This window comes from Alosa alosa, chromosome 18 (assembly GCF_017589495.1).
Source record: "Alosa alosa isolate M-15738 ecotype Scorff River chromosome 18, AALO_Geno_1.1, whole genome shotgun sequence".
Taxonomy (NCBI): Eukaryota; Metazoa; Chordata; class Actinopteri; order Clupeiformes; family Clupeidae; genus Alosa; species Alosa alosa.
Genome location: NC_063206.1, coordinates 87478 through 159566, shown reverse-complemented (window position 1 = coordinate 159566; position 72089 = coordinate 87478). Strand labels below are relative to the sequence as shown.

Genomic DNA, 72089 nt, shown 5'->3' with positions numbered 1-72089 from the left:
CCCGGCCATAATTTGAGGATTTACATATAAGTAGACAAACTGGCTTCAGATATCCAACAGAGTGAATACGAGATTGTGCAGTCTGTTAATGGGAAGTTTTACATAGCATAAACCTATAGGTTATTATTTATTTGTCGTACCGGGTTTTTTGAGAGAATGCGTGTAACAAAAAAATAAAAAGCTTACGAGCGATTTACACGCAAATGGGAGAATCCAATTGAAAATGACAATGAAGCACTAAACAGATGCTGAAAACAGCACTGGTATTTCGCACGGCAAAAGTGGGGGGGGTCCAAACAAAATATCATGGATCAGGAAAAAATAATTTTCCTCCCCAGGCCAAAAAAAATTCTCCTGGGCCTTCCCCTAAGGCTTAACAAATTCTCTTAGCCAGCCCCGACGACCGGCTCTCCCGGTAAATATCGTACAGTCCCTTACATGAACTGATTTGTTAAATATAGCACTGATTTGTTAAACACATTCTAATTATAAAACCCCAATATGATGTATAATGCTTTCCTGCGACCAGTATGCTATTTGCATCTGCATCTCCAACACTATGAATGAACAACAGGCTTCAGTTAGGCTATCAGCGGATAGATATTAATAATAATGATATTAATTAAGGAGTTAAAGGCCTGTCTCATAGAGACGCCTGTCTCAAATACTAGCCCGTGCAGTTTGGCAATTTTAGAAAATAAAAGCCCGGGCTATTATTTGACGTTTTACGGTATATGTGTGTGTGTGCGTGCGTAGCTGTGCATGTATGTGGTGTGTGTGTGTGTGTGTGTGGTGTGTTTCTGTGTATGTGGTATGTGTGTGATGTGTTTGTGGTATGTGTGTGTTTGTGTGTATATGTGTGTGGTGTGTATGTGTTTTTGTGTATATGTGGTGTGGGTGTTTGTGTGTGTGTCTGTTTGTGTTTGTTTCTGTGGTGTGAGTGTGTGTTTGGGTGCTTCACCGGCGCCGTCGAGAGAGGCAGCCTGTCGAGGTAGCTCCGTGTCTTCGTGTTTTTTCTTAAACGTCTTTTGTTTACATTTTACTTTTTTACTTCACAACTTTTTTGGATTACGCACTTTGAGGAGTGTTTTCATTCTATCCTATGGATATGGATCTATTACAATGCTCCAGCAGCAACAAACTTGTGTACACAAGGAATCAGCTGCTTGCAATACGACGGTTCACGTAAACATCCCGGAGGAGCTGTGGTGCTTTTGGGGGTGCAGAGCGGGAGTTAACGTGAGGACGAGGCGTCGGGAGAAGAAGTGGCCACACAAGCCCTCAGTTCCATCGATTGTGATGGGAAACGTGAACTCACTGGCTAACAAGACTGACGAACTGGCTGCCCTGGTAAGAAATCAGAAGTTGTACAGGGATTGTAGTTTGTTATGCTTTACAGAGACGTGGCTAACAAGCCATATCCCCACTTCTAACGTTGAGCTGCCAGGCTTCAGTGTAGCTCGTTTGGACAGAGACTGTAAACTTTCTGGCAAAAAGAAGGGAGGCGGACTGGTGCTGTACATTAACAATAGATGGTGCAATCCCGGACATGTAACAGTGAAGGAGACTGTATGCTGTAAGGATGTGGAGTTACTAGCGGTCAGTCTCCGTACATACTACATGCCGAGGGAGTTCTCGCACGCCATTGTTGTTTGTGTCTACGTGCCGCCTCAAGCCCTCCCGGACGCAGCGTGTGACGTCATTCACTCTACAGTCGCTAGGCTCCAAACTCAGCACAGTGATGCCTTCTTTGCGATCTCTGGTGACTTCAACCACATTACACTGGATTCCACCCTCACAAACTTTTACCAGTTTTACCAGACAATAGACCTCATGTATGCAAACGTGAGGGATGCTTACAGTGCCACCCCCCTTCCCCCACTGGGGAAGTCGGACCATAACCTCATTCATTTGCAGCCAATGTACAAGCCAAAAGTTCAGAGGCTACCAGTTGCCACGCGCACCTTCAGGAAGTGGACACCGGAAGCGGATGAGGCTTTGAGAGACTGCTTTGAGTCCACTGACTGGAGTGTGCTACTGAATGAAGAGGACTTAGAGGAGGTCACACATTGCACTACTGACTATCTGAACTTCTGTATGGACATTGTTGTTCCCACAAGGACTGTACGCTGCTATCCAAATAACAAGCCTTGGATAACCAGCAATGTCAAGACCCTTCTCAATAGGAAAAAGATGGCGTTTAAGGAGGGGGACATGGCAGAGCTGAGGCGAGTACAGGGGGAACTCAAGATTAAGCTGAAAGAGGCTAAGGAGGACTACAGAAGGAAGATGGAACAGAAGCTGCAAGATAACAACATGAAGGAGGTGTGGGACTGTATGAAATCCATCACTGGCCTTAAGAAGAGCAGCAGCTCTGTGGAGGTAGACCTGGTCAGGGCGAACCAGCTGAACCACTTTTACAACAGGTTCGATTGCCCACCCCCAGCCCACCTCATTACCAGTGCAACACTCACCCCCACCATCACTGGATATTGCACCCCTCCCCCACATGGCTACCACAAACAAAGAGGTGACAACGACCTCAGTCAACAGCCATCAGACACACAGACCTCAGATGCTGCCCCCCTCCCCTCCCCCCCTCCATCATCACTGCTGATCAGGCTATCGCACCTCTCCCCCACATGGTGACCTTGAGCAGTGCGACAACAATGGCTTCAGCCAATGGCCATGTCTCTAGCCACACGACAACCCTCACAGAAGCACCCCTCCTCCTCACCCTCCACTCCCCTCATCCCCCCCATCATTTCAGCGGACCAAGTAAGTTATCTTTTAAAAAAAACTCCATCCTCGTAAGGCAGCCGGGCCTGACAGACTGTATCCAAGGCTGCTCAAGGCCTGTGCTGCTGAACTGGGGGAGCCACTGAAGCACATCTTCAACTGGAGTCTACGTCTCGGACAAGTTCCAACACTGTGGAAGACATCATGTCTCACCCCCGTTCCCAAGAAACCACACCCCAGTGAGCTTAATGACTTCAGGCCTGTCGCTCTTACATCACATGTGATGAAAACAATGGAGCGGCTGGTCTTAGGTATGCTCAGACCCCAGGTACGCCATGCACTAGACCCACTACAGTTTGCAGTTTTTTACCAGGAGAAAGTGGGCGTGGACGATGCCATCACTTATCTTCTACACAGGACACATTCTCACCTAGACAAGGGGAAAAGTGCTGTGAGAATCATGTTCTTTGATTTCTCAAGTGCTTTTAACACCATCCAACCCCTCAGACTGGGAGACAAGCTCTTGCAGATGGGTGTGGACGCTCACCTGGTAACCTGGATTACAGATTACCTGACCGAGCGACCACAGTTCGTCAGACTGAAGAACTGCCTCTCTGACACTGTGATCAGCAGCACCGGAGCGCCACAGGGAACTGTGCTCTCTCCAGTCCTGTTCACCCTGTACACATCTGACTTCTGCTACAACACCGAGTCATGCCACATGCAGAAGTTTTCTGATGATACTGCAATTGTGGGGTGTATCAGGGACGAGCAAGAGGAGGAGTACAGGAGCCTGGTGGAGAGGACTTTGTGCATTGGTGCAAACTCAATCACCTTCAACTTAACACTTCAAAGACCAAGGAGATGGTGGTGGATTTCGAAGGTCTAAGCCAGCTCTGCTACCAGTCTCCATTGATGGGGTCAATGTGGAGGTGGTAAGCACCTACAAGTATCTGGGTCTCCACCTGGACAATAAACTGGACTGGTCAGCCAACACTGATGCACTCTACAAGAAAGGACAGAGCAGGGCTGTACTTCCTGAGGAGGCTGCGGTCCTTCAATGTGTGCAGCAAGCTCCTCAGGATGTTCTATCAGTCTGTTGTGGCCAGCCCTCTTAAATGCAGTGGTATGCTGGGGAGGAAGCACAAAGAAGAAGGATGCTGGGCGACTTGACAGGCTGGTAAGGAAGGCTGGCTCTGTAGTGGGAGCTGAACTGGAGTGCATCACTTCAATATCTGACAAGAGGACCCTAAACAAACTGATCAACATCTTGGACAATGAATGTCATCCGGCTCTACAACACTATCAAAAAAACAAAAGAGCTTGATCAGCTGGAGACTTGGCTCACTGCCATGCACAACTGAAAGGCTGAGGAAGTCATTTGTTCCTAGGGCCATTGAACTGTTCAATGCCTCACTAAAGGGAAGAGGAGAGATAGACTTCTCTGCTTAGTCTGTCTGCCTCTCCACCCTCTCCATGTCCATGTTTTTTGAGTACTGACTGCCCACTACTGCTTACTACTGTTTTACTACTGTTTTACTATTGTACACAGCCTAATGTTTTCACTACTGTTTTACTGCTACACTGTTACCTCAACCTTGCACTGAAATAGTTTTTTATTTACCTTGTCTACATTACACTTTACTCTCCTATTTGTCTATATTATTTATGCTGGTCTCTAGACCTTCCTGTTGCACTAGTGTTGGATTACTTTTTGCACCTTCACCCACTCTCTTGAGCACCTTGCCAGGCACACACAACTAAGGACTATGGTTGGACTACTGTTTGCACCTTCACCATGACACTCACTCCCTTTAGCACCTCACCAGTCCTGGCCCTGTCACTACAAGCGTCTTATGCTTGATCACCCTCAAGCACATTGGACTTTCTTAATTTAACTTATATAGTGTATTTAGTATTGTTAGTTTCTTATCTTATATTCTACTGTCTTTATTGTACAGTGGAGTTTAGTTATATGTTTATACTTATACTTATGTTTACCATTTCTGTTGTAAGTGCATGTTGTGTGTTATGTCTGTATGCTACTGAGACCCTTGAATTTCCCCTAGAGGATCAATAAAGTATCTATCTATCATCTATCTATCTGTATATTTCTGTGGTGTGTGTGTGTGTGTGTGTGAGACACACAGACACACACACACACACAAGTACACAGGTGCTGACATGCTGACCTCAGAGCTCCTACACTGCAGCCTCATTGTTCAGCTCTCAGCAGACCATAATTTCATCAGCATCGCCATGGAGACAGACCATAATATCATCAGCATCGCTGTGGGGACAGACAGGGCTCCTAAGGCATGGCCAAGGGGAATGCCCAGAGCGAGAGGGCACCAGAGGGCACTGGCCTGTAAACACTAGAGAAGCAGGAACTCAACACCAACATAATGACCTCATAATGACCTCAACACCAACATAATGACCTCATAATGGCCTCAACACCAACATAATGACCTCATAATGACCTCAACACCAACATAATGACCTAAACACCAACATAATGACCTCATAACCAACATAATGACCTCAACACCAACATAATGACCTCATAATGACCTCAACACCAACATAATGACCTCAACACCAACATAATGACCTCATAATGACCTCAACACCAACATAATGACTTTAACACCAACATAATGACCTCATAATAACCTCAACACCAACATAATGACCTCAACACCAACATAATGACCTCATTTCAAACACCAACATAATGACCTCAACACCAACATAATGACCTCATAATGACCTCAACACCAACATAATGACCTCAACACCAACATAATGACTTCATAATGGCCTCCACCAACATAATGACCTCAACACCAACATAATGACCTAAACACCAACATAATGACCTCATAACCAACATAATGACCTCAACACCAACATAATGACCTCATAATGACCTCAACACCAACATAATGACCTCAACACCAACATAATGACCTCAACACCAACATAATGACTTTAACACCAACATAATGGCTCATAATGGCCTCAACACCAACATAATGACCTCAACACCAACATAATGACCTCATAATGGCCTCAACGCCACCAACATAATGACCTCAACACCAACATAATGACCTCATAATGACCTCAACACCAACATAATGACCTCAACACCAACATAATGACCTCAACACCAACATAATGACCTCATAATGGCCTCAACGCCACCAACATAATGACCTCAACACCAACATAATGACCTCATAATGACCTCAACACCAACATAATGACCTCAACACCAACATAATGACTTCATAATGGCCTCAACGCCACCAACATAATGACCTCAACACCAACATAATGACCTCATAATGGCCTCAACGCCACCAACATAATGACCTCAACACCAACATAATGACCTCATAATGACCTCAACACCAACATAATGACCTCAACACCAACATAATGACCTCATAATGGCCTCAACGCCACCAACATAATGACCTCAACACCAACATAATGACCTCATAATGACCTCAACACCAACATAATGACCTCATAATGGCCTCAACGCCACCAACATAATGACCTTATAATGACCTGAACACCAACATAATGACCTCATAATGGCCTCAACACCAACAAAATGACCTCATAATGGCCTCAACGCCACCAACATAATGACCTCATAATGACCTCAAAACCAACATAATGACCTCAACACCAACATAATGACCTTATAATGACCTCAACACCAACATAATTACCTCATAATGGCCTCAACGCCACCAACATAATGGCATCAACACCAACATAATGACCTCATAATGGCCTCAATGCCACCAACATAATGACCTCAACACCAACATAATGACCTCAACACCAACATAATGAACTCAACACCAACATAATGACCTCATAGTGACCTCAACACCAACATAATGACCTCATAATGGCCTCAATGCCACCAACATAATGACCTCAACATCACCAACATAATGGCCTCAACACCAACATAATGACCTCAACGCCACCAACATAATGACCTCATAATAACCTCAACACCAACATAATGACCTCAACACCACCGACATAATGCTGGGCTTATTTCAGGGGATATGACGGATTACAAAGCAGCATCTTATAGTTTACGTAGTGCAATTAAAGATGCTGGCGCTTATAGAGACAGAGTTGAAGCTGATTTCTTGGAGGGTGATCCAGCACGAAAGTGTGGAAAGGACTCCGAACCATCACTGGCTTTGAAAGAAAGTCCCTCCTATGATGAATGTGAGTAAAGCCCTCCCTGATGAACTTAATGCTTTTTATGCTCGCTGGACATGAAAAACACAGACTATATTGGACTAGCTGCAGCATGTGAAGCAAATGAGGATGCACCATTCTGTGTCTCTGAGGTCGATGTGAGCAATGCCTTTAGGAGGGTAAATTGTAGAAAAGCTACTGGACCGGATGGAATTTCTAACAGGGTTTTGAAATCCTGCGCTGCTCAGTTAGCTCCTGTGTTCACTTATATCTTTAACACATCATTGGCTCAAGAGACAGTTCCTACTTGCCTCAAGCAGTCTGTTATTGTTCCAGTACCGAAAAACAAAAAGTCCATCATGTCTGAATGACTACCGCCCAGTAGCCCTGGCGTCTACAGTGATGAAGTGTTTTGAGAAGCTTGTGAAAAACATTATCTGCTCATCCCTCCTGCCTGCCTCCTTGACCCCCTCAATTTGCTTACAGAGCCAACAGGTCTACAGAGGATGCCATCTCAAACCTCATGCACACCACCTTAACTCACCTGGAGGAGGGGAATGGGAATTATGTGAGGATGCTGTTCATTGACTTTAGTTCAGCATTCAACACGATAGTACCTCTCACCTTGGTCACAAAGATGAAGGCCTTAGGACTGAACACCACCCTGTGTCACTGGATATTTGACTTCCTCACCAACCGTTCACAAGTGGTTAGAGTGGGGGTCTGACATCTGAGTCATTAACCATCAGCACTGGTGCTCCCCAAGGCTGTGTTTTGAGTCCACTGCTGTACAACATCTACACACATGACTGCAAAGCCAACAGTAGTCATACCTCCATCATCAAGTTTGCAGATGACACAGTGATCTTGGGCCTGATTAGTAACAACAGTGAACAGTTCTACTTGGATCAGGTTGATGAGGTGGCACAGTGGTGTCAATCTAACAGCTTGACACTGAATATCAATAAAACCAAGGAAATGGTAGTGGATTACAGAAGGCAGCAGCAGAACTACAGTTACACCCCACTAATGATCAGCGGGCAACCTGTAGAGAGAGTCACAAGTTTTAAATACCTTGGTGTCCACATTACTGAAGACTTAACATGGACTGTTAACACTCAATATGTTCTGAAGAAGTCCAGACAACGACTCTACTTTCCGTCAGCTAAGGAAATTCAAAGTTTCTACATCCATCATGAAGGCCTTCTACACTTCAGCGGTTGAGAGTGTTCTAACTGGTAGCATCATCACCTGGTATGGGAACTCCACAGTTAGAGATTGTAGTACTCTGCAGAGAGTAGTGGGCTCAGCTGAAGCATTACTATAAGAACTCAACTCCCTGCTCTACAAGATATCTATTCCAGAAGAGTACTCCTAAGAGCCCAAAAGATTGGACTGAAGGACTCTTCTCATCCTAACAATGGATTATTCCTACGCTGAAATCAAGAAGACGCCTATGTAGTCACAAAGCCAGAACTGAGAGACTCAGGAGAAGTTTTTATCCCCAGGCCATCCGATCTCTGAACTCACACTATACTGACTTTGCACACATTCACTCCTCAGCACTCTCAAACATTTCCCAACTCTGAACTCACACTATACTGACTTTGCACTCATTCACTCCTCAGCACTCATGACCCCCCACACACACACCCACACACACACCTACAAGACTTTTAGCACTTTTACATCCCTCTCCCTATGCTACAGACCTTTTATTTATTTTCTTATTTCATCACACGTCCAAAACACACACACACACACACATATCTGACTTTCTCCAACTTTTGCACACTTTTTATTTATTATTTTTTGATTTTCTCCTCCATCTACCCATGTCCTTGATTGCCTAGCCTTTCTGCCCCCCACCCCACCCCACCCCCATCCCCAACACACACACTTACATCATCACTGTCATCACTTCACATACATACAGCACTCCTCTACATACTTGCTGCACACTGCCCCCACATACACACAGCACATTGTCTTCAGGATCTTCCCAACACACATCCTCTACATGCCTTACAGCACACTGCCCCCACCTACCCACACACACACACTACACACACACACACACACAGTCACTGCTCCCCGCCCCACACACACATCTTCACTGTCATCACTCACATACATTACATACAGTACTCTGCTTGCAATAGTAAGTCCCTGCCCCCAACACACACACACTTACATCATCACTGTCATCACTTCACATACATACAGCACACTGCTTGCTACAGTAAGCCTCCTCTACATACTTGCTGCACATTGCCCCCACATACACAGCACATTGTCTTCAGGATCTTCTCCAACACACATCCTCTACATGCTTACAGCACACTGCCCCCACCTACCCACCTACACACACACACACACACACACACACAGTCACTGCTCCACTCCTCCCACCCACACACACATCTTCACTGTCATCACTACATACATTACATACAGTACTCTGCTTGCAATAGTAAGTCCCTGCCCCCCTACATACACAGCACATTATTTCATCAGGAAGCTTCTCCAACACACATCCCCAACATACTTACAGCACATTGTCCCCCAATACACAGCACATTGTCTCATGAGGAAGCTTCTCCCAACACACATATTGCACACCCTCTCCCCCACATACACAGCACACTATCCCATCTCCCCTGTCATCCCCCCAACACACACACCAAGACCCTGGCAGTTGGGTTAGCCCCTTTGAGCGTGGATCTGCCAAGGTTTCTTCCTTGGTAAGGGGAGTTTTCCCTGCCCTGTTGCTCTTGGGTGCTCCTTGTTGGTGCCCCCACCCAATCCCAATCCTCCCCACCTTTTTATGCAGCCCTTGCCACTTAATCTACTAAACCCCTCTTCTACTGCACTTTTTTACCCCCATTAATGCACAAATAGGCTGACACCAGACATAATTTCACTGCATTTCTTACTTCCAGTAACTATATGCATGTGACAATAAACTTCCTTGTATCCTTGTATCCTTGTATAATGACCTCAACACCAACATAATGACCTCAACGCCACCAACATAATGACCTCATAATAACCTCAACACCAACATAATGACCTCAACACCACCAACATAATGACCTTAACGCCACCAACATAATGACCTCAACAGCACTAACATAATGACCTCAACACCACCAACATAATGAACTCAACGCCACCAAGATAATGACCTTAACGCCACTAAGATAATGACCTCAACGCCACCAACATAATGAACTCAACACCAACATAATGACCTCAACACCACCAACATAATGGCCCGCACGCACACACACACACACACACACACACACTGTCAGGTCAGGAGGGCCCCCTAACCTCTTCATACATTAATTCATCAGTCTAAACACACACACACATATATATCAGACAGGGAGAAAGAGCGAGAGACGCCCTACAAAATACATACATTGCTTTCTGTCCTCTATTGCCATGGTTATTTAACATACATTTAAATCTTTATGTTTATAAATCTTGTCCTCTATTGCCATGGTTATTTAACATACATTTAAATCTTTATGTTTATAAATCTTGTCCTCTATTGCCATGGTTATTTAACATACATTTAAATCTTTATGTTTATAAATCTTGTCCTCTATCCACCAAGAATACTTCACGACTCCCTTTGTGAATGGGTAGGGAGATTGGCGCAGAACCTAGAATATGATTCAATTTAATCATAGTATTTGTCTCGCGAACCATTGCCGTCGTGGCCGCCGTGAAATTCCTACCCTGCATCTAAACATCTTCTATGAATTCTTCTGTATGATTGCTTTGGAAATGCAAATACCTTTTTTGTCTTGCCAGTAAAGCATTTTGAATTTGAATTTGAGAGAGAGAGGGAGGGAGAAATAGAGAGAGAGAGAGGGAGAAAGAGAGAGAAAAGGAAAGAGAGAGAGGGAGAAAAAGAGAGAGAGAGAGGGAGAAAGAGAGAGAAAAGGAAAGAGAGAGAGGGAGAAAAAGAGAAAAGAGAAAGAGAGAAAAGGAAAGAGAGAGAGGGAGAAAAAGAGAAAAAGAAGAAGAGAGATTAACAATAAGAGTACATGTGTGGTGTGGTTCTGGAGAGGTGCACTGAGTGATGCTTCCTGTATGAGGTCCTCAGGGAGGTATAACACATGCTGTTACACACACACGCACGCACGCACACACACGCACACACACACACACACACACACACAGTGGTACCCCTATCAGGGTGTGTCTGTTTCCTGTGGCGCTGAGTGCAAGGCAAAGGGAAGGAAGTGGTGCAACACATCCAGGAAGGAGCGCATCACACACACTCTTACTCTTTCATACACATAAACACACACACACACACACTGTCTCTTACTCTTTCATACACACACATAGACAATCACAAGATGCAGACGCTTGTCAAACACACTCACTCAAATACAAACACACACTGCTGCTTCTGGGCATCTGGGGCCTTCTGGTTAGGGACTGGGACTTGTGGCCGAAGCGTTGCAGAGTGTGTGTGTGTGTGTGTGGGACTTGTGGCCAAAGCGTTGCAGAGTGTGTGTGTGTGTGTGTGTGGGACTTGTGGCCAAAGCGTTGCAGAGTGTGTGTGTGTGTGTGGGACTTGTGGCCGAAGCGTTGCAGAGTGTGTGTGTGTGTGTGTGTATGGGACTTGTGGCCAAAGCGTTGCAGAGTGTGTGTGTGTGTGGGAATGAGACTTGTGGCCGAAGCGTTGCAGAGTGTGTGTGTGTGTATGGGAATGGGACTTGTGGCCGAAGCGTTGCAGAGTGTGTGTGTGTGTATGGGACTTGTGGCCGAAGCGTTGCAGAGTGTGTGTGTGTGTGGGAATGAGACTTGTGGCCAAAGCGTGCCTTACTGGTAGGAAAAAACGTGGGTGGGGAGAGTGATTTAACGTGTGTGTGTGTGTGTGTGTGTGTGTGTGTGTGGGGAGAGGGATTTAACATGTGTGTGTGTGTGTGTGTGGGGGGGAAGGATTTAACGATGTGTGGGGGGGAGAGGATTTAACTTGTGTGTGTGTGTGTGTGTGTGGGGGGGGGTGAGTAAACGTGTGTGTGTGTGTGTGTGGGGGGTGATTAAACGTGTGTGTGCGTGTGTGTGTGGGGTGGGGGGTGATTAAACGTGTGTGTGTGTGGGGGGGGGGTGAATAAAGCAGCTCTGCACATCCATGGAACCCCCTGTGCCGCATTAAGGGCTGCCCACTGCTACGGGTGTGTATGAGTGTGTAGGAGCACTCCTAGTGTATGTGTGTGTATGAGTGTGTGTAGGAGTACTCCTAGTGCATGTGGCTCCAAGTGTGTGTATGAGTGTGTGTGTGTGTGCATGAATGTGTGCACTGGATCGGTAAAATGCAGAGAACACATTTCCTCACAGGACTTCCCCCTTCAGCACAATCATGACACACACACACACACACACACACACAGGACAAGCTGATTCATTCTCCACAACTTCCCATTTTGGTTTCTTGGTAGGTGTGTGTGTTTTTTTTCTTAATTTATTTCAAACAATCTCAAATAACTCATAACTCTCAACATTATCTTTCTCTTGTTTCATATGTGAATAAACAACCACCACATCACAAGTGTGTGTGTGTGTGTGTGAGAGAGAGAGATGCACCCTGGGAAAGCTCCGAGCTGCAGAGTGTGTGTGTGTGTGAGAGAGAGAGATGCACCCTGGGAAAGCTCCGAGCTGCAGAGTGTGTGTGTGTGTGTGAGAGAGAGAGATGCACCCTGGGAAAGTGTGAAGGGTCAGCAGGCCAGCACTCTCTCCCCCACTCAGTCAGGGACGGTGGCCCTGCAGGGTCAAACTATGTGTGTGTGTGTGTGTGTGTGTGTGTAAGCGGGTGACTCCATGTCAGTGTGTGTGTGTGTGTGTGTGAGGGTAATCCCATGCCTCTTGTGTTTGTGTGCGTGCATATGTCTGTGTGGGCGTGTGTGTGTGCGTGTGAGGGTCATCCCATCCCTCTTGTGTTTGTGTGTGGGTGTGTGTGGGGGTGCGGGGGTGGGGGTAGTCATGACTCTGGCTTCAACCACAAACTCAGACATTTCCTGCATCTAGCAAACAAATAAAACTGACAGCCATCGAGTTCATAATAAGACACACACAGATAATACTGACAGCCATCGAGTTCATAATAAGACACACAAACACACACACACACACAGATTATACTGACAGCCATCGAGTTCATAATAAGACACACACACAGATAATACTGACAGCCATCGAGTTCATGTCCAAAGACAACACAGGAAACTGGGTCAGAGAAACACACTGGAACTGGAGCACAACTGTGTGTGTGTATGTGTGTGTGTGAGTATGTGTGTGTATGTGTGAGTGTGAGTATGTGTGTGTATGTGTGTGTATGTGTGTGTGTGAGTGTGTGAGTATGTGTGTGAGTGTGTGTGTGTGTGAGTGTGTCTGTGTGTGAGTGTGTCTGTGTGTGAGTGTGATGAGGATGGTGTTAAATAATCCCACCAGATGATGGTGATGACATCACTCCGTAATCCTGTTAGTTCCTCCATGACTCACTTCCTGTGGCAGTGACGTCTCATTCGCTGCCATCCATCTCTTCCTCGGACACGTCTCCAGTGGGTGTGTCCATTCTCCACCACGCCTCCAGTGGGTATCTCCATGGCAACCCCCAACATCCCCAAGGTCCTTTCCGTGATGTCTTCAGCACAGGCGGATGTGGGTGGGACTCTAGAGTGACCAGAGGAAGGTCATTTGAGGTCATTATGTTGGTGGCATTGAGGCCATTATGAGGTCATTATATTGGTGTTGAGGTCACTATGAGGTCATTATGTTGATGTTGAGTTCATTATGTTGGTGTTGAATTCATTATGTTGGTGTTGAGGTCATTATGAGGTCATTATGTTGGTGGCATTGAGGCCATTATGAGGTCATTATGTTGGTGTTGAGGCCATTATGTTGGTGGCGTTGAGGCCATTATGACGTCATTATGTTGGTGTTGAGGTCATTATGTTGGTGGCGTTGAGGCCATTATGAGGTAATTATGTTGGTGTTGAGGTCATTATGAGGTCATTATGTTGGTGTTGAGGTCATTATGAGGTCATTATGTTGGTTGTGAGGTCATTATGTTGGTGTTGAGGTCATTATGAGGTCATTATGTTGGTGTTGAGGTCATTATGTTGGTGGCGTTGAGGCCATTATGAGGTCATTATGTTGGTGTTGAGGTCATTATGAGGTCATTATGTTGGTGTTGAGGCCATTATGAGGTCATTATGTTGGTGGCGTTGAGGCCATCATGAGGTCATTATGTTGGTGTTGAGGTCATTATGAGGTCATTATGTTGGTGTTGAGGTCATTATGTTGGTGGCGTTGAGGCCATTATGTCATTATGTTGGTGTTGAGGTCATTATGTTGGTGTTGAGGTCATTATGTTGGTGGCGTTGAGGCCATTATGAGGTCATTATGTTGGTGTTGAGGTCATTATGTTGGTGTTGAGGTTATTATGAGGTCATTATGTTGGTGTTAAAGTCATTATGTTGGTGTTGAGGTCATTATGAGGTCATTATGTTGGTGTTGAGGTTGAGCTACTTTGTAGTTTACAAAAAAATGAACATAAACCAATAAAGTGAACCAGCTTCATGCAAAGTCAGTGCTATTTCAATGACCTAGCCAACACAACTTCATAATAGATACAGTAACTTAGTTACCTTGATGTACACATGGAGGCTATAAGATATTTTCAGTTCAAAAACGATAACCAAAATAAAATCAGTTTGAGAAAAAAAGGCTCTACGTAATAGTGAAAGGAAGGTAGGGCCTACTGAGTGTGTATGCATATGTGGCCTTGGCTACTGAGAGAGCATACGTGGCCCAGTTTAGATTTAGCCATTTTTTTTAATATTGCAGGAAACTGCAAGCTAACTTTTTACTGGAGCTCAAGCTCTAGATAGATACTTTATTGATCCCCAAGGGGAAATTCAAGAGTGAGAGTGTGTATATGTGGCCTACAAAGTATATATACTCACTATATTCAAAGTACTGCAGCAAAGGCATGCACTATGTACTGTAACTGTGCATGCGTGCATGTTTGCATCTTCATTGTTGGGTAGATTTTCGCCTATAAAAGCTTCACTTGATTATCCCAGTTTCATTCCACTTTTTTCCATTTGAAAGAACAAACCCATTCAGTTTCTCTCATACAAATTTGACAGCCTATGCTAAACAAAATCACGCAATATACTACCATCTTTGCCAGCACAATTACATTGCTTCATCTCTGGTATGGAAAATTAGTTTGTCTTCCAAATTTATACAGAATATAGCCTAAATGATCATGCATGGGCAGCCAGAAGGAAGCTCTACTGTGAGCTCCACAAATACTCTGGAAAATGGAGCTTCTGTAAGCTACTGCGCTACATGGTCAAGAAAACAGCTAAGCTATCAAAAAGCTATCGAAAAGCTATCTGCTTCAGAAAACAGCTAAGCTACTGAAAAGCTATCGGTTGCAACGGTTTGAATTCCCTGCTACTTGAAAACAAAGAAGATGGATGTTGCTGTTGGCGAACAGCGTGACACAAGTTAAGCTTTTTAAGTTGGCAAAAGTTTGAACAACTAGCCAACTAACTCCGCCGGTGGAAAAACGCATGGGACTCATAGCGCTGCCGCTGTCCTATTGCGTGCAGAGGGAATTTGAAAGACAACCGATTATCCCGTCCCTCGGACTGAGCACTGCCAACAGTGAGTGCCCAGGCCCTACATTTTATTGTGGGTCTGGCTCGTCAGGCTAACACACACACACACACACAAAGGGAAGGAAATGAGTACCAGCCACCAGCTGGTAAAATATGAAAGTGGTTGATCGAGTTCAGACACAAAGTAATAATTTAATATTGAGTGGCTGGTAAATTTGACCCAAAACGCTGCCAGTGGCTGGTAAATGTACACATTTTCCTAATCTAATTTCCACCCCTGACACACAAACACACACAGACACAATTCCATCTCAGTGGTATCAAAATAGGCTTTATTTTACATTATCGAACACTTCATCAATCGAAAATTTAATCAATTTTGCATATAAAGTTTGTTGTAAAATCAGGAGGCATTGTTCATGTTATGCCGGCTGTATAAAAGAGAGAGCATCCACAGCAGAGAACACAGAAGAGAACAGCGCCCCCACAGGCCCATTTGGGCATTTCAAATCCTACTAAAGCAAGCAGCTTCCCCCGTAGCAAGGAAATCGACCTTTTTATCTTCTAAACTAACACAGTATGCCATCCAGATTGCCTGATTTGTTTGACTTTGATCAGTACTTTCATTGTCATCAGTAATATTTGATATTATTCATGTTATTGGTCAAATCTCCATCAGTCTGTTGCCAATGGATTAATAATTAGTTACAACGCTGCCCAGATGGCACTGCCAACCAACGCTGCCCAGATGGCACTGCCAACGCTATGCTAACGCAACGCTATGGTAACGCAATGCCAGCGGAGTTTAGTAGAGTCTTTAATGCTGAGGAACAGCACATCTGGACTGGGGTGGTTTAGAGTGGGAGACGCCTCAGACTGCTGTTGGGTGCAGGGGGTCGACACACACCAGTGCATGTGCAGACGTCACCCTCTAGTGGTGGAAACGGAAATGACCAGCAGCAACTCTGCTGAGGCAAAGAGGGCTTTCTCACAATGAGCTGTTTCTCAGAGCCCTTAGAGTAATTAGATTTGCCCTGTTCACCACGTTTCCATCCTTTACGTTAATGCACTGCTGACACACACACACAGAAAATTCTCATGCAATCAACCCCCCACATATACACCAAATTAAAACTATTCAAGCACCCCCTACACACATAAAAACAGCCAAACAAATATCAATCAAGCACACACACCTTTAGTCCCACACACACGGCTCACCCAGCACACACACACGACCCTTCCACACACACGGCTCATTAAGCTGCAGCGCTGAAAAGTCCCATAGACCCCAAAACCAACTTCCACACAGAGCAGAGAACAAGACAGGAGCTACGCACGCACGCACGCACGCAAATAAGCAGAGAACAAGACAGGAGCTACGCACGCACGCGCACGCAAATAAGCAGAGAACAAGACAGAAGCCTGGAAATAACCGAGTGATGACTGTTGGCATTTACAGTGAAGCAGAAAGAGAGAAAGACAGACAGACAGATAAAAAGAGACAAAGACAGAGGGAGAGAGAGAGAGGGAGGGAGGGAGAGAGATGGGGAGAGAGAGAGAGGGAGGGAGGGAGGGAGAGAGAGAGAGAGAGAGAGAGAGAGAGAGAGAGAGAGAGAGAGAGAGAGAGAGAGAGAGAGAGAGAGAGAGAGAGAGAGAGAGGGAATCTGCTGGACCCCCTCAAAGGCAGAGGCAGTGAAGGCTCATAACTACATTACCCAGAGTTCTCTGCCCCATACACAGCTAACGTAAACAGAGCAAAAACCCAAAACACATGCATGCCAGAAAACAATCAAAAACACAAAATAATAATTAAGTCAAACAGCCACAACAGCGCAGATAAGCTCTAGTGTTTTGGGATCCCTTGTCCTTAGCCTTCTCCTTTTCTATCGCAAGGCTAAAGGTCAGCAGCCATTCAACCCCTACAGACCGACAGCTACGCTACATGCTAACGCAATAAGGTAGCTCTGATGACAGCTATGCTACATGCTAACGCAATAAGGTAACTCTGATGACAGCTACGCTACATGCTAAGGCAACTCTGATGACAGCTACGCTACATGCTAACGCAATAAGGTAGCTCTGATGACAGCTACGCTACATGCTAACGCAATAAGGTAGCTCTGATGACAGCTACGCTACATGCTAACGCAATAAGGTAGCTCATGTGTGGGTCCCAAATGTACAGCCACTAAGGAAAGCACCACTGATGGCATGACTAGTTTGCTTTGCAGCTGTTCAGACATGGTGGTGGACAGGCCCGTTGCCATGGTGATTGTAGGTAACTGCCCCTGGTCAACTCGAGGGCAGTCTGTAGTCTGCGTAAAAGCAGACGATGAGCCTACAGAAAGTTCTACAGCCGTCCCGCTGTTATGGCATGAACTAACACGCGGGCATCAATCAGAACTGTGCAACATACAAACACTAAGACTCAAACGTGCGTGTGTGTGTGTGTGTTACCAGTCTTAAGACAAATGTGTTTGAGGAGGAGAGGGTTGCTGATGTAGACGGTGGGTGGAGTGACACACAGAAGCTTGATGTTCCAGTTAGCCCAGATGACCTGACCTGACCCCACCCAGATGACCTGACCTGACCCCACCCAGATGACCTGACCTGACCCCACCCAGATGACCTGACCCCACCCAACATTGCTGCTGACCCAAACAGACTCAGAGCTGGTCCATTCCACACACACACACACGCACGCACGCACGCCATCAGGCTTCACTCCACCAAACAGACTCTGTCCCAGATGAATGTGCGGCACAGAGGCAGGTGCAGGAGATTAGGGCCCCCTGGAGCGTTGCCTGGCTCAACAGCATCAGGAAACGCGCACGCGCACACGCACACATGCACCGACCCGCGCACGCACGCACGCACACACACACACACATGCACCGACCCGCACGCACGCACGCACGCACACACACACGCACGCACCGACCCGCGCACGCGCACACACACATGCACCGACCCACGCACGCACGCAGTCTCTCTTGCCCTAGGATCCTAGCAGAGAGAGCACCCTTACAAGCTGGTGAAGCATCAAGACATTAAGAGCCCAAACCCCACTGACCAATAGACAGACAGACAACAGACAATCGTCCAGTCAGTGGGCCATTCAGATCAACAGACAACCTGGTGGTCATATCAGCAGGCAGACCACACATTGCATCAGACAGACACACACACACACACTGCATCAGACACACACACACACACACACACACACATTGCATCAGACACACATACATTCCATCAGACAGACACACACACACACATTGCATCAGACACACACACATTGCATCAGACAGATCGTCAAAGGGACATTCAAAGTCAACGGACAGACGGACGGACGGACAGAGATGGACAGGGTGGGTCATCTCGGAGTCCAGGGGCTCGGTGGCCCCTCACTGCCCCTCTGTGTGGGTGCGGGACGGCGCACCCTTGTGGCGGGGCCTGTTCTCTGTGAGCTCGGCGCCGTCCTCCTGCACCGCTCCTCCACCCTCAGAGGGGGCGCTGTTGTCCACAAACATGTTGGGGATGTCCTGGCCAAAGTAGATCTTGCTGTTGGACGCAATGGCCTGGTACTTCACCATCTGCAGGTACTCAGGGGTCAACTTCACCTACTCAGGAGGGGAGAGGGAGAAAGAGGGGGGGTAGAGAGAGAGAGAGAGAGAGAGAGAGAGAGAGAGAGAGGGAGAAGACATAAAGAGCCCTCGGTTAATACAGTACTAAGACGGAGTTGTGGAAACCGGCTGGCTGCACTAGTGAACTTTTACTTTTTTTAGACGAAAAAGCTGTTGGGCCCGTGATGGATTTATTGCTTTGTGTCTGCTTTGTGTCTGTTGTGTCACGATTCTCCAAATCCTCGATTCAATGTAATTTTCGATTTTAAAGTCAAGATTCGATTCGATTTTCAATCTTTTTTAAAATATTACTATTAATGCATTCCTTATATGTTATTTATTCTTTTTGGCCTTTTCCTTTTCGGGGGGCTTTTATTTTGAAACTGCTTTTTATTTTGAATCCGTTCCAACCGCGAGGTTGTAATGTAAACAGAACTAACATTAGGCTAAAACAGAGACGTGAACATAGTGGAATGAAACAACACAGAATGTTAATTTTAAAAAAAAGTTTCAGCACACTCCGAAGAGACCCAAGGTTAGTGTTCATGGAATATGTACTTATCAATGTGCATTTTAAGCCTTAAAGTAACTTTGGACTGTAACTAGATCATCTTTTCACTTGCTAAGCTGAGTAGGCCAAGTTAGTTTTAATTGACGTGAATGAACGAATACTTCCACACCTGTGATTTCAAAGTAGCAAGAGGGGCTTTGATTTCGGTAGGTTGATGTGTATTTTAACTGATTTGATTTCGGTAGGTTGATGTGTATATTATAACTGGCTGATTTCGGTAGGTTGATGTGTATATTTTAACTGGCTGATTTCGGTAGGTTGATGTGTATATTTTAACTGGCTGATTTCGGTAGGTTGATGTGTATATTTTAACTGATTTGGTTGCGGTAGGTTGATGTGTATATTTTAACTGATTTGGTTGCGGTAGGTTGATGTGTATATTTTAACTGGCTGATTTCGGTAGGTTGATGTGTATATTATAACTGATTTGATTTCGGTAGGTTGATGTGTATATTTTAACTGGCTGATTTCGGTAGGTTGATGTGTATATTATAACTGGCTGATTTCTGTAGGTCGATGTGTATATTTTAACTGGCTGATTTCGGTAGGTTGATGTGTAGCTGATTGCGGTAGGTTGATGTGTATATTTTAACTGGCTGATTGCGGTAGGTTGATGTGTATATTTTAACTGGCTGATTGCGGTAGGTTGATGTGTATATTTTAACTGGCTGCAGCCTAAAATTAGAGGAGTGTTGACGCCGCAGTTCAGCACGTGTGTGTGTGTTTGTGCGTCTTGGCATACATGCTGGACGTGTGTGTTTGTGCGTCTTGGCATACATGCTGGACGTGTGTGTTTGTGCGTCTTGGCATACATGCTGGACATGACATTGGGGGTGTGGCTGCATCGTCGATTCTACTTTTAAGTTCGAAATTCGAGATTGAGATGTAATTTCGATCGATTTCGATATAAAATCGAAATCGTGACACCCTTACTGTGTGTGCAATGGGGTGTGTTTTGAGTATAATTTGTGTGTGTGTGTGTGTGTGTGTGTGTGTGTGTGTGTGTGTGTGTATTTTACCCTGTTGGCTTCAGCAATCTTCTCTGCTGTGTAGTACTCAGCATCTGCTTTGGCCTTCTCTCGTGCCAGAAATGCAGAGTCTAAAAAAGAAAACACTTCTTACTATCTTACTAGTGCAACGCACACGCACACACACACATTTTCCCTGGGGATCAATAAAGTATCTATCTATCTATACACACACACACACAGGAAAACTGTACAGCACACACGCAGACACTGAAGTACAATGTACAAAAACACAAAAGCACATCAAATATACCTCTGGAGAGAGCTATGTCTCACATGCACACACACGTGTGCCGGTAGTGGGGTAGGGTAACAGTTGGGCGCGCACACTCACACTCACACACGCTCTCACACACACACACGCTCACTCACCCTCAATCTCTGAGATCTTCTTTTCAGTCTGCTTCTCCATCACCTTCTGCTGGAAATGGATCTCAGCCACCTGGAGCACCTTCTGCGCCTCTACACACCACACACACACACACACATTAACTTCATGTGGAATGTGCATGTTTTTGTCTTTTTCCCCCGATATTGCACTGTTCCCACCTCTTTTGGCCTAAAAAACAAACGCTTGACTTCTTTAGAAAGCTATGGCCCTGTAGTTTAGTTGATTAAATTTAATTGAGACATAGTAAGATTAATTTAATTGAGACGTAGTAAGTAAGGGAAAATGGACGACACGGTGGTCTGTTCACAGAAGTTAATGCACGGTCGAGGTTGTAAAACGGCCCCGACGCAAAGCGGAGGCGAACTTCTGTGAACAGACCACCGTGGAGTCCATTATCCCGCTTATTCCACTGTTGCATTGTGTTCATTTCCTGTTACAATTTAAACGTTTTAATCGCTAAAACTGTCTTATTTGTAAAACTTTTTTCTTCCGACACATATCAACTAATTTCTCAACTCACAGGACAAACTGCCGTTACTAGTTCTAAATGGATGGTTGCTACGGCCAAAGGCCAGTCGTTAGTTCTATCTCTCCCGTTGTCAAGCGGGCGTATCCCAAGATTCTGATGAACTTTAGCTTTGAAACATCGCTATTTTACTTGCCTGCATGTCATCCATCTAGCTAAAAGCCACCTCCGTCATATGCTACAATGTTGCAATGTTCTGAACGTCTGCATTTTACAGCTCGGATGCAACGTGACAGTTCATTTAAACTTTTTTATGGGGCAGCCGTGGCCCACTGGTTAGCACTCTGGACTTGTAACCGGAGGGTTGCCGGTTCGAGCCCCGACCAGTGGGCCACGGCTGAAGTGCCCTTGAGCAAGGCACCTAACCCCTCACTGCTCCCCGAGCGCCGCCGTTGAAGCAGGCAGCTCACTGCGCCGGGATTAGTGTGTGCTTCACCTCACTGTGTGTACACTGTGTGCCGTTTGTATTTCACTAATTCACCGATTGGGTTAAATGCAGAGACCAAATTTCCCCTCACGGGATCAAAAAAGTATATATACTTATACTTAAACTTCACAAGGAGTTCGGCGAATTAATATACAAGTGTGATACGGCCAAAAAAATGGATCTACTTCATAGGTGTGCAGATAACATACGGTTAATGGTCGTTCTAAATTACGTAGGACAATGGGAAATTCAACCAAGCAGTAGAATAAGATTAAATATAGCTGCAAGCAGCAATGTGGGGGCCAAGCAGGCAGTTCAGCAGTCCAGATTTGCCATGCAACTCAATGCCGTGGCATCAGGCATATAGCATTAAGCAGTCACAACAAGTTCCATGTCAAACAACCCAAGATTGGCTGAGTTACAAGGTCAAGTTTCACATCAAAACATAACTGATTTTGTGTGGCTGAACCAGGGCTGAGTGTCGCCGCCCCCTCACCCAGCTAACCCACCGCACAGAATCGCCCCTGCCCGTCCCACCCCGCCCCACCCTTTGCACGCACGCTTTAGAATTAACTGGATGGAACTCGCTGTCAACAGTTTCACATCAAAAATAAAAGATCGATTGAGATATGATCATGCTTGCTGTGATTTCAATGCCCCAATAGAGGTCAAAGGTCACCAAATTATTTGTGCATCATCAGGATGAACCAGACGGTTTTATGGGCTGCCATTGACCTCCATTGCAGAATAATGCAGCAACTACAGGCCAAAATACATTTTTGCCAATTCCAGAGCCCCCTAGAGGTCAAAGGTCACCAAATTTATTGAGCGTCCTCCTGATGGGTCCTGAGGACCATGTACTAAGTTTGGTTTTGATACATGGCGTTGCTGAGATATGAGCTCACTTCCTGTTTGGCGGCCACCAATTTCGATTGGCTGTTACGGGCGAATGCTTTTGTCAATCGTTCCAGAAAATTAAACACTGATAAGGCATGGTCTGAAGATGGTCTGAGCCAATTTTGGTGAAAATCAGATGAAATTTGTGACCAGTGAAAACTTTTTAGTGTTTTTGATTAAATTCAATATGGCGGCCGAATCAATTATGTTGACATCACAAGTTGGCCTGGGTCAGCCTAAGGACATCCAAAAGTACTACCAGACACCACTAGTATGTTTTAATTCCAAATACATCAACAGCTACAGGCCAAAATGCATTTTCGCTAATTACAGCGCCCCTAGAGGTCAAAGGTCACCAGATTTTTTGAGTGCTCTACAGATGGGGATATAAGTCCATGTACTAAGTTTGGTTATGACAGATGAAAGGGTTGCTGAGATATAAGCTCACTTCCTGTTTGGCGGGCAAGATATATTCGATTGGTTGTTACGGGCTTAACGGTTTTAGTTCAAGACAAAAATCGATAACTTTTCTCTGGATTGGTCTGAAGATCATTATGTATTAAGTTTCGTTAAAATCGGACAAACTATGTGAGGCGTGAAACTTTAGTTTCACTTTCGATAAAATCCAATATGGCGGAAAATCCATCATGGCGGAAATTGGCGTCATAGGGTGCGTTGAACTCGGCTTGGTCCAAGGATTCCAACGATACCTCATTTTTTGACAATCGGGCTAACGGGTCAAAAGTTACTTGCGAAAACGCCCCAACTTTGGCCTGTTGGTGGCGCTAGAGTGCTTGAGGTGCCATCATGAAACTTGGTGACATTAATCATGGGACTGTCCCTAATCAGTGTGCCAAATTTCACAACTTTTTACCAGACGGTTCTATGGGCTGCCATTGACTTCCATGGCGGAAGAAAGTATAATAATAAGAAATCATAGAAACACAATGGGTGCCTTCAAGAGCTTAAGCTGCTTGGCCCCCAATTTAATTGAGACATAGTAAGATTCATTTAATTGAGACATAGTAAGATTCATTTAATTGAGACATAGTAAGATTAATCTGTGTGTTTGTAAAGCGCTATAATGAAATGAAAACATGTACATTACTTAAAAAGCTTGAGTTGTTCACATGAGGACAGTGTGTGCGTGTTGAAACACAATCTCTAAGCTTTTGTGTGTGTGTGTGTGTGTGTGTGTGTGTGTGTGTGTGTGTGTATAAACAGTTGGATGTTGTGTGTGTGTGTGTGTCTCTGTGTGAATAAACATTTGGCTGTTGTGTGTGTGTTTGTATGAACGGTTGGATGCGTGTGTGTGCGCGTGCGCATGTGTGTGCATGTGTGTAGGATGAAAGGTGAAACTGACCGATGATGGCTTTCTTTCTCACTGTGTGTGTGTGTGTGTGTGTAGGGTGAAACTGACCGATGATGGCTTTCTTTCTCTGTGTGTGTGTGTGTGTGTGTGTGTGTGTGTGTGTGTAGGGTGAAACTGACCGATGATGGCTTTCTTTCTCTCTGTGTGTGTGTGTGTGCGTGCGTGCGTGCGTAGGGTGAAACTGACCGATGATGGCTTTCTCTCTCTGTGTGTGTGTGTGTGTGTGTGTGTGTGTGTGTAGGGTGAAACTGACCGATGATGGCTTTCTCTCTCTGTGTGTGTGTGTGTGTGTGTGTGTAGGGTGAAACTGACCGATGATGGCTTTCTCTCTGTGTGTGTGTGTGTGTGTAGGGTGAAACTGACCGATGATGGCTTTCTTTCTCTGTGTGTGTGTGTGTGTAGGGTGAAACTGACCGATGATGGCTTTCTTTCTCTCCGTCTCAGCCTCCTTCTCCACGACCTTCTGTGTCTGGGCCGTGATCATCAGACGAGTCTTCTCCGCCTCCCTATGGAGAAGGTGTGTGTGTGTGTGTGTGTGTGGGGGGTTCAGTCTGATGAGTCTTTTCTATTGTGTTGAGCTGAACTCTATTGTGTTGAGCTGAACTCTATTGAGTTGTGTTGAGCTGAACTCTATTGAGTTGTGTTGAGCTGAACTCTATTGTGTTGTGTTGAGCTGAGCTGAATTGTTGTGTTGAGCAGTTTTATTGTGTTGTTGCTGAGCTCTATTGTTGTGTTGTGTTGTTGCAGAACTCACATAAGCTCATAGTTCCTCCTGATCGACTCAGGGATTTTCGGCTTGGTGACGCGCACAGCCTGGATAACACACAGAAAGTGTCAGAGAGCGAGGACACACTCACAGTACATAAAACTGAGAGGCTGTGAACTAATGACAACCCCATTGCAGTCTAGTGTACAGAGACAACATGATGTCATTGTGGCAGTGTATGTCTTTCATATGTCTCGTCTGTGAAATCTCTTCCCTAGTTTACTGATTCTGGATGATTACTGATGCAACAGCAGGATTAATGATATTTCATTTATGGTGTTTAAATTCATTTCATCCTCCAGGCCACAGACAGTCACACTTACTAACAGGAGGTGCAGAGGAAATGACACTGGAAGACTGCAGAGTATTTCAGGCTTAGCAGAAGTGATCTAGCACAACCAAACACACAGAGCTAAGCTAGTGATCTAGCACAACCAAACACACAGAGCTAAGCTAGTGATCTAGCACAACCAAACACACAGAGCTAAGCTAGTGATCTAGCACAACCAAACACACAGAGCTAAGCTAGTGATCTAGCACAACCAAACACACAGAGCTAAGCTAGCAATCTCCAAAGCATCCTGAGACCCAAACCATACGTGTGTGTGTGTGTACATGTGTCTGTTGTGTACATGTGTGTGTATACATGTTGTGTGTGTGTACATGTGTCTGTTGTGTACACATGTTGTGTGTGTGTGTACATGTGTCTGTTGTGTGTACACATGTAAGATAATTAGTGTAATAAGAGGGTTAAGGCTGCCAGTCTTTTGACGTCATTTTCTATATTTTTGATATGTTGCTGAGTATAACATAAACAGCAAAGAAAAGTGATTGATAATGACTGACTGACTATTATTGTGTTACATGCTTCAAATGTAAAGCACTTTGAGCTGCATTCTGTGTATGAAAGGTGCTATACAAATAAAGCTTATTATTATGTTGTGTGTGTGCGTGTACATGTGTCTGTTGTGTGTACACATGTTGTGTGTGTACACATGTTGTGTTTGTGTGTGTACATGTGTCTGTTGTGTGTGTATACATGTTGTGTGTGTATACATGTTGAGTGTGTATACATGTTGAGTGTGTATACATGTTGAGTGTGTATACATGTTGAGTGTGTGTGTATACACATGTTGTCTACATGTCTATGCACAATGTTTCCAGTGTTGGTGTCACTTAAAGGTCGTAACCCCGCGACCCCTGACCTGAATGGTGAGCCCGGGGGCCATATTAGTCAGATCCTTCTGCAAGGCCGTCCTCAGGTTCTCATCGATGATGTCTGAAACCACACACACACACACACACACACACACACACACACACAGCTCTTCAAAAACTCAGTCTCATGATTACTGTGTGTTAGTGTGTGTGTAACGTGTGTGAGTGTGTTCTCACCGAAGAGCTCAATGTAAACTTCCTGAAGCGTGTGTACACTACAGAACTGGTTGAGCTCGTGGTGGATCTTGTTGAAGATGAGTGTTTTATCGTAGTCAGCGGTGTAGTTCCTCACAATGTCCACCACTGCAAAACACACACATTGAATCAGACACACACACATTGCATCAGACAGATCGTCAAAGGGACATTCAAAGTCAACGGACAGACGGACGGACAGAGATGGACAGGGTGGGTCATCTCGGATTCCAGGGGCTCGGTGGCCCCTCACTGCCCCTCTGTGTGGGTGCAGGACGGCGCACCCTTGTGGCGGGGCCTGTTCTCTGTGAGCTCGCCGCCATTCTCCTGCACCGCTCCTCCACCCTCAGAGGGGGCGCTGTTGTCCACAAACATGTTGGGGATGTCCTAGCCTAAGAACTATTTTAAAACTGTTTTGTTAAACTATTCAACCGTAACACTTGCCATCACGCATGCACCTCTTCCTCTCCCTCTCCCGCACTCACACACACGATGGCAAAGCATCCTCTTTGTGACAGGTCCCTTAACAAGCACATAGCCCATTGTGCAGGCCTACTCTATGAAAATAATTGCCATCACTCAGCTCTTGGATTAACATGATACACAGGATTTACACTTGCAAAGTGATGCAAGTTGATAGACAATTGTGTATCAAAAGAAGAAAGAAAAGTTTGCATAATTAAATTATGTTGAATTAATTTTTTGCAGCATATAGCCTTTACCATCTACCCCCCTTTTTGACAACTGACATATCGGTTTCACATATCGGTTATCGGCCTCCTGTTTTGGTCATAATTGATATTGGTATCGGCCCTGAAAAAACCATATCGGTCGATCCCTAGTCTAGAGAAGACCTATGAAAAGCAGGCATGCAAAACACCAGAGCACCAATGACAGGAGTCTGCAGGCATGCAAAACACCAGAGCACCAATGACAGGAGTCTACAGAAGACCTATGAAAAGCAGGCATGCAAAACACCAAGTCAGTCTTACCTGCAGTCGGCACCAGCATGTTCACAACCTCGATTCGGTCAAAGTAGATCATCACACCCCCGCTACAGAGGACACAAATGGGAATGCTTTTACACTGTGTGTGTGTGTGTGTGTGTGTGTGTGTGTGTGTGTGTGTGTGTCATTAAACAAAACCCATGGCTAACAAAATAACATTTGTTTTCCCATTGCAACTGAGCCTGCTAGTCGCTGCTGCTAGTGAGTAGGTATCCTCATTGCAACTGTGCCAACCGGCACTTGCCATCACCTTGATTACGTTCAGTTTCCGAGGTAGTCTTTCCTTATTTTTATAAGTAGCTGGTTAGCTAGCTGACGTCAAAAAAGTATATATTGAAGTACATCACCCTCCATCGTTTAGCTTCCATGAATGAGAGCTTTGTGTGAATGTGAACTAGCTTTAGCAGCAGGTTTAGCTACACAGTTTAACGTGAGTATGAAGTGTGAACTAGCTTTAGCAGCAGGTTTAGCTACACAGTTTAACGCGAGTGTGAACTAGCTTTAGCAGCAGGTTTAGCTTCACAGTTTAACGTGAGTGTGAACTAGCTTTAGCAGCAGGTTTAGCTTCACAGTTTAACGTGAGTGTGAACTAGCTTTAGCAGCAGGTTTAGCTACACAGTTTAACGTGGCTACCTACGTCATTCACTACAGTTACAGTGAAATATGGAATGTTGAATTGTGATTCAAGGCAGACAAAGCTAGCCCCAGTTAAACTTTTTTCTCGGTGTTGGAGAGATCGAATTTTCCTTGGCAACACAAACAAACTTAATTCTGAAAGGTTACTTTTTAGTGTCAGTGAGGCAAGGCAGTGTCATTCTCTGCTTCTGTAGATGGCCGGGTAGATCTCACACAGTAACGTCTGCTACTACTGAGACTTCTAAGACACAGTAGGCAAACACAGCAACAACAACAACATTTTAACATTTTCTTTGAGTAAATACAAAGTGAATGAAATACTGAATTGTGTTTATGTTATCATATATAATTATTTTTCTCTCTAAGGAGCCACCACTGGGCATTTAGCCACTGGGCATTTAGACACCGGGCCTTTATTCACCGGGCATTTAGACACCGGGTATTTAGACATTTAGACGCCGGGGTATTTAGACACCGGGCATTTAGACGCCGGGTATTTAGACGCCAGGCATTTAGACACTGGTTTAATGGGGTTGAAACAGACACAGCACCACACAGACACAGAGACCTCATGTAATGTCAGAGGGAAAATGCTATTACTGCTATGCATGCACACACACACAGCGTGTGGCAAATGAAGAGACAGACATGTGATATGGACAGGGGGTGAGTGAGAGGTACCTGGTTCCACAAGACACATTCTTAATCTCATCTGTCTGAAGTGTGTGTGTGTGTGTGTGTGTGTGTGTGTGTGTGTACAGTGGGTCCCAGTTAAAAATTGGCACTTCATTCACGATCATGGTGAATGGTGAAATGTAAGTACAACTGCAGCCGCTTGGGGGCAGCATAGTCCGCTGTGGAGTTCCACGGTCGAACCAGGCGGGCGATTCGACAGCAAAGGGCTGTGATTGGCCGAGTTTTCAGTGTGTTTCTCTGTGTTTTTAGCAGCCCCTGCAACATGCTAGTAGTCCACTGTAGCTTAAGCCTTGTACATAATGTTAAACATAGTTTTGGATTCAGTGGCAAGATTTCTTGATTGTACAGTGTCTGTCTCTCAGTAATGTTTTAAAATGAGAGCTTCGTCAGCTGGCAGTAGGCTACTTTGTTTTACTACACTAACGAGGTTGAAATATAGACTTTGCCTACAGCATCTCCTTAACAGTAATGTTAACAAAATGACAGCATTCATATGACAAAAAACGAATCCGGTCACTCAAGACTGTGCCACAGCAACCAGTGTAGGCTACAGTCCTACCCAATAGGCCTACTCGAAGCAGATAGCGTTGTCTGACGGTCGAGTGGGTTAATGCACGTATTTCCAGAACAGGTCTGCAACTTTCATGTAGTTCTGAGTTCGAATCTAGGCAGGAGCAGAGCCATATAAAGGCCTAGGCCTATTGTTATCATTTTTTGCAAGGTGTTGCTCCTGGCAATACTTGTTTATAAGACGTTTGGTGATTAATTGATAGCTGTTTTCGGGACACGTTAAACGTTCTTTATAATGGAGATGGGGAGTAAAGCGACTGTTACAGCTGTTACAACTGTAGGCTACAATGATTGCAATACAAAAATATGCGTGTTAGTTTAGTTAGTTTTGTGATGTTTTGCACTTTTGCCTCATGTGTTTTCAGGTTTGAGGGCTTTTTTGGCAAGATTAACCTTGGTTAGACTCTGCATATGTTATTTCTCTGTATGGAAAATAAAGTCATTTTTGACACACGCCTGTTATTAGTTCAATAACAAGTGTTGCTTGTTAAAACATGTGACTAGTGAAACTAAAATGATTTTAGAAATATTTAGCCAAAGCCAAAAGTGTTAGAGAAGGAGAGGCAGTGGTGCAGCTCAGATGTCTTCTTAATTTTCTTTATTCTTTAGTAAAAGGTGCAGAACATTATTAAACTTTGACTAACGTTTCGATGTTCGTTAGTCAAAAAACATCGACACATCGAATTGTTAGTCAAAGTTTAATAATGTTCTGCACCTTTTTACTGAAGAATAAAGAAAATTAAGAAGACATCTGAGCTGCACCGCTCTCTCCTCTAAAATATCTGTCCTGGCCTGGTTGCAACGGATTGTGGCCAAAGCGACAGAAGCGCGGAGAACCCTCCTTTGTCTACAAAAAGTGTTACTTTGTGCCCCTGGGCCCCCACTGCTTGTGAAAGAGGGGGGGGCTTAACGTGAAAAAAAGCTTAATGTCACAAAACGGCAACGAAGTCGTTTTAGGCTACAGGCCTTCATAATGGTAGGCTACAGGAAGTGGGGGAGGGTATGGGATGACCAGAGCCGTCATCTATCGTCTTTCCAGGCACACAGCTCGTTATATAGCCTATCGACTGCCTTAACAGATAGGCTTTGCTCTTGGGTTTGGCCTTACAGCGAACTCAATGCTCTTGTTGCTTGCAGTTTGTTAAATAAAGCGATGCAGATTACATTATTTACATTTGCTTGTTAGGCTGGGCTACTGTCAATGACCTGTACAGGTCAATGTTCAACAATTGCTGGTGTAGGCCTAGCCTATTAATCGATTAGGGACTGTTCGTTATTTATTTAATGAAGGGGCTACCGGAGGCGTTTTGGGGCGTTAGTCAAAAAGACATGACCCTCCCCTCGCCAGCAAGAATTTTTCTATGACCCTCCAAAGTGATTGAGACAAAACGCATGACCCTCCCCAGTCCCAACAATTTATTGATGCCTTAGGCTACTGGGTCAATTTGGGAGCTTGCATGCTACTCTGACTCCTTCCTTGAAATGCCTTGAAAAGGCTGTCGCTTGCACAATTTCACAAATAATCACGGGACGAAACAAACCTGTCAACTTTTCCGGTTTATCGCGTATTTTAACTTTTTCCTCGCTGTCTTAGGAGGAGCTGCAGGGCCGTCGCAAGGGAATCACGAGGCCCTGTAATGAACTTGACAGATGCATGAACTTACGTGCATGAAATCATGCGATAGCTTACTTTACACATAGCCAAGGCTACCGTCGGTGTATTTTAATAGTAGCCTAGTCTAATAAGCTACACCAGCTTGCCTTGCCTTGCCTTGTATAGCCTATAACATTAGCCGAGTCACATATTTGGCCATATGGTGTTTATCATAGGCTACATCACGAAACCAAATAGTGTAACAAAGGCGAACACTTTAACAGGGGAAATTAATTGGGCATGAATCAAATCAAAGTCAAAGTCAAAGTCAAAGTCAAAGTCAAAGTCAAAGTCAAAGTCAAAGTCAAAGTCAGCTTTATTGTCAATTTCTTCACATGTTCCAGACATACAAAGAGATCGAAATTACGTTTCTCACTATCCCACGGTGAAGACAAGACATATTTTACCAATTTAGGTCCACAGACAAACATAACATTCAAGTAAACAAAAAGTAAGTAAATAAGTAAATAAGAGGGGCACATATAATAATGAAAAAATAAGAGCAGCAAAATGTGGTTGAAATTGTGCATAGACAGTCAATAAAAATACTAGTGCAAATTCAGGCCAGTAAAGGCTTGGGTAGTTCTGTTTGACCTAAGTAAGAAGAAAGTGGCATAGTGGTGCAAGTTATGTAAGAGCAGCAGAAGTGTTGTGTTTCAGGACAACAACACCAGTTGTAAAGTGTACAAGTGTGCAAGTGGAGTAGTGCAGGCGGCCATTTTTGGGTCCAATGTCCAGGATGTTATGTAGCTGAGGGTGGAGGGGGGAGAGGAGGGAGAGAGTTCAGCATCCTTACGGCTTGGTGTATGAAGCTGTTGGTGAGTCTGGTAGTCTTGGGGCGCAGGCTTCTGTACCTCTTCCCAGAGGGCAGTAGATCAAACAGATTGTGGCGGGGTGACTTGCATCACTCACAATTTTGGTATTGCCTTCTTGGTGAGGTGGGTGGTGTAAATGTCCTTCAGGGAGGGAGTGAAGCACCAATAATCCTTCCAGCTGTGTTCACTATGCTGCAGGGCTTTCCTGTTGTATTCAGTGCAGCTTCCGCCCCACACAGCGATACAGCTGGAGAGGATGCTCGATGGTGCCTCGGTAGAATGTGGTCATGATGGCTGGTGGAGCACTTGCTGCCTGAGTTTCCACTTAGGAAGTACAGGCGGCTCTCGAGCCTTCGCCAGTGATGCAGTGTTGGTGGTCCAGGAGAGGTCTTCACTGATGTGCACCCCAGGAATTTGGTGCTGCTCGCTCTCTCCACCACAGCACCGTCGATGGTCAGTGGCAGGTGTTGGGTGTGACCTCTCAGGAAGTCAACAACAATCTCTTTGGTCTTTCTGGCGTTCAGCAGGAGGTTGTTGTCCCTGCACCGCGTGGTCAGATGGTCGACCTCCAACCTGTATTGAGTCTAAAATTAAGCCCTTGGTGATGAGACCCACCAGAGTTGTGTCGTCAGCAAATTTCACTATGTGATTGTTGCTGTAGGTTGCAGTGCAGTCATCGTCAGCAGGGTGAAGAGCAGCGGACTGAGCACGCAGCCTTGGGGGCCCCTGTGCTCAGTGTGATGCTGCTTGAGGTATTGTTGCCAACACGCATTACTACTTGGAGGAAGTCCAGTAGCCAGTTGCAGAGGTAGGTACTGAGTCCCAGTTTGTCAAGTTTGCAGATGAGTTGTTGTGGTATTATGGTGTTGAATGCAGAACTGAAGTCTATAAACAGCAATCTCACATATGAGTCTCTTTTTCCAGGTGGGTGAGGGCTGGGTGGAGGGCAGAGCAGATTGCATCCTCTGTGTAGGCCGCTTGGCTCGGTATGCAAACTGGAAGGGGTCCAGGGTGGGGGGAGAATGGCTTTGATATGTGACATGACAAGCCGCTCAAAGCACTTCATGATGATGGGTGTCAGTGCCACAGGGCGGTAGTCATTGAAGCAGGATGGAGCAGTTTTCTTCGGCACAGGTATGATGGTGGCAGCTTTGAAACATGATGGGGACGATGGCTTGCTTCAGGGAAGTGTTAAAGATGTCTGTGAAGACATCCTTAAGCTCCCTGCACAGTCCTTCAGCGCCGCGACCTGGGATGTTGTCTGGACCTGTTGCCTTACGGTGTTGATGGCAACAGGTCCAGACAACATCCCAGGTCGCGGCGCTGAAGGACTGTGCAGGGAGCTTTAAGGATGTCTTCACAGACATCTTTAACAAATCATTGTGCTGAACGGTATTTGTCAATGAGCAGAAACACACCACGACATTCAAACTATTGATAAGATGTACTGGTCTGTATGTATAGGCTAACATTGGACAAATAAATGACACTGACTTGCCATATCCTGACTCAAGAAAAAAAAACATTTTCTTGCTTTGCCGCAAACTCAGCAATGAAATCATAGGCCAGTTTGCAGGTAGCCTAACGTCTTTTCATATAAGGGAGAGCCAAGTCTCTCCTGTGACATGGAGGTGCTTAAATAGTTTTAATAGCCTGTTCAACTTCAAAAAGCTTCCGTTCACCCGATGCCAGTCACTGATCGTAATTTCAAAGTTAGGAAAGCTTCATCTTTTTAAGTTTTAAGTGCAGTGGCCCCTATCTGCCCCCTTTGGAATTATATCTCGAGCCTATTATAAGGTCCAGTGCGTTATGTCCTGGGATTCGGGCGTGCTCAAAAAGAAAAGAAAAAACACTTTTTTATAGATGGTTATGAGGAGCAATGTGAGAGAGAAATTTGATGATCATTGATCGTTGTTTTGGGACGTTAAGCCTTTTCCATAGGCGTCAGTGAAGGAGATTGAAGAATGACCATTTTTTATACGAAAATATTTCTTAACTACAAAAACTCAGTGTCTAAAATCTCAGTGTCTCAGTGTCATTCAGACTCAACCCTCTTGTTGTTTTATTATCTTTTTCGTTGTCGTTTGAACGTTGGCAAGCAGGCATGTTGCAGTTGCAATTTAAGTGAAATTTCTACAGTAGGCCTACAACATGCTGTTAGGCTGGGCTACTGTCAATATACTTGTACAGGTAAATGTTCAACAATTGCTGGTGTACAGGTTATATAATCAATTAGCTAAATCATTTGTCCAGCTGTTTAAACATTTTTTCGTGCTACATTCAAACGCAAAAGGTGCTTTGATATATTTTTCGTTTGAACGTCGGCAAGCAGGCATGCTTTGGTTGCAATGAATGAGGATAATTGCTTTTTTTGCATTATTTTGAATATGACTCGCTCCAGTCTCAACAGCACGTACTTTTTCCACATGCTAAGTTCTAACACACATAGGCCTTTCCCCTCGCTTTCTCTCTCTCTCCATCCCTGCACACGGTGCTTTCTTAAAGGAGCTGCACCATTTTACAACAATTGCATCTACATTTTCATATTAGAATGTTTTGTCAAGTGTGTTTAAACTACCGCGGATCAATTTAAGTTCCGTGCCCCGCCAAGGCCATGGAAGCAGTAAGTCAGTCGCATCAAAAATAGTAGTGGCACCCAAGTGACACCTTGTGGTTGTTTGTGTCAAATGCAGTTTGTGCCATTTCTGCTGAGAAAATGGGGTGCGTGATTCATGAAGGAACCCGTCCAAACTTAACGGGGACCCCACTGTATGTGTGTGTGTGTGTGTGTGTGTGTGTGTGTGTGTGTGTGTGTGTGTGTGGGCACCTGGTTCCACAAGGCACATTCTTAATCTCATCTGTCTGCAGTGTCGTCTGGGGGGAGAGAGATAGTTGATAAATACTTACTATTGATATGTAAACATTGCCAGAAGATTAGATCACAGAACTTCTCCACCCAATAAAACTGGTGTACATCCCTGACCCAGCAGCACAGCTATATTCAGCTTCTACTTGATGAGAAACAGAGTATTGGAGCTGTAGAGAAAACACACACACACACACACAGGGTTGCAAAATTCCGGGAATTTTCCGGAAGTTGGAAACTTTCCATGGGAATTAACGGGAATATATACGGAAATTAACGGGAATTAATGGGAATAAACTGGGAATTTTTAATATGGCAAGTTAGTCTATAACAGGGAACTTAAATGTAGTGGACAAAACCCATCTTGCAGAATAATATTAGTTAAAACAACCTGATTTAATGCAATTTCAGTCAAATTTCTACCCTGCACATACGTCAATCCCATGCACACAGCAATCAGCATAGGCTACGAGACGTAAAGGAAACCTATGGTGCGTTAATGTGCATGGGGAAAATAAATTCCCAGTGAAAATGTCATCTCATGTGGGAATAACTGGTGTGAAACTGGGGGAAGTTTGCAAACAGAGTTGCCCAGTTATGGGCTTGTCGTCACTTTTGTCCTCATTCAAATGGATGTACATAATTTTGCATAAGCTGTAATGGGACAATTAATCTGTCTGATTAAGCTTGACAACTTATATATAATTTACATAATCTATAAGGTTTGGTTGGGGTGGTATGCTGTGTCATTATATTTTTATTTGTTTTACCATTTTCTGGTATTCTAACTGAACAAAATGATAGTCAGTCAATGTTCCAACCAATTGGATTTTGTTGTTGAGTGGCGTGGTGTCTCTTGGGCAGTTTAGTGGTTTCAGTGTTGCTAGCTTAGCATGCAAGTAAACCATAGGCAGAGAATGGAATTCCCGCTAGCATGGTAGCTAGCTTTGTATGCTAAGTGAAGCGAAAACACGAACAAACAAATCATATTGCTTATTACGAAACAAAATGTTAATGTATATGCAACAGTAGGAATTACCAAAAAATCCCAGTTAATTCCCGTAAATTCCGATAATTTCCTTTAATTCCATGAAAGTTTCCAATTTGGAATATTTCCAAAATTCCCCAGCTTAACTTCCCATGGAAATTTTCCGCCCCTTTGCAACCCTACACACTCACACACACACACCTGCACACACACACACACACACCTGCACAGAGCTGTAGAGAAAGCTGCTAACAAGCTAGGAGCTCAGGAGCTCAGCATTAAGCCTGATTCAGTTGACTGAGCATGTGTCAAATCAAACATACATCGTCTTCAGAGGTAGTGTACACCCTCTGTCTCTCTCTACCACACACACACACACACACACACACCTGCACAGATCTGTAGGTAGTGATGAAAGGCAGCATGATATGGTATCCAGGCCCGTTCGGGAAAGTCAAGAGTGCTCCACCTCTGTGAACGAGAATGAAAATACACACACATAAAACACACACACATAAAACACACCTAACCTCACTCGTGTCCCTTACCTGTAGTGTCCCTTACCTGTAGTAGACCCCCACCTGTGCCTTACCTGTAGTAGACCCCCACCTGTCCCTTACCTGTAGTGTCCCTTACCTGTAGTAGACCCTCACCTGTGCCTTACCTGTAGTGTCCCTTACCTGTAGTAGACCCCCACCTGTCCCGTACCTGTAGTACACCCCCACCTGTAGTGTCCCTTACCTGCAGTATCCCCCCACCTGTAGTCTCCCCTACCTGTAGTACACCCCCACCTGTGCCTTACCTGTAGTACACCCCCACCTGTCCCTTACCCGTAGTACACCCCCACCTGTGCCTTACCCGTAGTACACCCCCACCTGTCCCTTACCTGTAGTAGACCCCCACCTGTGCCTTACCCGTAGTACACCCCCACCTGTCCCTTACCTGTAGTAGACCCCCACCTGTCCCTTACCCGTAGTGTCCCTTACCTGTAGTAGACACCCACGTGTCCCTCGTCTATGCGGTGTATGGATGAGTGTAGGAGGATGGCCATGACCCCAGTCACCGCCGCGACCACTGCTCCAACATGAGCCATTGTCATCCTCACCTGAGCACGCACACACACCTGCAAGAGCACAGTCACAAGTCACACCTGAGCATGCACACACACCTGCAAGAGCACAGTCACACCTGAGCACGCACACACACCTGCAAGAGCACAGTCACACCTGAGCACGCACACACACCTGCAAGAGCACAGTCACAAGTCACACCTGAGCACGCACACACACCTGCAAGAGCACAGTCACAAGTCACACCTGAGCACGCACACACACCTGCAAGAGCACAGTTACAAGTCACACCTGAGCACGCACACACACACCTGCAAGAGCACAGTCGGGTTACAGCTACACTGAGACCTTATTTCAGTCTAACATACAGCTCTGTACACCAACACAAATACTTCATTGTAAAGTGCTTTGGGTATTTAGATAAAGCGCTATAAAATGTGCGCCGTCACACAACCATGAGGCTCTGACAACTACCTCCCAGAACTGGCGGTGGCCAGCACTGCACTGTCTAGAAAGAGGCGTGTCTGGTTTACTGAAGAAGTTTTGCTGACTACGAGCATTGTACGAACGTATGGAAATTTGGGGTGGACAAGCGGTTGGAATGACAGATAGCGGACAGATAACTGACCACTTGACACAGTAGCATTACAACAGTGGGCGCAGACGCAGTTGGGACATCACGTGCGTTGTTTGTCATTTGTATGGTTATGGTTATGGATTTAGCAGACGCCTTTGTCCAAAGCGACACATAAATACAAAACAACATAATAATATTTAAAATTGAACAGGGAACAGATTAAAATGTAGGTCAAATATAGTAAGGAGAATAGTTGTAGTATACAATAATATCAATTCAAGCAATAGCCTAATAAAAGCAATGTAAAAAGGGAAAGGCAATAATAAAACAATAATGTCAATTCAATCAATAATATAAAAACAATGACATGCTAAGACTACATTAAGGAGAATATCAATAATAAACAATAATGTCAAATTAATTAACAGCCCAATTAAAATAAAACAACATTATATAAACCATAACACACAAAAGCTTTAAACAACTAAGTATATGTTGAATAGGAATGTCTTTAGACCCCTCTTAAACGACCCAAAACTACCACAGGAACGGAGAGCACTGGGCAGTTCATTCCACCAACATGGAACCACTGAAGAAAAGAGTCTGGAATTAGACCCAGTTTTCATGACTGGTCGACACAACATATGCTCACCAGAAGACCGCAGTGGGCGGTTGGGGATGTAAGGCTTGATTATTGAATTAAAATAACTAGGAGCAGATCTAGTTAGTGTCCTATAGGCCAAAGTGAGAGATTTTAATTTAATTCTGGCTACTATAGGGAGCCAATGGAGAGTAACTAGGAGAGGAGTTACATGTGTCCTCTTTGGCTGATTGAAGACCAGGCGTGCTGCAGGCGTGATTTTGAATCAGCTGTAATGTAATTTGTAACTTACTGTCAGTGACTATCAGTTCGTTCAGGGCAACTACGAATACGATACACCCCCTAAAATAACCCAGCCAAGAGGGGGTACTGAAAAATACATCTTGCCTTCACAATCAATCGTCTAGTGCATGTCACTTTACTGACTCAAATCACCAAAGACACCGAGTTACAATAACAAAGCCATCAGGCTAACATTTGCCGCGGCTAGCTGACATTAGACAACATGGGTGAGCAACACATACTTTATTTTATCAGACAGTAAGATGCAGAAACTTCTTCCTATTTAACTCTGCTCGCAGGATTCGACCTGATCCATCGGTAACATTAGCTACTGACATCGAGTCGTTTAGAATTAACGTTAGAGAGCAGGTGTGGTAACGATAGCTATGCGAGTAACAATAGCTATGCTAATTGACGTTGGCTAATGATATAACTAGCTAACACAGCTATGGTAATGTTTCGATAGCTAACGTTATCAGAGTAACCAAAGTTAGCTTAACGGCGGCGCTAGCGGAATATAGGTTAAAGACAAACGTTCTTAACACGACGAACATTAAATAATGAAGCAAACGTTATCCCAACATAGGAGCAAGCTCTTCAACTTCTCCCGGATCAAAAACTTCCACCAGTTAAAATAGAACGCTCGTTGACCGAAGTGGTTATCCTTAGCTCAGAGGCTGGTTCTCTAACGTTATTTTAAACTTCTTGTTGTTTCATTAATATGTCCGTAACCCGAGTTTACATGAAACATGTTAAAGATACAAATACGTTTTGTCAGCTCTGCTATGTGTTCTTACCTGTCAATCAAAGACACCTTGTCTTAATCATTTTACATGCATTCCTCTTTCAACGCCCTCTCAGTAGATTTCACCACTCCTGCATCAGCAAATCGTGGCTTTCCTCGCTTTCCCTATTCAGTTTCCTTAGACATTCTGCGCCTGCGCAAAATCGGCAACAAGAGAGAAAGATAGAAATCCCGTAGCTCACGGCTTCCATCTGTCGCTGTGGCAGACACATTACACCACTGCCAAACACTACACCAGAGAGGGTTCAAGCAGAGCCCGTCTACGGAGAGCCTTGCCACTCCGTATTAAAGGGGTGGTTCAGGATTTTGGACATAGGACCTCATTTCCAAATAAGCAAGTGTGATATTTATCAGTGGAGACCGTTTTCAACACGTTTCATCCAGTCGTTCTAATTGCAGAGTTCGCAGGTGCTAGGCTAGCGCAAGTCAACGGTATGTGCTAGCCTGCCACTAAAACAGTCTTACCCTCCAAAAGTACACCCAAGGCAAATAAATTATAACGCCAGACTATCGATGTAAATGTCTGTATTGATAGTTTTATTTCTAACATTATTCTATCCTTGCATTTCAACGATCGTGATTACATTTTGAGGGACTAGTGTCTTAGCAGCGGCGGAATTATACTTGCTCTAGTTAGTAGTACTGCGCCAAAAGTAAACAGTAAAGCGCACTCCAATGGGGATACCTAGTAGTAGCCTTGGTAATATCAGTCCGGCCGCTGAGATGCAAAATGACTACTACCAACTTCAGGGAACAAAGTATAACTATTGCAACGCGATCACGAGGGTAGTTGTATTTCTTACACTATTCTATCAACACAGACATTTACATCGATTGTCTGGAATTTGCCTCGAGTGTCCTTTGGAGTAGGTAAGACTGTTTTTAGTGGCAGGCTAGCACATACCGTTGACTTGGCGCTAGCCTAGCACCTCACCGAACTCTGCAATTAGAGCGACTGGATGAAACGTGTTGAAAACGGTCTCCACTAATAAATATCACACTTGCTTACTTGGAAATGAGGTCCTATGTCCAAAATCCTGAACCACCCCTTTAAGTCCCATTGTACCGAATTTTTGGATGCAGTTCCACCAGAGTTCCACTGGGGGCGATCGCCATGAGTGCAGAGTGAATGGGAGTCAATGGAGCTAGACCGCTAAATTGGTCTCTTTCACCTGATTGTCGTTGACAAATCTCAGATTTGATTGTAGTTTGTATAACTACAACATGGGTTATAGGTCAAAAGTTGAATGAAGCGAGTACTTTTGATTTCTTACAGGTTGAATTCGTTGTTGCACATAACACGCTAGCATTGTGCTAATGAATGGCGTCATTGACACATTTGAAAGGCTTTTTAGAACAATTAAGTGACTTTAAAAATATAATACTCAACCAAGTGTATTTTCTTTGCCTCCCCTTTCGAGAATGCAATACTCAAATTACTTGAAAAAAAAAAAAAATTATATCCCAAGAAAAGTGGATTTTGGGGGTACAGCTCCATAGACCTCCATACATTCTGCTGCACGCGGTGGGCGCCCTCATGTGGAACCACAGAAGGAACTGCAACCAGTTCAGAAACCAGAAGTTTTCGAGTGGCAGTTCTCCCCTTATTAGACATTCTCTGGTTCAAGCCATAGACAGTAAAAGAAATGGGCTTATTACAGACTCCGTCGTTTTTCAATGGGAGGGCACTGAGTCAAATAGAACGATTTTTCAGTTGGTCCCCCAGTACTGCGCAGACTCACACTTAACTTCATGGCGTTAGCCATAGAACTGAATCTTGTAACTCATATGATAGATACACAGACATTCTTCTCACACTTCCTTAAGCCTTCAAAGTCATCAAAGTTAAACATTTATTTATGTATTAATATCATCCTCACCAAGTCGTGTTAATGTTGAAGCTACCATACATGATCATCTTCAAAAACAGTCATGCTAAAACAAAACAAAAAAGTTATAGCCTTGAAGCTAATCTTCTTTCCACTTTTCCGACCTACGGTCAATCCATCGAAAACCTCTGAAATTATTAGTGCCGTTTTTTTTTTAAAATTAGGTTTACTTTTTTATTATTATTAGGTTGCCTCTGTGTAATGCTTTACCTTAACATACGGTCGTGTATGCTAGGTTTGCTTATGAGTTACCGTCATAGACAGTAAGGTGGACGGACTGAGCTTCTTATCAAAACAATACGGTTATCTCCCTACGGTGCGAAAGAGAGATTACGTCAAAGCTAGCTTCCCTCCAACCGAACAAGCTAACCATTCTTCTTACGGGTAACCAACGTTACGGACGAGGTAGTGGAGTCTGTTTTGCCTTTGTAGTGTTTATGTGGATTACACAGAAGCTACAATATCGGCACAGGATATATGTTATATGAAGTTATGGTATTTCAAAAAAATCCTAGAATGAATGGGCTTCTATAGAGCTGGTAAGTCCCGCCCATCCGCTAAACCCCCAGTGGACCTCTAGATTGAAAAATCGTCAATGCAAGTGAATGTGAGAAAATAATTATTTTCTGGTCCCGTTTGAATTGTGCCATGAATGTGAACATATGTTGTCTGTGAATTTTTAATATAATTTTTCATGTTACGAGTTTGACAGTATATTATATGATTCTTCGGCTATCAGTTGTGAAAAAGACATAACGAGAAAGACTACATGTCGCCTGTGACGTGAGCTAGCTCTAATCGCTAACATTAACTGAGATGCTAGTTTTTGTAACGGCAGGAATAAACACACATGGTAACAAAAATATTTGAAACATGTCTAGCTTTACTCAATACATTAACACTATGATACAGTGTGATTGTAAAGATGTATGGTTCACTGTGTTCAAAGTCGATCTTAATAACCCTCTACATCCCGACCAACTGATGGTTAAGGGAAACTAGTAAGCTGTCGTCTAGCGGAAAGTTGTAGTCCACAAAGTGCTCTCACACAAAGTTTAACCGCATCAAACTTCTACCCGCTCAATTGTAGCAATCTTTACACGAAAATTTATATTAAAAAATCACAGACAACATATGTTCACATTCATGGCAAAATTCAAACGGGACCAGAAAATAATTATTTTCTCACATTCACTTGCATTAACGATTTTTCAATCTAGAGGTCCAGCGGGGATAGCGGAAAGGGCGGGACTTACCAGCTCTATGGGAGTTAGCAGAGAGGTTAGCCTACGTCAATTTTTCTACTTCCGGGAATTCGCCTGCCCCCTTGGTTCAAGCGGAGTGAGAGGCGCAAACGTTCGACAATTTCCACGTTCGATTATTGCAAGGGGGAGGGGGGGGGAAATCCCCCTTTATGCAGACCACAGTAAACCCTCGCTGCACTAGGAATTTATACCAGTGTTACGTACAGTCTACCCCTAGTGGAGCGGAGTTTTTTGCATTTCTCTTAAGACGATTGAGTGACACGGTAATCAATACACTTCCTGTATACCTCATTCAAAAGAGTCTTTTCTTCAAGAAAAATCCAAATTCACTTACCTCTGAACATTGTGGTCAATCCTTCGACCGATTATTTGAGCTTTGTGCCGACTTTTTCTGATTTTGACAGAACTAGAGATTTCGGCTTGACGTTCGCGAAACACAGTTGCGTACAGCACCGTTGTAATACAGTTTAAACAAACATTTCACACCGTAAACGCTTTTCATGTAGTAAATAATGTTGGTATATTTGTTTGTTGTTAAATTACTTCGTCAAAGAGTTTTGGTGGCTTAATACGTGGTAAGGATCATTTTAAGATTAGCTTAGATTTAGGTCCACCATAACGGCAAGTAGTTTTCATACTTACGCGTCCATAAACTGTTAACTGTTAACTCTGTTGCCCATGAAATAATAAATGAGAAGTCCTCAAATCATTGGTAGTAGTGCAGTAGTGAAATATTTTATGTTACATTCAAAAGTGTATCAAGTGTTTAATCACAATCACAGGAACAGAAACTGCCACTGTACAGTGTCCAGTAGCCGACGCGGCATAACATAAATGGTTCAAAGTGTGGGACAACAACTTAGTAGCAACTACATTCATTGTTTTACTGTTAAAAACAAACGGCAAAATGTATTATATTTGGGAACACTCTTTTTAACACCACATATAGCATTAAAACGTGCAATTTCATGAAGGCTTTGTGTCAGAAACACAACATTTGAAGTAGGCTTTTTCTGTACTTGTAAGCACCATGGACACAACACTTAGATATTGAAGTGCAATACTACAACAAGACCTGGTAAGACCAGAAACATGACGCCTGTAATGATTAAAGTGCAATTACAAGAAGACCTTGTAAGACCAGTAATACAGCATGGCACAAGTGATTAATTGAATGCGGCCCTTGTAAGACCTGGACATGAAGAACAGTGCAGAGGCCCTTGTAAGACCAGGACTTGGAGAACAGAGCAGAGAACTAATGATAAAACATTGAATGAGGCCCTTGTAAGACCAGGACACAGAGAATAGAAAATAATTTAGAATACTATTTACAAATATTCGGAAAATCACACACAAAGTAACTATATACAACTATTCTCATTTAAAATTTTAAATGCGGCCTTTGTAAGACCAGGACATATAGAATAGAAAATAATTTAGAATAATATTTACAAATATTCAGAAAATCACACACAATGGAATTTAAAAATAACTCTTTTTTTAATGTTTTTTTTTAATGTTTTTTTGTTGTTGTTTTTTTTAAGGGTTTTTTCACATTTCAAAAACGGTCGCCGCCTCCATTGCTGCGTCTGCTCGGCACACGTCACAGTACCATGTACCCTCTGGTACCATGCCGACGTTGACGCACTTGGCGTGGTGCCAGAGGGTACAGGAGTCACATTGTACAAAAAGTCGTTGCCCTCCCTGCCCGCAGAAGGCACACCTCACTGCCTCCCGGAGCTCCCTGTCTGCCTCCTGGGCCTCCCTGGCAGCCCGGGCCGATGCCTGTAGCGCCTCTCTCTGCTGCCGAGCTTCCTGCTGTGCTGCCTTCTTCTGCCGTTTTGCGGCCTCCCGCACGGCCGCTAATGCAGCGCGCTGTGCAGCCTCCTGCTGCTGCCGGACGACGCGCTGGTTTGCCCGATCCTGCCGGGCCTGTTCTCTTCTGGCTTCCTCTGCCCGCTTCTCTGCTAGTAGCGCAGCGTGAGTGTCGCTGGTGATCACTCTGGCGGGCAGAGGCATCCTTCTTCCCCGCCCCCTGGACGGCCGGTCGAATTGTGGCGGCATTAGAATTTCGGCCAATGCCGCCGGGATGACACCGCCCCTTACCAGGGGGTTGGGGAAGCGGCGACAACGCTGGTGGAAACTACGGTGGTGGACAGGGGTACGGGGTCGGGCACGGCATTGGCGGCAGCGGTGTTGATGTGGCTGTTGGAGGCAGTGGGGGTATCCTCGCCGGTGCTGGGATGGGAGGTGGACGAGTCATCGTCTTTGTCCTCCTGGTCGATGTATTCATCCCTTGGGCGGGTGGTAAGGCCTTTGACGAGCTGCAACACAAGAAAAAAACAGAAAAACAGATACTATGAGTGCAGTGTTTAAACAAATGAAGATACAAATCATTTAACTTTTCATGATGGTTGTATTAGTATTATTATTATTTTTGTCAACTCACCTTGGACTCTTCCTGTCCAGCGGGAACAGGCCTGTGTTCTTGAACCCACTCTGGATGTTGTGTGGGTTACAGGCCTGTGTTCTTGAACCCACTCTGGATGTTGTGTGGGTTACAGGCCTGTGTTCTTGAACCCACTCTGGATGTTGTGTGGGTTACAGGCTCAAACGCGACCTTCAGCACCGGCGTGAAGTTCTTCTTCCCGATGATGAGGTTGCCTCTCACCAGCCCCAGATGTCTCGCCAGATCTGAAAATGCCGCCTTCAGAGGGCCGTACACCGACACATCCAGCGGCTGGAGCACATGGGTGGCGTGCGATGGCAGGCACGCCACCTCGATCTGGTTCGCCCGACAGAAGTCGACCACTCTTGTCCCAACATGAGTGTCATGTTGGTCCATGAAGAGGAGGAGTGGTCGCTCCTGCCGGGCATATTTCACGAAGTGCTCCAGCCACTTCAAAAAAAGCTCACTGTCCATGTACCCCGTACCAGACACACCGTAGAGCGCATTGGTGGGCCCTTCCAGACCGTAGGCTGTGCTGGGGAGGCACTTTGCGAAGATGACAAATGGTGGTATGGCCTCCCCAGCAGCGTTTACGCAGCAGTGCACCGTGACGTGTTCTCTGGTTGTCACCTGCTGCGCATAGACGGTCTTTTGGCCTTTCCCACAGAGAACACGCTTTCTGGAGGAGCCCTTGTCGCCGAATCCGGTCTCATCGCAGTTATAGATGAGCTCAGGGGTCCCGCGGAATCCGAACCGATCGTACAGGGCCTGGCAGATGTGGAATAGCTCGTCCACCCGTGCCACCGTAGCCCCGTGAATCCTCTCGGTTTCGATGTAATTCGGTCTTCTTGAGGCTACCGGGGCAGCCGTGGCCTACTGGTTAGCACTTCGGACCTGTAACCGGAGGGTTCGAACCCCGACCGGTAGGCCGCGGCTGAAGTGCCCTTGAGCAAGGCACCTAACCCCTTACTGCTCCCCGAGCGCCACTGTTGTTGCAGGCAGCTCACTGCGCCGGGATTAGTGTGTGCTTCACCTCACTGTTCACTGTGTGCTGAGTGTGTTTCACTAATTCACGGATTGGGATAAATGCAGAGACCAAAAAAAAATATCAAAGTATAGTTTATTTCCTTTCACTGATTAGTGCACAAAGCACAAATGTCAAACCTGCCTTTTGAATACAGTAATGGCTCTCCCTGGTGGCACTTTTATTTATTCAAAGCCTAGAAAACTTGGTCTAACACAGGGGTCGGCAACCTTTTCTTTCCAAAGGGCCATTTTTTGATGGTAAATACAACATTAAATCAGTCTGGGGTCAAAAGACATCAGAGACGTTTTAACACAGATAGTCAGTCACTACACTTTACTAAACTACCATTCTATGCTATTATTGTCATGGCTATACTGTATTTTCCATTAATTTCTATCATAGAAATATAGATAGCCTATCTAGTCCATATACTTCAAGTAAAGCTTGACAATTAAATGAAATTATATTAAAATATTTTATTCATTTTCATATTAAGAAAAAGCTGGGGCCCCTGGTCTAATAGTTAATATAGGCATACTGAAACAGAATAGTTAACTGTGTAGTTTTGGTTCACAGTTTATATTTTAAACTGAAAAAATATATAGGCTACTTCTGTGTAACAATATATGGCTATCAAACGACGCTAGTTCAGTCTCTCGTCTCTTCTCGCGACGTATTCTGAAGGACCGTTACAAAAGTAAAAAAACCGTCCTTTAATTTTCACGCTAACATTTTAAACACAACGGAAAAAGTGAATTCAACATGTCTACTTGACTTTTCATCTGTTTGCACTAACACATTTTGCCACAAGTCGTCACTATAGTTGTTTTAACTCTTCCCCACTCTATTTGAGGACAAACGCCAAACCCGCCCCCATGGCCATTTTGAGAAGTGTTCAATGCAGAAAAGGTATGTCGCCATACTTACTTCTCTAGTGCAGTCCGTTCTCGTTGGTAGTCCTCCAAACGAAGTCCAGCAGAAAGATGACAAATCAGGGTTTCCAACGGTATTTAAGTTTTTTGTTGACCCGGAAATGATTAACTACATTCGCTGAAAAAAGTAAACTGTACGCAACTGTGTGTTCACGTGAATATCAAAGAATGTTCAGAGACAGCTGTACGTAACACTGGTATAAATTCAATGTCAATGGAGATTTGTGGAATTTTACAAATAAATTGGTCATTATGTCTTTCTGGATTTGTTGAGGGTTTTTTGAAGAATTTTATCATAATCTGTTAAGTGTTTGGGATCAGTTCAAGCCTAAAAGTGTAATTTTTTAGCGTTCGGATTTGTAATAAAATAACTTAATATCAGACCATGCTGCTGCCAGTTACTGTCTGGTTGTTAGCATGCTAGCTAGCCTCTTAGCTAAGGTAACATTTTAAACGGAGAAGTGTAATTTCTTTGAAATGACACTTAGCTGAATAACATTACTGACATTAGTTAAAGTGGATAGTTTATACTCAAGTGAATTTGCAACAGTATATTAAGTTTAAGCGAAGTCCTTCAACTACTAGTCACTTGTTAGCGCATAGCTGTACTATTGCCAAAGCTACTACCATCCACTTGTATAGCATTTTAAGCTAGCGTTAGCTAGCTAGCTAGCTCGGTTCACATGACTAATTAAATTATTCATATCATGTCCTAAAGAATGATTCATTGGTATCATACACGATTATATACAATAATACTGTGAACACAATTATGTTTATTTGTTCTTATTGCTTATTAAGAGAGAAAGTTTATTTAGTGACGTAAGGTGACACTCCCACGTATGCAGACCGGAACTCCCGTTTTGCTCCCATAGTAACGAATTATGTTGCTCTATCTTGCTAGTAATCAAGGATCTTTGGCTACACCAAAGATTGTTAAGGCGGAGCAAGATATTTAATCAGGAGCCACTTCCGGGAACCCAGATCGCACGAGGGGGGGTCATAATCCCCCTTTATGCAGAGCAAAGGCAGCGACTGCTCCATTGAAGTCTATGGGCATAGCTCAGAATTTTACCACATATGTTAAGGTCTTGGTTCTATAGAGTTAGGAATGTGAATTTCGGGCACGTTTTCATTATCCTCAAACCCTTCTAAACATTTCAGGTACATTTTTAGCATTTTTGAGCATTCCAGTCTGGAGAAAATCGACTTTTTATATCAGGTGTCGCCCGGTTATTTATGCCGCTGCTGTTGGCGGTTGCAACGACGGCTCATCAATACCGTCATCGACACGCCTCTTTATGCAGACAGGATTCGATCCCCATTTTGCGCCCATAGACATGAACTACGACGAAGTATCTTGCTCCACCTTAACAATCTTTGACTACACTGCTCTCCGACATGCTGCTATTTCCGTCCGACATGCTGCCAATCCCATTTTAGTAGGCTACCGCCATTCCGACAGTCTACCAATCCTATTTTGATTTACAAATTGATATCCACACCTGCCTGCCACCGGATTAGCCCCATCAAATGTCTATGCAATCAGTCTTTGATAATTTAACTACAAACTCAAGTCTTTCGAATGAGTTCTTTAAGAGAAACTCCACACTATTGCACACACGCTGTTCACTCGCCATTTTTCAACTGTCTGTCTGATCTCACAAACTTTGTGCGGACTAATACAGTAGGCATTTTACAGTACAGTAGGCATATTACAGTAGGTTCTGGGTTACCTGGAGCACATGTCCAAGGCAGGTGAACACCTGTAGCACATGTCCACACAAAAGGCCTATGGGCCCTTAGGGCCTTATCTAAATGATCTCAAACGCATGGTCACTAACCAATCAAACGCATGGTCACTGGCCAATCAAACGCATGGTCACTGGCCAATCGGCCAATCAAACGCATGGTCACTGGCAACCAACTAAACTTCTCAGATCATGTTGCCTCAGTCGCCTGGTCATGCCCTTTCGCACTCTACAACATACGGAAAATCAGGACTTACTTGTCTCAAGATGCTACCCAACTTCTGGTTCAGGCAATAGTCATCTCACGACTCGACTACTGCAACGCCCTCCTGACAGGTCTCCCAGCCTGTGCAGTGAAACCACTTCAGATGATCCAGAACGCGGCGGCGCGCCTGGTCTACAACCAACCCAAAAGGGCACATGTTACCCCGCTGCTCATCCAGCTACACAGGCTACCTATGGTGGCCCGCATCAAATTCAAGGCTCTAACGCTTGCCTACAAAGTAGTCTCCGGTTCTGCTCCCACCTACTTGAATGCCCTCATACAGACATACGCTACCTCCAGACCGCTGCGGCTCCTCAGACCTAACGACGTCTAGCTCTACCACCAGTACGCTCAGGCCAATCCAAACTTTTCTCATCTGTTGTTCCTCGTTGGTGGAACACACTGCCAGTTCCTACAAGGGCAGGGACATCACTCTCCATTTTCAAAAAACTCCTGAAGACCCAGCTCTTTAGAGAACATCTCCTCTCATAGCAACACTTACAACAAGTCTTGCTGATCCTAGCACTCACCAGCTGTCTTAAACTGACACATAACTGTTAAAAACCTAGACTGTATATACAGAACTGGACAGTGTGCCGTCTTAAGAGTGATGCGAGCGTTAGTCCAGAGCCCCCTGGTGGCTGGCTGCAGTACAATGTGTAACTCTGCCCATCCCCATGTATTTCAATGGCCAAGTAGCCAACTTTCCGTGTCACTTTTCTCACCTAAAACTATTTTTGTATCAACAACTTTTTATTCGAAAAAATAGTTTTCAAGATGCTTCAATACACACAATTTTTCTTTTCTCGCTGAAATATTTTTTTTTGATGTTATATTAACAATCTAAAAAGGGCATGTTTACACCTATGATTGACAGCTGGCTGGCTGCAGACACGACGCTTTGTCCATTATGTTTCACCGTCTAGGCCAGTGGTTTTCAAAGTGGAGGCCGCGAGGGGGTGCCAGGGGGGCCTCAGCAAGTTGGAAGGAAAAATAAAAGCAACAAATAAATACATTTGAAAATGTTAAAATATACTTATTACTATTAGGGTTGTTATACAATGCCATTATAATAATGTGTCACATATCTGAACATTATATTTTTCATGATAATGACTGGGAATAATAGTAGAGTGATAGCTCTCATATAGCAGAAATCCCCAAATACAATTTTTACACACTGTATGCTCCATCGAAGTGTTTGTGGCTAAAATAATTATTAGGATTAGCTTAATGTATTTTTACATTTGCCGTAGTATTCTCGATGGGTTTAATAACACATCAAGGGGGTCCTTGGCCAGAACCTAGCGGTATTTGGGGGGCCTTGTCGTGGAAAAGTTTGGGAACCCCTGGTCTAGGCTGCAGACACTACCACGTCATCGCTCACTTATTTTAACGACACCTGATTTCGACACATAATCTAACCTAAATAAGTGTTGCTGTTATTATCATTATATATCTTATCACAGTCTGCCTAAATACATATTTATAGTCATACATTGTGTAGTTGTTTGTAAGAGACATCGTTGTTAGTTGTGACCGATTCTTTGTGAAAAAAGATATGTGCTGTTCTTTCGTAGATGCTAAGTATATTAGCTCATAGCATGCTACATCATGCTAGCATTAGCCAGTTGATAGGTAAAGTAAAAGGGCTCTGCTTGCTATATTGATCCGAAGTGACGTTAGCCATAGTCACCATCATTCCTACTTGTTTCAAATGGTTTAACGTAACCAGTGATTGCCGCCATCATCGTTGCAGCTTCATTTGAATACACTTTGTCACTGGAGAAGGCGATGTTAAGTTTCATTAACGTTAACTCTTGCTTAGTTTTGCGAATGGCAATAAACGCCACCTAGCCTGCTAGGTCGACAACCTCGGTATGCCCATTTATGAATCAGCCCGACAAATAATGTTACTTGTGTTTTAGTGAACACGTTATTGGACCATAGCTTAACGTGAGGAGGGATTCAAAGTTACAAATGGCCAATTTGCTTAGTATGTTCAGAACAGCGGTATCTGAAAATGCGTTAAGGTATCGTTGTTACCTGCGATTGCACTGCTGGAGAAGCATTTTGCATTGGTATGATTTGATCAGGTCTTGCCAGTGATGTGTAAATCCTCCCGTAGACGTACATCATTTCAAAATAATACGTCTAAATTGAAAACTGTGACAACTCATTGATAGGCTCTCTCAATATGTCTGTAATCGTATGCCTCTACCACATGCTTGCTAGTCTTTCACCAGAGAGGGTGCTCCATTATAAATCAAAAATGTAATACTGCAGCCTTCATGTCAGCTGTAAAAATATGAGAACATGGACCTACTACATCAGGATACTCTGTAAACATTTTACACATAATCAGGAAGCTACTTTGCTGTTCAGTGTGTGATGTGTTTAAAGTGGTACTACGTTTAAAGAAACATTTTTATTCTTTGTTTCAAGTGCATGATGGTTATGGTTACCCTTAACAAATACAAAACAATATAATACTTAAAACAGGGATCAATCAATAGCCTAATGAAATAAACAATGAAAATGAGGGGGGAAAGCAATAATAACTGATAATGCCCATTCAATCAATAATATAATAACAAAAACATGGTAAGACTACATTAAGGAGAATATCAATAATAAACAATGTCAAATTAATCAACAGCCTATAATGAAAATAAAACAGTACTACTGCATACAAACCATAATGTATAAGAAGTGCTTAAAAGACCAAAAACTATCACAAGAACGAAGAGCACTGGGCAACTCATTCCACCAACATGGAACCACTGAGGAAAAGAGTCTTGAATTTGACCTAGCGTTTAAGACTGGTCGACACAACAGATGCTCATCATAAGACCTCAGTGGGTGGTTGGGGATGTATATCTTGATCATTGAATTAAAATAACAAGGAGCAGATCCAGTCAGTGTCCTATAGGCCAAAGTGAGAGATTTAAATTTAATTCTGGCTACTGTAGGGAGCCAATGGAGAGTAACTAGGAGAAGAGTTACGATGTGTCCTCTTTGGCTGATTGAAGACCAGTCATGTTGCAGCATTCTGAATGATATATCACACAAAAGAAATAAAAAAAAACATTCAATATTGATTTAGTATCAACTAATAATTATTCTGATATTAATATTCTTGTAATGTCTACATCTTTGTGCAGGCTACAGTTAAATACTAAGCAATGGCCTCTGACTTAAATACCAAGGCAGTTAAATGACCGTGGTATGGTATAGTCTACGTGATGCACAGGACTACACAGTAAACCCATTTAAAAAGCATCATCATCTCAGTATACCCATTTAAAATAGGCAAGGATACATATTTAATAACATTTGGGGTTGCTCACAGTGTACCCACCACTACAACTAACTAACTAGACTACACCACTGGTTAAATGGCGCATTGCAATTTACAATTTGTGTGAGTTCAGGGCATACAGAAAGTTGAAGTTTGGGTGACATCAATAAAGAAAATAGAAACAAAGGGATGTGTACAGCCTCAAGTATGAATGATGTCACATTAACAGAAGGTTCAGAGCAGCGGCAGACCTTTCTTGGTGCCAGGCAAGTTATTGAAAGTCATGTGTTTTCAGAACGTAGTGGTGCTGTGCCATGTCCCATGTATAAGGGGCTTCAGGTTGATCCAGTGACGGTGGGTGATGATGTCAGGGAGATGGATGTCAGGGGACTTGGAGAAAGGGGGAGGACATGCCACCTCAGACCACCCCAGCCAAACCACTTCACGTTAGGGGTGGGCGATATATATCGTCTGCGATAATATCATGATTGTTGTTTTAACGATGTGCAAATTGACATTATCGAGTATTTAAATTACTTATGGGGAAAAAACACTCGAAATCACGCACTGAAGACTCATACATTTCCAGGAGGTAGGCTATGCGGGAGAAGTGCAGCAGAGCAAGTGTCACGTGATCACTAGTGGGTCACAACGTTGTCCCACGCACACCTAATGTTTATTTTGTGCAGCAAGAGTAGCCTACTTGGGATTTTATGCGGCTACTTCTGTTCAAGTAGCATTGATGAGACAGTCACGTTTTGTCCTACACGGTATTATATGGAGAGAAAACATTAGCCTTTGAGTATTTTAATAGTCAGTTGTAAACAAATAACTATTATCATGTAACTCTTTTGTAAATGGACTGAAGTTCGCTCTAAATATCTACGTTTACCGATTATGCTAACCGTTAGCATCTCTATGGGATTTCTCATATACATTAGCCATAAGCTAACACATTAGTTTATATTCTGTAACTTGGAATGCTAACCTACGTGATTGCTCTAAAACAAAACATATAAGGAAATAACTGAGATGTAGGCTACTCTGTTGGTCTGCTCTTAGTTTTACAGTGAATCCTATGTAAAGGTTTGAAAGTAACTCCAGCTTCAGACTTTCTCTTGGGAAACTGTTAGGCCTATTCATCTTCTCTAATGTAGCTGGCTAGACCATGTCATTGCAACACACACAAGTGGGGGCAGAATTGGAAATGTGTCATAGAGTGACAATGCATTGGTTGATTTGGTTAAAAAGTCACAGGTTAGGTTATTGGTTATTATTGTAATGATGCTATTCATAAATAATGAGCTGTAAAGTAAGTCAGACTTTAACAAAACATTTTTTTAAAGGATATCGACTAATTATCGTTATCATCAAAATCACAAAAAATATCGAGATATTATTTTTTGTCTATATCGCCCACCCCTACTTCACGTAGGCATTCCCTTGCTTGCAGACTAATGTAGACCATGGAGACCACCTTGCCGCCACCTCCAGTACATTCAGCCATCACCCATATCTTACCTGCAAAAAGGAAAGTTACAATAAAGTTAGTCAGACAATTTTACAACATTACAAAGCATCTAATCAGGCACTCAACACCACTAGTAATACCAATTAATTAAAATATGTGTGTAATAAACTTCACAGCCTACCTAATGTTAACTACACATTTAAATATGCGGTGTGAATGTTATTAACTTGCGTCAGCTTGAAAAATAACGTCATCAGTATGACTGATCATGGACGTTAGATGACAAACTAAGGTCTTTCTCAAATGTTCACCGATATCCCTGGGAAGTGACTGGTTCTTGGCGTAGTGTTTAATGCAGGCGTTTCATTTATCGATCATTCACTTATGCGGTCTACAACTACCGACCTAGCGATCTATTTTTTACAGTCTATCTATGCTACCGACCTACCATCACAGAAGTAGCTCTAACAGAGGTGTCTGTCGTTAACGTTAGAAAAAATGCAACGCTGGCAAACTGGCTAGTAGTTACATTAACATGAGGTTGATGAGGTCCATGCTTCACATTACGTTAACTTGCGTTGCTTTATCACATCATACCGTTGCTTTATCACATCATATACTGTACTGACTGTCTAGTGTTATTAATCCCCATGTACAGTCAATGGTTACTCCATGTTGAGATGGCATACATTGAGATATTTGAAAACAGCAACAACTAATAAAACCAAGTATATCATGCATCGACTCTTACGGGAGCTGTGTGCTAATCTTCACTTCAACGACTAACTTAGCCTACCGGTAACGTTAATGTAGCTGCTAACGTTAGCATGTAATTCGCTGTCCGTATTTCTGTTGTTAGCTCATTAGTATTCACCATACTAAATTGTCACAATCTATAATCAACATAATAAGCTCTCTTAGACGTATTTAAGAACACCAATAGACAAAAAAAACTTTTCAGTTGATACGGAACACTTACCAGACAAGAACAAACCGATTGTTGTTTGTACTGTTTAGCTAACTCACAGCCGCAAAATTCATCCAGCCAGCTAGCCTTCGGCGCCGAGTCGACCTGCGTTGTGGAAAGGAGAAGGGGCGGGTTTCACTTGACAAGGGGCGTGTTTAACTCGCTGAGTGGCAACTGAGTGGGCGTGCCTGACCGCGACTCCTCTTCACTGCGCATGCTTCAACTTTTGCTGCGCAGCCGCACTTCAAATTGGCTCCAAATTTTCCAAGATGGCGTCGCCTCGGCGGCTTCAATTCCATAGAACACTGCAGAATGCAGCCACACTGTCCAGTTCTATATATACAGTCTATGCTATAGTTAGAAGCTAAATAATAGGCTAACGTTAGCATTAGCTAGTTGGGTTCTACAAACTTAAAAATAACATGGGAACAGATAGGTACACACAACTGATTCCTCCTCCTTAATTTCTATCTCTATCATGACAGTCATGCATTATTGAAGGCATGTTAAAGAGTATAGAAGCTAGAAGTATCAGAATTGGTGGGTAGCTTAGGCTAGGTTCAGGGGCGTAACTATCGGTAAGCAGGGTACGCAGTTGCTTACGGGCCTGGTCCAATCAGGGGCCCGCATCACACTGAAATACATGATTGACAGCCGGGCCCCCTATCGCATTAATCGTCACTCGCGACCGGGCCTTTCATTGTAAAACGTTCCCTCTAAGAATGTCATCTGACTACATAAATACATGTATAAAGTAATTAAGCAAATTTATTGGAATAAATAGTGTCAACAACATATTTTACTGATCATTAAATACATGTTTGAAACCAACAATTATGGATTTTGACGTAATTTGTTTCGAATTGGGACCGGGAATTGTGGGATATCGTAGCCTAAGTGAACATGCGTAGTGCGTTCAAAACAGTATTGTTGAACTTGAGACAGAGAATGGAGTCGTCGTCAAATTACAAACACAAAAGTGGCTTTCAAAAGCGAAAACGAAAGGAGGAATTAGAGAAAGTAAGATCTAAATTACCAAAAATAGGAAGCTTCTTTAAAAAGATAGCACAGGAGGGCGAGATCGACATTGAGCTGGAGCAAGACAGTGAAGCACCTGAAGCGACCGTTGACAGTAGGCCTAGCAGCTCACTGGCTAATGCTAAAGGTGAAAATGTTGAGGAGGAATGGAGTGATGCACCCGCAGAGAGCTCGGTGGCCTGTGCTAACATCAGCGGGTCATCCAACAGTGTTGAGGAGAAGGAGGTAGATTCTATGCCCATCACTGCTATATCATCTTTGCATGAGTATCCAACGGACATGGGACATTTTCCTGAGAATCTAGACTCAAATGTTAAACGTTATATACTATCTTTGGGGTCATGCAAACCTACTGGCCGTTTCCCACGGGATCCCGCACAGGATAACCGCTCCTTTACTACGGCATATTACGTTTGCCATACAAAGTCTGGTTTGGAGATACCGAGGACATGGCTGTGTTATTCTCCCTCACTAGATGTAGCCTACTGCGAGCCCTGTTGGCTTTTTGCTATATCAACATGGAAAACAAACACCTGGCGTAATTTATCAAAGAAAATTCAACAACACGAGTCATCCGCTGTACATAAAGCTGCATGTGTGGTGTGCGACCACTGGCGTCAGAACAAAACTATGGATAAGGATATGGAGAGGGACATACTTCATGAGGCCAGCTTTTGGAGACAGGTACTACACCGTGTGATTAATGTTACACTCACTCTAGCTATGAACAACATTCCCTTTAGAGGACATGGGGAACAAATAGGAGAAATTAACAATGGCAATTTCCTTTCTATCATTGAGCTCCTGGCAATGTACGACCCAGTGCTTAAAGATCTGATTAGCCGCCCTGCTCGCTCGATCAAGTACCTGAGCCCATTGATACAAAATGAGCTAATCGAAATTCTTGCAAAACATACTCAGAAACACATTCTAGATGAAATACGATATGCTCCATTTTTTCCGTGATTATGGACACAACACAAGATGTGGCTAAAGTAGATCAGATGAGTCAGATCTTCAGATATGTCATAGTTGAGCGAGATGCTCTCGGTGTTGCCACTAATGTGAGGATCAAAGAGTCTTTCGTTGGATTTCGTGAGGTTAACGACTCGTCGGCCAGCGAGCTTACAAGGGAGATTGTTGCGGCTGTGGAGGACAACGGCTTAGACCTTTCTAAGTGCAGGGGGCAAGGGTACGACGGTGCCGCAAATATGCGTGGCATATACAGTGGTGTCCAAGCAAGGATAGCTGCCAAGGAGCCAACTGCTGTGTATGTACACTGTGCCTCACACAATTTGAATCTCATCCTTAATGATGCGGTGAAGATACAAGAAGTGAGACAGTTCACACAGAACACAGAGTGACGACACAAGCAATGACTCCAACATAACACTGAAAAAGTTATGCCCGACTAGATGGTCCTCACGTTATGAAGCAGTAACCGCTCTAAGATATCGGTACAACGATGTGATGAAGGCATTGGCAAAACTTTCACTGACAAGCCGAAAGAAAGATGAACGGGACGAGGCTGTATCGTTGAAACAGGCAATGGAGAAATTCTCATTTGTTTGTCTTGTTGTCTTCCAAAGCAAAATCCTGGAGCGAACTAATGTGATATCAAAGCTTCTACAATCGAAAGACATGGATCTGGCTACAGCAGTCCAGCTACTGGACTGCGCCATCAGGGACCTAACCCTGTTCCGAGAACATTTTGAAGATGCCAAACAAACAGCTAAGGGCTTTTCAGAGAAGTGGGGAGTGAGCAAGGCATTTGAGAATACTCGGTTGAGAAAGGTGAAAGTGCATTTTGATGAGCTGTGTCAAGATGAACGTTTAGCAGATGCTGAGTCTTACTTTTTTGCGTCCATGTGTTTAATGCTTGCCTTGATATTGTCATCTCTCAGTTGACTCAGAGATTCAGCGGTTTACGATCAACAGTGGACAATTTCAAAGTTCTTCAGCCTGAGACCCTTTGTAAGGCAACAGATGATGAACTGTTTTTGCAAGCAAACCTGCTGGTGGATATTTACAAAGACGACATTACTACTGATTTCCCAATGCAACTGTTATCATTCCGTGCATGCTTGAAAGGCCGCATCTCTCAAATGAAAACAGTACAACAGCTGACGAAGATGCTAATCGTCGAGAACAGCTGCATCACTGCGAGTTTCGGGGAGGTTTGCACTGTTTTCATGATTTTTTTGACCATCCCAGTGACAGTGGCCTCTGCAGAGCGTTCTTTTTCAAAACTGAAACTGATAAAAAGCTATCTCAGGTGCTCAATGGGACAGAGTTGTCTCTCTGGACTAGCCATACTGTCAATTGAGAATGCCCGTGCGCGCCATCTGGATCTTAAGGACTTAATCGACAACTTCGCACAGAGGAAAGCCCGGAAAATGCAGCTGTAAACAGTGTGTGTGTGTGCGTGCGTGTGTGTGTGTTTTCATACTGGATTCTTTGACAAACGTTTCTACTACTGAGCAATGAGAATAACCAAACTCTATAATTTCACACTGGAGAACGCGTCTATCTTGCACACACCGCACATTTCACACTGGGCAGACAACATAGGCCTACACATGACACCCTGCATCCTGGATATTGTGTGAGCATTGTATATTTTTGTTTGTGATTATATATGTTATGAACCCTTGTAATGTAACCCTTGTTCACGTCTTATGCTCGTTATGCACTTATGGGGTTAAGTAAATTAGCATTTATTCATGCTATAGTTCATGTTACGATTATCTTTGTTGGACCAAACCAAGTGATAAATAAACTTGTTTGAGTTTGGGAGCAATGCATCTTCTAAAGTTATTCATTAGCCTTCAGGTTAGAATAATGATGTCTGCCTATTTATCTGCCTATCTATGCTTCACCTATTTATCTGCCTATCTATGCTTCACCTATTGGCCATTTAATGGTTTAAAGTTGAAGTATTCTCCATCAAGTAGACGCATGCAAAAATGCAACATCTTAGCTGTCTAATATTGTTCATATTAATGACATTGGAGAAAATATGCTTCCAGCTGCATAAACGTAGGCTACTTACCGTTTTTCCTAACAATTTGAATTTTCAGTTTCATGTAGCCCACCTGTGACATCCATAGACATCTCTGCTTGCCTACTCACATCATATTTTGGACGCACCTATCTGCGCTCACGCACAGGAGAGGCTTTCGCTTTCTAAGAACGTCAAAATTACGTTATTTTTTTTGTTTTTGTAAGGGGGGCAGCTCAGTCGAAGAGAGACAGTAGTGTAGCCAGAAATGGGTGGGCACATAAAAAAACGGGTGGGCAAAGCCAATTTGATTGAACATAAGAGGGGCTTAGATTAGATACCCCATACAAGCATTAATGATAGGCATGTTATATTTATGACATAAAAGTGGAATTTATTGAACGATTTGATCACAGCTGACAAATTACATAAACATTTTCAACTGGAGCAAAACAATGCATGAACGTAGCTTCAGCGCGTCGCATGATACACAATTAATAGATTGGCCATATTGGACAACTGCAAAGCCTTATCATAGGCATGTTACATTCATGACATGAAAAGTTGAACTGATTCTTGAGCTCTCAGCAGAGTGCGGTCTTCTTGCGTCTTTTTAGATGGTGAACATAAACGAAGGGAAGCCCTCTATTTTGACGGGCATGACTGACAAGTAGCTAGGCGTATGCTATGTTCCTGGCTAAATGAACACGAATGATTTATCATTAATGCAATTTCATATTGTCACCAGCAGTGTTTTTTCATATGTTACATGCGCCCTCACCAGTATTTTTTTGTTGTTTTTGTGGTGCACGTACTCCTGATATTGTTAATCATGTCATCTCTTATATGCTGTGTCTCAAGGATCTTATCCTGTCCTATTCATGGTAGCCTACTCGTGGACATTGCGTCATCACGTGCTGTAGTAGGGGGGCCCGCCTTGATAATCCTGCATATGGGCCCGGTGTTGGCACGTTACGCCACTGGCTAGGTTGCTAACGTTGACCTTTTAGCTAATAATTTGGCTCAGTTAACAGTATTTACCACCCGAATTTCCTTACATTTAAAACTAAACCTTACCTCTGAATAGCTGTGCCTCCTCTTCCACAAAGATTATTCCATCCTACAAACGTGTTTTCTGTCACACTCCAGAAGCTCCTCTGTTGAAAGTTGCTGCATCACTTGGCGAATGAGTGAGGACTAAAGTTGACTTGAAGAAAAAAGTAACGGTCGCTCCAAAATCCCCTCCCCCAACAACATTTGAGTGACACATTACTGTTTGGGCTTTTTTGTGAATTATTTATAAAAGGTAGGCCTACATAAATGTTCCAGAAAGGGTAAGCCTACATGTTGCTATGTTTGGGGCTAAAGTTATTTTTAACCAATATGTTTTTAAGAGTGTAAGATAAGATAAAGAAGGAAAATACAGTAGTTAGTATTTACAGTACTGCAGTGGCTATCTTTTAGCACTTTTACATCCCTCACCCTATGCTGCAGTGGCTATCTTTTAGCACTTTTACATCCCTTCCCTACACGTGGTGACAACACACTGGATCACTGCTACACACAGTTCAAGAACAGTTACAAAGCGAAGTCTCTACCAGCTTTCGGAAAATCAGATCATGCCGCTGTTTTCCTACTGCCTATGTACAAACAGAGAAGTCGGACGGACCCCCAGTGACGAAGGAGGTCAAAAGCTGGACTGACCAATCGGAAGCCAGGCTACAGGACGCCCTTAGCAACGCGTTGACTGGGAGATGTTCAAGACTTAACTCTGCTGACATCAATGAGTTTACGGAAGTATCATTGAGTTACATCAATATGCTGACTGATTCCATCATCCCAACTGTAAGATCCAAGCTTCCCTAACCAGAAACCATGGGTGGATAGAGAAGTGAGAACGGCATTAAAGACACGCACTATGACTTATAATGCTGGGCTTATTTCAGGGGATATGACGGATTACAAAGCAGCATCTTATAGTTTACGAGTGCAATTAAAGATGCTAAGCGGCGCTTATAGAGACAGAGTTGAAGCTGATTTCTTGGAGGGTGATCCAGCACGAGTGTGGAAAGGACTCGAACCATCACTGGCTTTGAAAGAAAGTCCCTCCTATGATGAATGTGAGTAAAGCCCTCCCTGATGAACTTAATGCTTTTTATGCTCGCTTTGACATGAAAAACACAGACTATATTGGACTAGCTGCAGCATGTGAAGCAAATGAGGATGCACCTTTCTGTGTCTCTGAGGTCGATGTGAGCAATGCCTTTAGGAGGGTAAATTGTAGAAAAGCTACTGGACCGGATGGAATTTCTAACAGGGTTTTGAAATCCTGCGCTGCTCAGTTAGCTCCTGTGTTCACTTATATCTTTAACACATCATTGGCTCAAGAGACAGTTCCTACTTGCCTCAAGCAGTCTGTTATTGTTCCAGTATTTAAAAAACAAAAGTCCATCATGTCTGAATGACTACCGCCCAGTAGCCCTGACGTCTACAGTGATGAAGTGTTTTGAGAAGCTTGTGAAAACATTATCTGCTCATCCCTCCCTGCCTCCCTTGACCCCCTCCAATTTGCTTACAGAGCCAACAGGTCTACAGAGGATGCCATCTCAAACCTCATGCACACCACCTTAACTCACCTGGAGGGAGGGAATGGGAATTATGTGAGGATGCTGTTCATTGACTTTAGTTCAGCATTCAACACGATAGTACCTCTCACCTTGGTCACAAAGATGAAGGCCTTAGGACTGAACACCACCCTGTGTCACTGGATATTTGACTTCCTCACCAACCGTTCACAAGTGGTTAGAGTGGGGGGTCTGACATCTGAGTCATTAACCATCAGCACTGGTGCTCCCCAAGGCTGTGTTTTGAGTCCACTGCTGTACAACATCTACACACATGACTGCAAAGCCAACAGTAGTCATACCTCCATCATCAAGTTTGCAGATGACACAGTGATCTTGGGCCTGATTAGTAACAACAGTGAACAGTTCTACTTGGATCAGGTTGATGAGGTGGCACAGTGGTGTCAATCTAACAGCTTGACACTGAATATCAATAAAACCAAGGAAATGGTAGTGGATTACAGAAGGCAGCAGCAGAACTACAGTTACACCCCACTAATGATCAGCGGGCAACCTGTAGAGAGAGTCACAAGTTTTAAATACCTTGGTGTCCACATTACTGAAGACTTAACATGGACTGTTAACACTCAATATGTTCTGAAGAAGTCCAGACAACGACTCTACTTCCTTCGTCAGCTAAGGAAATTCAAAGTTTCTACATCCATCATGAAGGTCTTCTACACTTCAGCGGTTGAGAGTGTTCTAACTGGTAGCATCATCACCTGGTATGGGAACTCCACAGTTAGAGATTGTAGTACTCTGCAGAGAGTAGTGCGCTCAGCTGAACATATCTATTCCAGAAGAGTACTCCTAAGAGCCCAAAAGATTCTGAAGGACTCTTCTCATCCTAACAATGGATTATTCCTACCGCTGAAATCAAGAAGACGCCTATGTAGTCACAAAGCCAGAACTGAGAGACTCAGGAGAAGTTTTTATCCCCAGGCCATCCGAACTCTGAACTCACACTATACTGACTTTGCACACATTCACTCCTCAGCACTCTCAAACATTTCCCAACTCTGAACTCACACTATACTGACTTTGCACTCATTCACTCCTCAGCACTCATGACCCCCTCCCACACACACACACACACCCACACACACCTACAAGACTTTTAGCACTTTTACATCCCTCTCCCTATGCTACAGACCTGTTATTTATTTTCTTATTTCATCACACGCCCAAAACACACACACACACACACACACACACACACACACACACATATCTGACTTTCTCCAACTTTTGCACACTTTTTATTTATTATTTTGATTTCTCCTCCATCTACCCATGTCCTTGATTGCCTAGCCTTCTGCCCCCACCCCCCTCCACCCCCATCCCCAACACACACACTTACATCATCACTGTCATCACTTCACATACATACAGCACACTGCTTGCTACAGTAAGCCTCCTCTACATACTTGCTGCACACTGCCCCCCCACACACAGCACATTGTCTTCAGGATCTTCTCCAACACACATCCTCTACATACTTACAGCACACTGCCCCCCACCTACCCACACACACACACACACACACACACACACACACAGTCACTGCTCCACTCCCCTTCCCCCCCACACACACACACATCTTCACTGTCATCACTCACATACATTACATACAGTACTCTGCTTGCAATAGTAAGTCCCTGACCCCCTACATACACAGCACATTATTTCATCAGGAAGCTTCTCCAACACACATCCCCAACATACTTACAGCACACTGCCCCCCACACACAGCACATTGTCTCATGGGAAGCTTCTCCAACACACATATTGCACACTGCCCCTCCCCACATACACAGCACACTATCCCATCTCCCCTGTCATCCCCCCAACACACACACCAAGACCCCTGGCAGTTGGGTTAGCCCCTTGAGCCGTGGATCTGCCCAAGGTTTCTTCCTTGGTAAGGGAGTTTTTCCTTGCCCCTGTTGCTCTTGGGTGCTCCTTGTTGGTGCCCTCCACCCAATCCCAATCCTCCCCCACCTTTTTATGCAGCCCTTGCCACTTAATCTACTAAACCCCTCTTCTACTGCACTTTTACCCCCATTAATGCACAAATAGGCTGACACCAGACATAATTTCACTGCATTTCTTACTTCCAGTAACTATATGCATGTGACAATAAACTTCCTTGTATCCTTGTATCCTTGTATGCTGCAGTGGCTATCTTTTAGCACTTTTACATCCCTCACCCTATGCTACAGTGGCTATCTTTTAGCACTTTTACATCCCTCACCCTATGCTGCAGTGGCTATCTTTTAGCACTTTTACATCCCTCACCCTATGCTACAGAACTTTTATTTATTTTCTTATTTCATCACACGTCAAAACACACACACACACACATATCTGACTTTCTCCAACTTTTGCACATCTCCATAGAACTTTTTATTTATTATTTTTGATTTCTCCTCCATCTACCCATGTCCTTGATTGCCTAGCCTTTCTGCATGTGGACATGGGTTTACTGTAAATTTTACAACAGTCTACTGTAAAAACCATATACAGTAATGGTAGTGTGAAATCCACAGTAAATAACTAGATTTCACAGCCATTTTTTACAGTGTAGTAAAAAAGCTAGACCATATTCTTGGTGAGCAGGTCAGGCATTATATTTGTAAGTTGAAACAAAAGCACTTTGAGCTGGGTGAGAAAGCGGACAACCTGCTTGCTAGGCAGTTAAAAGGGGTGTAGGCAGATAGGGCGATCCATAAGGTCTCATCTTCTACTGGACAGTTGCTAACTGGTCCTAAACAAATTAATGATCGGTTTTTTGACTTTTACTGTCAACTTTATGCATCAAAGTCAAGGGCCACTGATGTTGAGATCTCAGACTTTCTCAACACATTGGACATTCCAGTTCTAGATGATGTAATAAGACAGGAGCTGGATTCTGACATCACACTGGATGAAATCAAAACAGCTATTCGCTCCTTTCCTAGCGGTAAGGCTTGTGGTCCTGATGGATTTGGCATAGAATTCTATAAGGCACATATAGAAACCATTGGTCCACTACTTCTGCGTATGATAAACTGCTCTATGAAGGAGGGGATTTTTCCCAGCACTCTTTATGAAGCTCATGTGTGTCTTCTACTGAAAAAAGACAGAGATGACACTGATGTCACATCATACCGTCCCCTAAGTTTGCTAAATAGCGACCAAAAAATTATTGCAAAAGTTCTTACGAACCGATTAAGTCAATATATCAGTCCCCTAATCCACCCGGACCAAACAGGTTTCATTCCATATAGATTCTCCTTCTCTAACACTCGACGCCTGTTAAATACAATGTACTCTAATAAGTTACCCCATGCTGCTGTTATATCGTTAGATGCCCAGCAGGCCTTTGACCAAGTTGAATGGTTTGCCGCTCTTGAAAAATTTGGCTTTGGTGGTAGATTTATGAAAATGTTAAGAATACTTTATGCATGTCCAAAATCCTCCATATTGACTAATTATGACAGGTCCGCCCCATTCCTGCTGGGCCGTGGCACCAGGCAGGGGTGCTGCCTTTCCCCTATGCTTTTTGCCTTAGCTCTTGAGCCCCTGGCAATAGCTATTAGAGCCAGCCCCCAAACTGGGGGATAATTTGTGGCACATCTGGAGTGTACTATAGGCTTATATGCAGATGATGTGATCCTGACCCTGTCAGATGTTAGGACATCCCTGCCCCCCTTGCTTGATTTGATAAGAACATTTGGTCAATTTTCTGGATTTACTATTAACTGGGACAAAAGTCTATTCATGCCCCTATCCGATGGCCTAGACTCTAAATATCTTGAGGATCTATCATTTAAAATTTCCACTGATCAGTTCAGATATTTGGGAATCAATATCACCAAAAACCCCAAACTTCTCTTTAAATGTAACTATAATGATTTGACAGACAAACGTAAAGCTATGATAGACAAATGGAAACTCCTCCCTCTTTCCTTAATAGGGCGTGTGAATATTATCAAGATGATTGGACTTCCAAAATTTATTTATCTTTTTCAAAATGTACCTATTTTTCTTACAGCTGCCTTCTTTAAGTCTTTAGACTCTATCATTTTGCCCTTTGTATGGGCCAATAATCCTCCAGAACACAGTTGCATGTACAGTGTAGCCATGGGTCTGGTGAATATAGCCTACCGAATGCAGATGGCTACAAGCTCACGCTTTGCCTGGTCTAGACTAAAAGCTTATGTTTCTAAGAATGCACGAGCTCCAGAATCTTTGGTAGCAACCCTGCCCCTGGTAAAACAAACGTGTTTGTCAGAGAAAAAAACTGATCATAAAATGTATCGTAAGGATCGATGGTGTTGTAGAAATGTAGCAGAGTAAAAGTACAGATAATTGCTGTAAAATGTAACGAAGTAAAAGTCAAAAGTATGCACTATACATTTTACTTAAGTAAAGTACAAATACGTGGAAAATTTACTTAAGTACAGTAACGAAGTATTTGTACTTCGTTACATTCCACCACTGGTGCCCACACAACACAAATTTGATCAACTTCTGATTTGTAACCCCACGTTTGTAGCCCTCTTTCCATCAGTTACCTCTTCTCTTCACACTAAAGACGCCGGAGAGGAGATTTCACATGGGCTGTGGCTAATGGCATTAGAGAGAATCAAATAATGGAGAAAACATTAGGAAGGGCAACTGAGGAAGGGCAGTGTGTCCCGAAACGTCACATGTGGTGAATAAAAAGAAAATAATTAATGGAGCTCTAGTGTCTCTAGTGTCTCTAGTCTAGTGTGTCTAGTGTCTCTAGTGTCTCTAGTGTGCCTAGTGTGTCTAGCCTAGTGTGTCTACTGTGTCTAGTGTGCCTAGTGTCTCTAGTGTGTCTAGTGTCTCTAGTGTGTCTAGTGTCTAGTGTCTCTAGTGTCTCTAGTGTGTCTAGTGTCTCTAGTGTCTCTAGTGTGCCTAGTGTGTCTAGTGTGTCTAGTCTAGTGTGTCTAGTGTGCCTAGTGTGTCTAGTGTGCCTAGTGTGTCTAGTAGTGTGTCTAGTGTCTCTAGTGTGTCTAGTGTCTCTAGTGTGTCTACTGTGTCTAGTGTCTCTAGTGTGTCTAGTGTGTCTAGCCTAGTGTGTCTACTGTGTCTAGTGTGTCTAGTGTGTCTAGTCTAGTGTGTCTAGTGTCTCTAGTGTGTCTAGTGTCTCTAGTGTGCCTAGTGTGTCCAGTGTCTCTAGTGTGCCTAGTGTCTCTAGTGTGTCTAGTGTGTCTAGTCTAGTGTCTCTAGTGTGTCTAGTGTGTCTCTAGTGTGTCTAGTGTCTCTAGTGTGTCTAGTGTGTCTAGTCTAGTGTGTCTAGTGTGTGTGCCTAGTGTGTCTAGTGTCTCTAGTGTGTCTAGTGTGTCTAGCCTAGTGTCTCTAGTGTGCCTAGTGTGTCTAGTGTCTCTAGTGTGTCTAGTGTCTCTAGTGTGTCTAGCCTAGTGTCTCTAGTGTGTCTAGTCTAGTGTGTCTAGTCTAGTGTGTCTAGTCTAGTGTGTCTAGTCTAGTGTCTCTAGTGTGTCTAGTCTAGTGTGTCTAGTCTAGTGAGTCTAGCCTAGTGTCTCTAGTGTGTCTGTCATGAGCTCTCTCTCTGCCTGGTAACACACGCTGATTAAACTCTGATGACCTCCACCTGTTCCTGCTCTGCTCTGCCTCACCCTCGTTTACCTACCAGCTGCACTGCATTCACCACTCATCATGCCCGGTATATAAAGCCTTGCTTTTCAGTCCACACTTGTCAGATCGCCTGCAAACCCGCGCACCAGTTACCTGCCTGTCTTGGGAAGCGACTCTGACTCTTTGCCTGTGAACCCAGACCATTTCGACTACTTCTTTTGATCTCCAGCCCCGTAATCTTGACCTGCCTTCCGTCTCTCTTCTACTTAATACAGCCTAGCCCTTGACTGTACTGCTTCGTTTCAATTGCTGTTTGTGTGTGTGTTTCCCCAGGACTTCCCAGGATCATCCAGCTCCTGCCATTGCTGCTCGGCTATTGGGGAACACACACACGCAGACTCTGGAACTCCCGGAACCCTGAAACCCCTGTAACCCCCAACCCTTAAATAAACATTCTAACGTGGCTTTTGTGGTCCTCGCCCCTGTTTGGTGTCTGACAGTAATGATCTGACCAAACATGGACCCAGCGCACGGTCGAACCAGCATGGAAACCGGCCGAACCAGAACCACCCACCGCCATGCAACGCCTGGAAGAGACTGAGAGAGAGGCAAACCGCAACACACTGCTGACACTGCCTCCCTACTTCAAGCCGCCTACCAACAGCTTCAGCAGTTCCAGCAGCAACAGCAACAACTTGCAATGATCATTCAACTTCTCACCAACCTTTCTCCTCTGCCTGCTCCCCACCGCCCAGCCCCAGCCAGCCTGCTCACCGCCCAGCACCCGAAGTCTCCTGCCCAGTCCACTGCTGCCGCGGGCTGCCGGAGCCCCAGAACCCAGGATCGGCAACCCAGAGCGGTTCGGCACCCAACCCAGGTAAGGCGTTCCTGGACGAGCTGCCGCGGTCCAGTTTACCCTGCAACCCAGGACTTTTGCCACTGAAGGGGCGAGGGTCGGCCACGTGATCACTCACCTGACGGGCCGAGCTCGACTCTCTGGGGAACGGGGCGGAGTTTGGCGCCAGACCCCAGCATGTGCAACCTTCAACCCTATTCGCAGAGGAGATGCTCAAGGTATTCGATTTGGAATCCACCACAGCCGAGGCATCTCGGACCCTGATGAGTATTCGCCAAGGCAGAAGGACTGTTGCGGATTACTCCATTGACTTAACTGTGGCAAGTCGGAGCTCCTGGAACATGGAAGCATTTGGTGGATGCCTTCCTCCACAGCCTGGCGGACTACATAAAGGACGACCTGGTTTCCCATGATCAACCCCACTCTTGATGAAGCCATTGCTCTGGCTGTCCGACGACCCGCAGGATCCAGGTCCGTTGCCGAGAGAGGGCCAGAGTCCATCCACCAGCACACGGAGTGTCCCAACTGCCCTTCTGTCCGCACCTGCCACACCGCCTAACCAGCCGGACCAGTCTGAACCGATGGAGATCGGCCGCCTCCCTAACCCCTGCAGAGCGCCAGCTGACGCATCACCTCCAACTTGTGCCTGTACTGTGGTGGTGATGGTCATCGAGTCGCCACCTGTCCAGCAAAGGCGAGCTCACCAGATGTAGGAGGAATCGGATGAGCTCAATGAACATTCCGCCCTCCATCAGCCGTAAAACCCCTCATCCAAGTCTGTCTTTACCTGTCTGATTCCACCCACACCCTGGCAGCCCTGGTGGACTCTGGGCGCAGAAGCAAACATTATTGACACAGGACTTGCTTTCGTCAGCTGGGCTTGGAAAGCCATCGCTGTCCACTCCTGTTCCAGCCGGGCCCTGGGCCGGTCCGTGGTGGCACAGTTACCAGCATCACAGCCCCCATCTCAATGATGGTGTCAGGAAACCACCCGAGAGACCATCCGCTTCCACCTGCTCAGCTCCCCAGGCCAACCCCTAACCCTGGGCTACCTTGGCTCCGTCTCCACAATCCTCACCACCTCGATTGGGCCTCCGAACTGTGAAAGAGTGGGGAAATGCCTGCCACCTGACCTGTTTGCGTGCTGCCTCGCTGCCCCCCGCTCAGTACCCCCAGCACTGCCCCGACATTTCTAATGTCCCTGAATGTTACCATGGCCTCCTCGGAGGTGTTCAACAAGACCAAAGCCACATCTCTGCCCCCACCGGTCGTGCATCGACTGTGCCATTGATCTCCCTGGGACTGCTCCACCCAAAGGTCACCTCTACTCACTATCCCTCCTGAAAGAAAAACTATGGAGGATTACATCAGGGACTCCCTGGCAGCTGGACTCATCCGCCCGTCTTCCCTCGCCAGCTGGTGCGGGTTCTTCTTTGTGGGATAGAAAGATGGTTCTCTTCTCCCCTGCATTGATTATCGAGGTCTGAACGAAGTCACAGTGAAGAACCGGTACCCTCTGCCTTTACTCACCTCTGCTTTTGAGTTGCTCCAGGGATCCACTATTTTCACCAAACTGGACCTTAGAAATGCTTACCACCTAGTCCGAGTAAGGGAGGGTGACGAGTGGAAGACTGCATTCAACACCCACACCGCCATTATGAGTACCTGGTAATGCCATTTGGCCTCACCAACGCCCCAGCGGTATTCCAGGCGCTGGTGAATGATGTGCTCTTGGGACATGCTGAATAAATTCGTCTTTGTGTACCTGGACGACATCTTAATTTTCTCCAGAACTCTGTCGAACACACTTTCGTCATGTCAGCTGGTTCTTCAGCGGCTCCTGGAGAACTCCCCTTTATGTCAAAGCGGAGAAATCGAAGTTCCACGCTCAGACTGTGTCGTTCCTGGGATACATTGTCGCTGAAGGCAATATCCAGATGGACCCGCAAGGTCTCGGGCAGTTACCTCCTGGCCAGTTCGGGAATAGGAAGAAGTTGCAGCAATTCCTCGGGTTTGCCAATTTCACGGGGAGATTCATCCGGAACTACAGCTCCGCCGCTGCTCCCCTCACAGCTCTGACCAGCATCAAACACCCCTTTTCCTGGACCCCAGAGGCCAACACAGCCTTTCATGCCCTCAAGGCCCGGTTCACCACTGCCCCATCCTCCAGATGCGGACTCAGACCGGCAGTTAAGTTGTCGGTGGATGCCTCAGGCGGATGGGGAGTCGGGGCCATTCTCTCTCAACGGGCAGCAGGAGGACAACAAGTTGCACCCTGTGCATTTTTCTCTCGCCGGCTTTCACCTGCAGAGCGCAATTATGATGTTGGAGACCGCGAGCTGTTGGCAGTCAAGCTTGCCCTGGAGGAGTGGCGTCACTGGCTGGAGGGGGTCCACAGTTCGTTCCTGGTCTGGACCGATCACAAAAACCTTGAATACATCCAACGCCAAGCGTCTTAACCCCAGACAGTCCCGGGCTGGGCCTTGTTTTTCACCAGATTCAACTTCACCCTGTCATACCGCCCAGGTTCTCGGAACACCAAGCCGGACGGCTCTCTCCCGTCAGTTTCATAAGGATGACGCCCTTCCCAGGAACCTGCATCAATTCTGCCCGATCCCTGCGTCGTAGCTGCCCTGACCTGGGATATCGGGGAGGAAATTCAGGAGGCCCTCCGTGACCATCCCAGTCCCAGTGCATGCCCAGGCGGTCGTCTCTTTGTCCCAGAGAATTTGAGGTCCCGGGTCATACAGTGGGGACACAACTCCTCCCCCCAGCCTGCCACCCGGGCTCCGCCCGCACCTGCCATCTCCTTGCCCAGCTTCTGGTGGTCTGCTTTTGAGAAGGGATGTCCGAGAGAATTCGTCCCGTGCCTGCCCCACCTGCAATCAGAACAAGTCCTCCACTCGGCCCCGCTGGTTTTACTCCAGCCCTTGCCTGTGCCCACACGACCCTGGTCCCACGTCTCCTTGGACTTTGTAACTGGCCTCCCACCATCAGGTGGGATGACGGGTCATTCTCACTGTGGTTGACCGGTTCAGCAAGATGGCACACTTCATTCCCTCCCTAAACTGCCATCTGCCAGAGAGACTGCCCAGGCTGTTCTTGATCATGTCTTCCGTCTACACGGGCTGCCCAGGGATGTTGTCTCTGACCGAGGTCATAATTCACCTCCACATTCTGGAAGGAGTTCTGCTGTCTTCTAGGGGCCACAGTGAGTCTCACCTCTGGGTTCCACCCCCAGTCCAATGGTCAATCCGGCGGGCAAACCAGGAGCTGGAGAAGGCGCTGCGGTGCATGGTTTCGCAAACCCCAGGCTTGGGCACAACAACTGGCGTGGATAGAGTATGCTCACAACTCCCTCACCTGCTCTGCCACTGGTATGTCACCTTTCCAGTGTGTGTATGGCTACCAGCCCCCTGTTCCCCAGCCAGGAGGGAGATGTGTCCTGCCCGTCTGCCCTCGCCTATGCCCGCCCGTTGCCGTCGTGCCTGGTCACAAGCTTCGTACCCCGCCTTACTCAAGTCAGCTGTCAGCTATGCCACTGGGGCTAACCGCCCGAAGATCGCCGGCACCCACCTACCGTGTTGGCCAGAAGGTGTGGCTGTCAGCCAAGGATCTCCCACTGCGGGTGGAATCGCGTAAACTGGCACCTTGATTCCTCGGCCCGTTCCCTATCCAGAGGGTCATCAGCCCAACCGCAGTCCGGCTCCAGTTGCCAACCTCCATGAGGGTGCACCCTACTTTCCATGTTTGAAAGTCAAGCCCGGCGATGAAAGCCCGCTGGTCCCCGTGCCGCTTCCTCCTCCTCCTCCTCGCCTCGTTGGCCGGTGGGCTGGTGTACACCGTTCGACGCCTGCTTCGGTCCAGACGGGCGAGGTAGGGGCCTCCAGTATCTCCGTCGACTGGGAGGGCTATGGGCCTGAGGAGAGAACCTGGGTGCCAGCCAGTCGGATTGTGGACGGACACTCATCGCCCGACTTCCACCGTCTGCATCCTGATCAACCTGCAATCCGTAGGGGGGCCCCAGAGGGGTCCCTAACCGTCCTGCCCGCCCGGCTTCCTGTCCTGTGCCTGACCCTGTCTCGGTACCTGTCCCGTCTTCTGTCCACGACCCTCCAGCTCCCTCCGAGGATGAGGATTTTCACTCGGTCCGCTCGGAGGAATTCTAGCCCTCCACCGGCTCCCCTCCGCCCTCCCGACGTGGTGTCACTCTTGGGGACTTCTGGGGCCGTCCCTTAGGGGGGGGGTTCTGTCATGAGCTCTCTCTCTGCCTGGTAACACGCACTGATTAAACTCTGATGACCTCCACCTGTTCCTGCTCTGCTCTGCCTCACCCTCGTTTACCTACCAGCTGCACTGCATTCACCACTCATCATGCCCGGTATATAAAGCCTTGCTTTTCAGTCCACACTTGTCAG

The 72089-nt window shown here is 44.8% G+C and overlaps 2 protein-coding genes across 3 annotated transcripts; both read right to left on the bottom strand.

The window, feature by feature from the left end:
* Positions 1-17228: 17228 nt before the first annotated feature.
* Positions 17229-39365, bottom strand: erlin1 (ER lipid raft associated 1). 2 transcript variants are annotated; one of them, XM_048269912.1, is made up of 12 exons: positions 39221-39365; positions 36880-37016; positions 36283-36364; positions 34867-34913; positions 27654-27715; positions 26644-26769; positions 26454-26527; positions 25237-25295; positions 24897-24988; positions 21242-21331; positions 20861-20940; positions 17230-19267 (listed from the first exon to the last, which is right to left on the bottom strand). In XM_048269912.1, exons 2-12 carry the CDS (start codon positions 36990-36992, stop codon positions 19052-19054), a joined length of 1041 nt encoding a protein of 346 aa, XP_048125869.1. In that variant the 5' UTR covers positions 36993-37016; positions 39221-39365; the 3' UTR covers positions 17230-19051. The 2 variants fall into 2 exon arrangements, with proteins under 2 accessions (XP_048125870.1, XP_048125869.1); XM_048269913.1 differs by lacking the exons at positions 36880-37016; positions 39221-39365 and adding an exon at positions 36574-36581 and having other exon boundaries at positions 17229-19267.
* A 4507-nt stretch (positions 39366-43872) lies between these two features.
* Positions 43873-67850, bottom strand: LOC125311856 (MFS-type transporter clz9-like). The gene is made up of 3 exons (XM_048270219.1): positions 67790-67850; positions 44832-45685; positions 43873-44706 (listed from the first exon to the last, which is right to left on the bottom strand). Exons 1-2 carry the CDS (start codon positions 67848-67850, stop codon positions 44898-44900), a joined length of 849 nt encoding a protein of 282 aa, XP_048126176.1. The 3' UTR covers positions 43873-44706; positions 44832-44897.
* Between the last annotated feature and the right edge of the window lie 4239 nt (positions 67851-72089).

Bases quoted from the DNA above. Each gene is read 5' to 3' on its own strand.
- erlin1 (XM_048269912.1), bottom strand. From the start codon at position 36,992: ATGACAATGGCTCATGTTGGAGCAGTGGTCGCGGCGGTGACTGGGGTC. The intron at 36,365-36,879 runs GTAAGGGACACT...TCTCGTTCACAG, and splicing joins CACGTGGGTGTCTACTACAG to AGGTGGAGCACTCTTGACTT. The intron at 21,332-24,896 runs GTCAGTTTCACC...TGTGGTGTGTAG, and splicing joins GAGAAAGAAAGCCATCATCG to AGGCGCAGAAGGTGCTCCAG.
- LOC125311856 (XM_048270219.1), bottom strand. From the start codon at position 67,850: ATGCTGGGGTCTGGCGCCAAACTCCGCCCCGTTCCCCAGAGAGTCGAG. The intron at 45,686-67,789 runs GTGAGTGATCAC...CTGCCCCGGTAG, and splicing joins AGTCGAGCTCGGCCCGTCAG to CCTCAAGAAGACCGAATTAC.